This window comes from Oncorhynchus gorbuscha, unplaced genomic scaffold, assembly GCF_021184085.1.
Source record: "Oncorhynchus gorbuscha isolate QuinsamMale2020 ecotype Even-year unplaced genomic scaffold, OgorEven_v1.0 Un_scaffold_1471, whole genome shotgun sequence".
In the NCBI taxonomy this organism is placed as follows: Eukaryota; Metazoa; Chordata; class Actinopteri; order Salmoniformes; family Salmonidae; genus Oncorhynchus; species Oncorhynchus gorbuscha.
Genome location: NW_025746241.1, coordinates 11,506 through 83,594, shown reverse-complemented (window position 1 = coordinate 83,594; position 72,089 = coordinate 11,506). Strand labels below are relative to the sequence as shown.

Here is a 72,089-nt window from a genome sequence, read left to right as displayed (position 1 = left end):
GTTCTGTTAGTCCTGGGCTGTTAGTGCTGGGCTGTTAGTGCTGAGTTCTGTTAGTGCTGGGCTGTTAGTGCTGGGATGTTAGTGCTGGGCTGTTAGTGATGGGTTGTTAGTGTTGGGTTGTTAGTGCTGAGTTCTGTTAGTCCTGGGCTGTTAGTGTTGGGCTGTTAGTGCTGGGTTGTTAGTGCTGAGTTCTGTTAGTGCTGGGTTGTTAGTGCTGAGTTCTGTTAGTGCTGGGTTGTTAGTGCTGAGTTCTGTTAGTGCTGGGCTGTTAGTGCTGAGTTCTGTTAGTGCTGGGTTGTTAGTGCTGAGTTCTGTTAGTGCTGGGTTGTTAGTGCTGAGTTCTGTTAGTGCTGGGCTGTTAGTGTTGGGCTGTTAGTGCTGGGCTGTTAGTGCTGAGTTCTGTTAGTGATGGGCTGTTAGTGTTGGGCTGTTAGTGTTGGGCTGTTAGTGTTGGGTTGTTAGTGTTGGGTTGTTAGTGTTGGGCTGTTAGTGTTGGGCTGTTAGTGCTGGGCTGTTAGTGATGGGCTGTTAGTGATGGGCTGTTAGTGCTGAGTTCTGTTAGTGCTGGGCTGTTAGTGCTGAGTTCTGTTAGTGCTGGGCTGTTAGTGCTGGGCTGTTAGTGCTGAGTTCTGTTAGTGCTGGGCTGTTAGTGCTGAGTTCTGTTAGTGTTGGGCTGTTAGTGTTGGGCTGTTAGTGTTGGGCTGTTAGTGCTGAGTTCTGTTAGTGCTGGGCTGTTAGTGTTGGGCTGTTAGTGCTGGGCTGTTAGTGCTGGGCTGTTAGTGCTGAGTTCTGTTAGTGCTGGGCTGTTAGTGCTGAGTTCTGTTAGTGCTGGGCTGTTAGTGCTGGGCTGTTAGTGCTGAGTTCTGTTAGTGCTGGGCTGTTAGTGCTGAGTTCTGTTAGTGCTGGGCTGTTAGTGCTGGGTTGTTAGTGCTGAGTTCTGTTAGTCCTGGGCTGTTAGTGCTGGGCTGTTAGTGCTGAGTTCTGTTAGTGCTGGGCTGTTAGTGCTGGGATGTTAGTGCTGGGCTGTTAGTGATGGGTTGTTAGTGTTGGGTTGTTAGTGTTGGGTTGTTAGTGTTGGGTTGTTAGTGTTGGGCTGTTAGTGTTGGGCTGTTAGTGTTGGGTTGTTAGTGTTGGGTTGTTAGTGTTGGGCTGTTAGTGTTGGGCTGTTAGTGTTGGGCTGTTAGTGCTGGGCTGTTAGTGCTGGGCTGTTAGTGCTGAGTTCTGTTAGTGCTGAGTTCTGTTAGTGCTGGGTTGTTAGTGCTGAGTTCTGTTAGTGCTGGGCTGTTAGTGTTGGGCTGTTAGTGCTAAGTTCTGTTAGTGCTGGGCTGTTAGTGTTGGGCTGTTAGTGCTGAGTTCTGTTAGTGATGGGCTGTTAGTGTTGGGCTGTTAGTGTTGGGCTGTTAGTGTTGGGTTGTTAGTGTTGGGTTGTTAGTGTTGGGTTGTTAGTGTTGGGCTGTTAGTGTTGGGCTGTTAGTGTTGGGTTGTTAGTGTTGGGCTGTTAGTGTTGGGCTGTTAGTGTTGGGCTGTTAGTGCTGGGCTGTTAGTGCTGGGCTGTTAGTGCTGAGTTCTGTTAGTGCTGGGCTGTTAGTGTTGGGCTGTTAGTGCTAAGTTCTGTTAGTGCTGGGCTGTTAGTGTTGGGCTGTTAGTGCTGAGTTCTGTTAGTGATGGGCTGTTAGTGTTGGGCTGTTAGTGTTGGGCTGTTAGTGTTGGGTTGTTAGTGTTGGGTTGTTAGTGTTGGGTTGTTAGTGTTGGGCTGTTAGTGTTGGGCTGTTAGTGTTGGGTTGTTAGTGTTGGGCTGTTAGTGTTGGGCTGTTAGTGTTGGGCTGTTAGTGCTGGGCTGTTAGTGCTGGGCTGTTAGTGCTGAGTTCTGTTAGTGCTGAGTTCTGTTAGTGCTGGGCTGTTAGTGCTGGGCTGTTAGTGCTGAGTTCTGTTAGTGCTGGGCTGTTAGTGCTGAGTTCTGTTAGTGTTGGGCTGTTAGTGTTGGGTTGTTAGTGTTGGGTTGTTAGTGTTGGGCTGTTAGTGTTGGGCTGTTAGTGCTGGGCTGTTAGTGATGGGCTGTTAGTGATGGGCTGTTAGTGCTGAGTTCTGTTAGTGCTGGGCTGTTAGTGCTGAGTTCTGTTAGTGCTGGGCTGTTAGTGCTGGGATGTTAGTGCTGGGCTGTTAGTGATGGGTTGTTAGTGTTGGGTTGTTAGTGTTGGGTTGTTAGTGTTGGGTTGTTAGTGTTGGGCTGTTAGTGTTGGGCTGTTAGTGTTGGGTTGTTAGTGTTGGGTTGTTAGTGTTGGGCTGTTAGTGTTGGGCTGTTAGTGTTGGGCTGTTAGTGCTGGGCTGTTAGTGCTGGGCTGTTAGTGCTGAGTTCTGTTAGTGCTGGGCTGTTAGTGCTGAGTTCTGTTAGTGCTGGGCTGTTAGTGCTGGGCTGTTAGTGCTGAGTTCTGTTAGTGCTGGGCTGTTAGTGCTGAGTTCTGTTAGTGCTGGGCTGTTAGTGTTGGGCTGTTAGTGCTGGGCTGTTAGTGATGGGCTGTTAGTGCTGGGCTGTTAGTGCTGAGTTCTGTTAGTGCTGGGCTGTTAGTGCTGGGCTGTTAGTGCTGAGTTCTGTTAGTGCTGGGCTGTTAGTGCTGGGTTGTTAGTGCTGAGTTCTGTTAGTCCTGGGCTGTTAGTGCTGGGCTGTTAGTGCTGAGTTCTGTTAGTGCTGGGCTGTTAGTGCTGGGATGTTAGTGCTGGGCTGTTAGTGATGGGTTGTTAGTGTTGGGTTGTTAGTGTTGGGTTGTTAGTGTTGGGCTGTTAGTGTTGGGCTGTTAGTGTTGGGTTGTTAGTGTTGGGTTGTTAGTGTTGGGCTGTTAGTGCTGAGTTCTGTTAGTGCTGAGTTCTGTTAGTGCTGAGTTCTGTTAGTGCTGGGCTGTTAGTGCTGGGCTGTTAGTGCTGAGTTCTGTTAGTGCTGGGCTGTTAGTGCTGAGTTCTGTTAGTGTTGGGCTGTTAGTGTTGGGCTGTTAGTGTTGGGCTGTTAGTGCTGAGTTCTGTTAGTGCTGGGCTGTTAGTGTTGGGCTGTTAGTGCTGGGCTGTTAGTGATGGGCTGTTAGTGCTGGGCTGTTAGTGCTGGGCTGTTAGTGCTGGGTTCTGTTAGTGCTGGGCTGTTAGTGCTGAGTTCTGTTAGTGCTGGGCTGTTAGTGCTGGGCTGTTAGTGCTGAGTTCTGTTAGTGCTGGGCTGTTAGTGCTGAGTTCTGTTAGTGCTGGGCTGTTAGTGCTGGGTTGTTAGTGCTGAGTTCTGTTAGTCCTGGGCTGTTAGTGCTGGGCTGTTAGTGCTGAGTTCTGTTAGTGCTGGGTTGTTAGTGCTGAGTTCTGTTAGTGCTGGGCTGTTAGTGTTGGGCTGTTAGTGCTAGGCTGTTAGTGTTGGGCTGTTAGTGCTAAGTTCTGTTAGTGCTGGGCTGTTAGTGTTGGGCTGTTAGTGCTGAGTTCTGTTAGTGATGGGCTGTTAGTGTTGGGCTGTTAGTGTTGGGCTGTTAGTGTTGGGTTGTTAGTGTTGGGTTGTTAGTGTTGGGCTGTTAGTGTTGGGCTGTTAGTGTTGGGCTGTTAGTGTTGGGTTGTTAGTGTTGGGTTGTTAGTGTTGGGCTGTTAGTGTTGGGCTGTTAGTGTTGGGCTGTTAGTGCTGGGCTGTTAGTGATGGGCTGTTAGTGTTGGGCTGTTAGTGCTGTGCTGTTAGTGCTGGGCTGTTAGTGCTGGGCTGTTAGTGCGGAGTTCTGTTAGTGCTGGGCTGTTAGTGCTGAGTTCTGTTAGTGCTGGGCTGTTAGTGCTGGGCTGTTAGTGCTGAGTTCTGTTAGTGCTGGGCTGTTAGTGCTGAGTTCTGTTAGTGTTGGGCTGTTAGTGTTGGGCTGTTAGTGTTGGGCTGTTAGTGCTGAGTTCTGTTAGTGCTGGGCTGTTAGTGTTGGGCTGTTAGTGCTGGGCTGTTAGTGATGGGCTGTTAGTGCTGGGCTGTTAGTGCTGGGCTGTTAGTGCTGGGTTCTGTTAGTGCTGGGCTGTTAGTGCTGAGTTCTGTTAGTGCTGGGCTGTTAGTGCTGGGCTGTTAGTGCTGAGTTCTGTTAGTGCTGGGCTGTTAGTGCTGAGTTCTGTTAGTGCTGGGCTGTTAGTGCTGGGTTGTTAGTGCTGAGTTCTGTTAGTCCTGGGCTGTTAGTGCTGGGCTGTTAGTGCTGAGTTCTGTTAGTGCTGGGTTGTTAGTGCTGAGTTCTGTTAGTGCTGGGCTGTTAGTGTTGGGCTGTTAGTGCTAGGCTGTTAGTGTTGGGCTGTTAGTGCTAAGTTCTGTTAGTGCTGGGCTGTTAGTGTTGGGCTGTTAGTGCTGAGTTCTGTTAGTGATGGGCTGTTAGTGTTGGGCTGTTAGTGTTGGGCTGTTAGTGTTGGGTTGTTAGTGTTGGGTTGTTAGTGTTGGGCTGTTAGTGTTGGGCTGTTAGTGTTGGGCTGTTAGTGTTGGGTTGTTAGTGTTGGGTTGTTAGTGTTGGGCTGTTAGTGTTGGGCTGTTAGTGTTGGGCTGTTAGTGCTGGGCTGTTAGTGATGGGCTGTTAGTGTTGGGCTGTTAGTGCTGGGCTGTTAGTGCTGGGCTGTTAGTGCTGGGCTGTTAGTGATGGGCTGTTAGTAATGGGCTGTTAGTGATGGGCTGTTAGTGTTGGGCTGTTAGTGTTGGGCTGTTAGTGTTGGGCTGTTAGTGATGGGCTGTTAGTGATGGGCTGTTAGTGTTGGGCTGTTAGTGTTGGGCTGTTAGTGTTGGGCTGTTAGTGATGGGCTGTTAGTGTTGGGCTGTTAGTGTTGGGCTGTTAGTGATGGGCTGTTAGTGATGGGCTGTTAGTGTTGGGCTGTTAGTGTTGGGCTGTTAGTGATGGGCTGTTAGTGTTGGGCTGTTAGTGCTGGGCTGTTAGTGCTGGGCTGTTAGTGTTGGGTTGTTAGTGCTGGGCTGTTAGTGTTGGGTTGTTAGTGCTGGGCTGTTAGTGTTGGGCTGTTAGTGTTGGGCTGTTAGTGATGGGCTGTTAGTGTTGGGCTGTTAGTGCTGGGCTGTTAGTGATGGGCTGTTAGTGATGGGCTGTTAGTGTTGGGCTGTTAGTGCTGGGCTGTTAGTGCTGGGCTGTTAGTGTTGGGTTGTTAGTGCTGGGCTGTTAGTGATGGGCTGTTAGTGTTGGGCTGTTAGTGCTGGGCTGTTAATGCTGGGAAAGATCAAGAATATGCAATATCTAAGTCCCCCGGGAATGGATTTAGAAACAGGGAACCTAGGTGTTTTCACACGAGTGAGCCAAACCAAGCTGAGCCAAACCAACCTGGTCTATGCTCAGCGGTCTGGTTACACATCCACCACAGTTGCTGGAACTGTGTGTAAAAGGACCAATGTGAAAAGAAAATAACCAACCCAGCACGTGTGGTAGTGTGAAAAGGGTACAAGTGAGTCACCAGGCAGTGGGGTCTGCTGGACTGTCACCAGGCAGTGGGGTCTGCAGGACTGTCACCAGGCAGTGGGGTCTGCAGGACTGTCACCAGGCAGTGGGGTCTGCAGGACTGTCAGGGGAGTCACCAGGCAGTGGGGTCTGCAGGACTGTCACCTGGCAGTGGGGTCTGCAGGACTGTCACCAGGCAGTGGGGTCTGTAGGACTGTCACCAGGCAGTGGGGTCTGCAGGACTGTCACCAGGCAGTGGGGTCTGCAGTACTGTCACCAGGCAGTGGAGTCTGCAGGACTGTCACCAGGCAGTGGGGTCTGCAGGACTGTCACCAGGCAGTGGGGTCTGCAGGACTGTCACCAGGCAGTGGGGTCTGCAGTACTGTCACCAGGCAGTGGGGTCTGCAGGACTGTTACCAGGCAGTGGGGTCTGCAGTACTGTCAGAGGAGTCACCAGGCAGAGGGGTCTGCAGGACTGTCAGGGGAGTCACCAGGCAGCGGGGTCTGCAGGACTGTCAGGGGAGTCACCAGGCAGCGGGGTCTGCAGTACTGTCAGGGGAGTCACCAGGCAGAGGGGTCTACAGTACTGTCAGGGGAGTCACCAGGCAGCGGGGTCTGCAGGACTGTCAGGGGAGTCACCAGGCAGTGGAGTCTGCAGGACTGTCACCAGGCAGAGGGGTCTGCAGTACTGTCAGGGGAGTCACCAGGCAGCGGGGTCTGCAGGACTGTCAGGGGAGTCACCAGGCAGCGGGGTCTGCAGGACTGTCAGGGGAGTCACCAGGCAGTGGAGTCTGCAGGACTGTCACCAGGCAGCGGGGTCTGCAGGACTGTCAGGGGAGTCACCAGGCAGTGGAGTCTGCAGGACTGTCACCAGACAGCGGGGTCTGCAGGACTGTCAGGGGAGTCACCAGGCAGTGGAGTCTGCAGGACTGTCACCAGGCAGCGGGGTCTGCAGGACTGTCAGGGGAGTCACCAGGCAGTGGAGTCTGCAGGACTGTCACCAGGCAGCGGGGTCTGCAGGACTGTCAGGGGAGTCACCAGGCAGTGGAGTCTGCAGGACTGTCACCAGGCAGCGGGGTCTGCAGGACTGTCAGGGGAGTCACCAGGCAGTGGAGTCTGCAGGACTGTCACCAGGCAGAGGGGTCTGCAGTACTGTCAGGGGAGTCACCAGGCAGCGGGGCCTGCAGGACTGTCAGGGGAGTCACCAGGCAGCGGGGTCTGCAGGACTGTCAGGGGAGTCACCAGGCAGCGGGGTCTGCAGGACTGTCAGGGGAGTCACCAGGCAGCGGGGTCTGCAGGACTGTCAGGGGAGTCACCAGGCAGTGGAGTCTGCAGGACTGTCACCAGGCAGCGGGGTCTGCAGGACTGTCAGGGGAGTCACCAGGCAGTGGAGTCTGCAGGACTGTCACCAGGCAGTGGGGTCTGCAGGACTGTCACCAGGCAGTGGGGTCTACAGGACTGTCACCAGGCAGTGGGGTCTGCAGGACTGTCACCAGGCAGTGGGGTCTACAGGACTGTCACCAGGCAGCGGGGTCTGCAGGACTGTCAGGGGAGTCACCAGGCAGTGGAGTCTGCAGGACTGTCACCAGGCAGCGGGGTCTGCAGGACTGTCAGGGAGTCACCAGGCAGTGGGGTCTGCAGGACTGTCACCAGGCAGTGGGGTCTACAGGACTGTCACCAGGCAGCGGGGTCTGCAGGACTGTCAGGACTGTCACCAGGCAGTGGAGTCTGCAGGACTGTCACCAGGCAGTGGAGTCTACAGGACTGTCACCAGGCAGTGGGGTCTGCAGGACTGTCACCAGGCAGTGGGGTCTGCAGGACTGTCACCAGGCAGTGGGGTCTGCAGGACTGTCACCAGGCAGTGGAGTCTATAGGACTGTCACCAGGCAGTGGGGTCTACAGGACTGTCACCAGGCAGTGGAGTCTGCAGGACTGTCAGGGGAGTCACCAGGCAGTGGGGTCTACAGGACTGTCACCAGGCAGTGGGGTCTGCAGGACTGTCACCAGGCAGTGGAGTCTGCAGGACTGTCACCAGGCAGTGGGGTCTGCAGGACTGTCACCAGGCAGTGGGGTCTACAGGACTGTCACCAGGCAGTGGAGTCTGCAGGACTGTCACCAGGCAGTGGGGTCTGCAGGACTGTCACCAGGCAGTGGGGTCTGCGGGACTGTCAGGTCAGAACAGTTACTGTACCATGACAGATTATTTCCCATCTAATTGTTTGATCATCATCAGCTCTACCTGTGTATGATTGGCAGGACTTCAGGAGGGCCCTGCAGCGCCGCAGTAGCCGCTACCTCAAACCTTCACATACAGGAACTAAGCCCTCATGATCCCCATGGACACCGTTTGTTTGTTTGCAGCAATGGTATTGGTACAAGATCCTGAGGACTTGAACTCGAAGGTATGGCCTACACACTAGTGTGATTCTAAGCCATTCATTATGCAGAGGACGAGGTAAGTCTAGCTATTGCTGTGAAAAAACAATTGATATAATAGGGCTCCATGGGACATAAAAAATTCATGAGAGATTCTGCAATAATGGCTTCACCACTGGTGTGAACATTTACAGTTACTTGCGAAATACTGCACATGTACAGCGAGTCAGAATCCCCCAATTTATGAAGCACTCCAATTCAATGTCCAGTCAGCTCTTTGGCTGCAGGCACCTGCAGTCTTCTTGGTGTTAAAGGGCCAAATCAGCTGCTGCTACATCTGTTTTTGGACTTACAAATGAGGAATATGTACCCATTGATTCTTGAAGAATATAACTTGTAAATGAGGAATATGTACCCATTGATTCTTGAAGAATAGAACTTATAAATGAGTTATATGTACCCATTGATTCTTGAAGAATATAACTTGTAAATTCCTCAGGAGCTTAATTCAACTGTCGTACCCCATCAGAACCCAAAACATAAGCTTGTTTTATTCCAATGTTTGTAAACAATATATATGTATAGAAATGTTGTATAGACACATACTGTATCAAGGATGGTCAGTACTTGTATCCATAGTTCTGGCTATGAATTTGAGAGTGCTTCCATTTCTCCAGCCACATCGCTCTGCTTTTTACCTAACCAGGGGCGGGGAGGCCACTTTGTTATTGTTTCTACTGCTGATTGCCGCTTTAAGGTTTCCAGTGTTGACTAGAGTGGTTGCTGTGAATGAATGACCAGAGCATGGCGATGGGGTTCTGGCAGCCATGCAACGATATATTAGGGCAGTCCAAATCACATTCAACTTGTGGATGGAGCCAGCGTAATATTTCAGCCCTCTCTCTCGCCGCATAATACTACCAAGGCTGACAGGGAGACATCGCTCTCTCTCGCCGTATAATACTACCAAGGCTGACAGGGAGACATCGCTCTCTCTCGCCGCATAATACTACCAAGGCTGACAGGGAGACATCGCTCTCTCGCCGCATAATACTACCAAGGCTGACAGGGAGACATCGCTCTCTCTCGCCGTATAATACTACCAAGGCTGACAGGGAGACATCGCTCTCTCTCGCCGTATAATACTACCAAGGCTGACAGGGAGACATCGCTCTCTCTCGCCGCATAATACTACCAAGGCTGACAGGGAGACATCGCTCTCTCTCGCCGTATAATACTACCAAGGCTGACAGGGAGACATCGCTCTCTCTCGCCGTATAATACTACCAAGGCTGACAGGGAGACATCGCTCTCTCTCACCGTATAATACTACCAAGGCTGACAGGGAGACATCGCTCTCTCTCGCCGCATAATACTACCAAGGCTGACAGGGAGACATCGCTCTCTCGCCGCATAATACTACCAAGGCTGACAGGAGACATCGCTCTCTCTCGCCGCATAATACTACCAAGGCTGACAGGGAGACATCGCTCTCTCTCGCCGCATAATACTACCAAGGCTGACAGGGAGACATCGCTCTCTGTCACCGCATAATACTACCAAGGCTGACAGGGAGACATCGCTCTCTTTCGCCGCATAATACTACCAAGGCTGACAGGGAGACATCGCTCTCTGTCACCGCATAATACTACCAAGGCTGACAGGGAGACATCGCTCTCTCTCGCCGCATAATACTACCAAGGCTGACAGGGAGACATCGCTCTCTGTCACCGCATAATACTACCAAGGCTGACAGGGAGACATCGCTCTCTGTCACCGCATAATACTACCAAGGCTGACAGGGAGACATCGCTCTCTGTCACCGCATAATACTACCAAGGCTGACAGGGAGACATCGCTCTCTGTCACCGCATAATACTACCAAGGCTGACAGGGAGACATCGCTCTCTCTCGCCGTATAATACTACCAAGGCTGACAGGGAGACATCGCTCTCTTTCGCCGCATAATACTACCAAGGCTGACAGGGAGACATCGCTCTCTCTCGCCGTATAATACTACCAAGGCTGACAGGGAGACATCGCTCTCTCTCGCCGTATAATACTACCAAGGCTGACAGGGAGACATCGCTCTCTCTCGCCGTATAATACTACCAAGGCTGACAGGGAGACATCGCTCTCTCTCGCCGTATAATACTACCAAGGCTGACAGGGAGACATCGCTCTCTCTCGCCGTATAATACTACCAAGGCTGACAGGGAGACATCGCTCTCTCTCGCCGCATAATACTACCAAGGCTGACAGGGAGACATCGCTCTCTGTCACCGCATAATACTACCAAGGCTGACAGGGAGACATCGCTCTCTCTCGCCGTATAATACTACCAAGGCTGACAGGAGACATCGCTCTCTCTCGCCGTATAATACTACCAAGGCTGACAGGGAGACATCGCTCTCTCTCGCCGCATAATACTACCAAGGCTGACAGGGAGACATCGCTCTCTGTCACCGCATAATACTACCAAGGCTGACAGGGAGACATCGCTCTGTCACCGCATAATACTACCAAGGCTGACAGGAGACATCGCTCTCTCTCGCCGTATAATACTACCAAGGCTGACAGGGAGACATCGCTCTCTCTCGCCGCATAATACTACCAAGGCTGACAGGGAGACATCGCTCTCTGTCACCGCATAATACTACCAAGGCTGACAGGGAGACATCGCTCTCTCTCGCCGTATAATACTACCAAGGCTGACAGGGAGACATCGCTCTCTCTCGCCGTATAATACTACCAAGGCTGACAGGGAGACATCGCTCTCTCTCGCCGCATAATACTACCAAGGCTGACAGGGAGACATCGCTCTCTCTCGCCGTATAATACTACCAAGGCTGACAGGGAGACATCGCTCTCTGTCACCGCATAATACTACCAAGGCTGACAGGGAGACATCGCTCTCTCTGTCACCGTATAATACTACCAAGGCTGACAGGAGACATCGCTCTCTGTCACCGCATAATACTACCAAGGCTGACAGGGAGACATCGCTCTCTGTCACCGCATAATACTACCAAGGCTGACAGGGAGACATCGCTCTCTCTCGCCGCATAATACTACCAAGGCTGACAGGGAGACATCGCTCTCTGTCACCGCATAATACTACCAAGGCTGACAGGGAGACATCGCTCTCTGTCACCGCATAATACTACCAAGGCTGACAGGAGACATCGCTCTCTGTCACCGCATAATACTACCAAGGCTGACAGGGAGACATCTCTCTGCCGTATAATACTACCAAGGCTGACAGGGAGACATCGCTCTCTCAGCCGCATAATACTACCAAGGCTGACAGGGAGACATCGCTCTCTCGCCGTATAATACTACCAAGGCTGACAGGGAGACATCAAGGCTCTCTCTCGCCGTATAATACTACCAAGGCTGACAGGGAGACATCGCTCTCTCTCGCCGTATAATACTACCAAGGCTGACAGGGAGTCGCTCTCTCTCTCGCCGTATAATACTACCAAGGCTGACAGGGAGACATCGCTCTCTCTCGCCGCATAATACTACCAAGGCTGACAGGGAGACATCGCTCTCTCTCGCCGTATAATACTACCAAGGCTGACAGGGAGACATCGCTCTCTCTCGCCGTATAATACTACCAAGGCTGACAGGGAGACATCGCTCTCTGTCGCCGCATAATACTACCAAGGCTGACAGGGAGACATCGCTCTCTCTCACCGTATAATACTACCAAGGCTGACAGGAGCCACTCGCTCTCTCTCGCCGTATAATACTACCAAGGCTGACAGGGAGACATCGCTCTCTCTCGCCGCATAATACTACCAAGGCTGACAGGGAGACATCGCTCTCTGTCATCAATACTACCAAGGCTGACAGGGAGACACGCTCTCTGTATACATACTACCAAGGCTGACAGGGAGACATCGCTCTCTCGTATAATACTACCAAGGCTGACAGGGAGACATCGCTCTCTCTCGCCGCATAATACTACCAAGGCTGACAGGGAGACATCGCTCTCTGTCACCGCATAATACTACCAAGGCTGACAGGGAGACATCGCTCTCTCTCGCCGTATAATACTACCAAGGCTGACAGGGAGGCTCTCATCTGACCAAGGCTGACAGGGAGACATCGCTCTCTCTCGCCGCATAATACTACCAAGGCTGACAGGGAGACATCGCTCTCTGTCACCGCATATACTACCAAGGCTGACAGGGAGACATCGCCTCTCTTTGCCGTATAATACTACCAAGGCTGACAGGAGACATCGCTCTCTGTCACCGCATAATACTACCAAGGCTGACAGGGAGACATCGCTCTCTCTCGCCGTATAATCTACCAAGGCTGACAGGGAGACATCGCTCTCTCTCTCGCCGCATACTACCAAGGCTGACAGGGAGACATCGTTTCTCTGTCACCGCATAATACTACCAAGGCTGACAGGGAGACATCGCTCTCTCTCACCGCATAATACTACCAAGGCTGACAGGGAGACATCGCTCTCTCTCGCCGCATAATACTACCAAGGCTGACAGGGAGACATCGCTCTCTCTCGCCGCATAATACTACCAAGGCTGACAGGGAGACATCGCTCTCTCTCACCGTATAATACTACCAAGGCTGACAGGGAGACATCGCTCTCTTTTGGCAGCGGCACTCACAGAGTTTTGACAGAGTGCTGCTATTTTAACTTGGGTATCTGCCGTTCTACTATCGGTGGGAAACTAAATTGCCTTACAAACTTGTGTTGCGGATACACACACCTGTGTTGCGGATAGTCACTGACCACTCTCCACAGGCCTGTTGCCGGGTAGGAACACATGACCTTCAGGGCTCCATCTAACCACGCTCCACAGGCCTGTTGCCCGGTAGGAACACATGACCTCCAGGGCTGTATCTAACCACGCTCCACAGGCCTGTTGCCGGGTAGGAACACATGACCTCCAGGGTTCCATCTAACCACTCTCCACAGGCCTGTTGCCGGGTAGGAACATATGACCTCCAGGGCTGTATCTAACCACGTTCCACAGGCCTGTTTCCGGGTAGGAACACATGACCCAGGGCTCCATCTAACCACGCTCCACAGGCCTGTTGAAGGGTAGGAACACATGACCTCCAGGGCTGTATCTAACCACGCTCCATAGGCCTGTTGAAGGGTAGGAACACATGACCTCCAGGGCTCCATCTAACCACGCTCCACAGGCCTGTTGCCGGGTAGGAACACATGACCTCCAGGGCTGTATCTAACCACGCTCCACAGGCCTGTTGCCGGGTAGGAACACATGACCTCCAGGGCTCCATCTAACCACGCTCCACAGGCCTGTTGCCGGGTAGGAACACATGACCTCCAGGGCTGTATCTAACCACGCTCCACAGGCCTGTTGCCGGGTAGGAACACACGACCTCCAGGGCTGTATCTAACCACGCTCCACAGGCCTGTTGCCGGGTAGGAACACATGACCTCCAGAGCTGTATCTAACCACGCTCCACAGGCCTGTTGTCGGGTAGGAACACACGACCTCCAGGGCTGTATCTAACCACGCTCCACAGGCCTGTTGAAGGGTAGGAACACACGACCTCCAGGGCTGTATCTAACCACGCTCCACAGGCCTGTTGCCGGGTAGGAACACATGACCTCCAGGGCTGTATCTAACCACGCTCCACAGGCCTGTTGTCGGGTAGGAACACACGACCTCCAGGGCTGTATCTAACCACGCTCCACAGGCCTGTTGAAGGGTAGGAACACACGACCTCCAGGGCTGTATCTAACCACGCTCCACAGGCCTGTTGAAGGGTAGGAACACACGACCTCCAGGGCTGTATCTAACCACGCTCCACAGGCCTGTTGCCGGGTAGGAACACATGACCTCCAGGGCTGTATCTTCCGATTGTGTGTACTTTCCAGTGCCATTACTGAGCCACTGACCTGATTACCTGTCCCATTACAATACAGAATTGCCTTGAAATTGACTGCTGCAATATTTAGTCTACCTAACACATCAAATTCAACAGACAGGCATTCAGGGAGACACTGCATGTCTTATACATTGTTTGTGTTTCACCTCAGAAGACCTCTGCTATTCTCTGCTGGTTTAATAGCCGTGGAGGTGTCCTGTAGTTGACAGGTATGAAAGGGTACAGTACATGTAGAATTGGAATTCAGTGAAACCCTTACGACAGTGCACATTCATTGAAAAGCAAAATTCTTCCTGCTTAAAATATGAATTATTTAAATTAGTTTTGATTTGCCTCCTTTTGTTCCCCAGGCCTTGTCATATCAATCACAATTTAAAAATAAGCATTTCTAGGTTTAGTACAGAGCAGCTTTGATTTAGTACCCAACATCATTTTTAAGCTCTGCCTCCCTGACACAGGATTGGTGTCACGTTGCAAAAGGATGGGAACCAGGCACAGCAATAAGTAACAGGAGTTTTAATTGACTACCCAAAACAAAAGAGTGAGGTGTAAACCTCTAAATAATTCACGAGACGAGACCCGTAATAACAAGTGCACAAAAAATACACGTAGCACCAAAAACCTGAATAAAACAGAGCACAGGTACTCACAAGACCAGCGGACAGAATGAGCAGCAGTACCCAGCTGGTGAATGGAATGAGCAGCAGTACCCAGCTGGTGAATGGAATGAGCAGCAGTACCCAGCTGGTGAATGGAATGAGCAGCAGTACCCAGCTGGTGAACTGAATGAGCAGCAGTACCCAGCTGGTGAATGGAATGAGCAGCAGTACCCAGCTGGTGAATGGAATGAGCAGCAGTACCCAGCTGGTGAATGTAATGAGCAGCAGTACCCAGCTGGTGAATGGAATGAGCAGCAGTACCCAGCTGGTGAACAGAATGAGCAGCAGTACCCAGCTTGTGAATGGAATGAGCAGCAGTACCCAGCTGGTGAACAGAATGAGCAGCAGTACCCAGCTGGTGAATGGAATGAGCAGCAGTACCCAGATGGTGAATGGAATGAGCAGCAGTACCCAGATGGTGAACTGAATGAGCAGCAGTACCCAGCTGGTGAATGGAATGAGCAGCAGTACAGAGCTGGTGAACAGAATGAGCAGCAGTATCCAGCTGGTGAACAGAATGAGCAGCAGTACCCAGATGGTGAATGGAATGAGCAGCAGTACAGAGCTGGTGAACAGAATGAGCAGCAGTACCCAGCTGGTGAACAGAATGAGCAGCAGTATCCAGCTGGTGAACAGAATGAGCAGCAGTATCCAGCTGGTGAACAGAATGAGCAGCAGTATCCAGCTGGTGAACTGAATGAGCAGCAGTACCCAGCTGGTGAATGGAATGAGCAGCAGTACAGAGCTGGTGAACAGAATGAGCAGCAGTATCCAGCTGGTGAACAGAATGAGCAGCAGTATCCAGCTGGTGAACAGAATGAGCAGCAGTATCCAGCTGGTGAACTGAATGAGCAGCAGTATCCAGCTGGTGAACAGAATGAGCAGCAGTATCCAGCTGGTGAACTGAATGAGCAGCAGTACCCAGCTGGTGAATGGAATGAGCAGCAGTACAGAGCTGGTGAACAGAATGAGCAGCAGTATCCAGCTGGTGAACAGAATGAGCAGCAGTATCCAGCTGGTGAACTGAATGAGCAGCAGTATCCAGCTGGTGAACAGAATGAGCAACAGTATCCAGCTGGTGAACAGAATGAGCAGCAGTACCCAGCTGGTGAACAGAATGAGCAGCAGTACCCAGCTGGTGAACAGAATGAGCAGCAGTACCCAGCTGGTGAACAGAATGAGCAGCAGTATCCAGCTGGTGAATGGAATGAGCAGCAGTACAGAGCTGGTGAACAGAATGAGCAGCAGTACAGAGCTGGTGAATGGAATGAGCAGCAGTACCCAGCTGGTGAACAGAATGAGCAGCAGTACCCAGCTGGTGAATGGAATGAGCAGCAGTACCCAGATGGTGAATGGAATGAGCAGCAGTACCCAGATGGTGAACTGAATGAGCAGCAGTACCCAGCTGGTGAATGGAATGAGCAGCAGTACAGAGCTGGTGAACAGAATGAGCAGCAGTATCCAGCTGGTGAACAGAATGAGCAGCAGTACCCAGATGGTGAATGGAATGAGCAGCAGTACAGAGCTGGTGAACAGAATGAGCAGCAGTACCCAGCTGGTGAACAGAATGAGCAGCAGTATCCAGCTGGTGAACAGAATGAGCAGCAGTATCCAGCTGGTGAACAGAATGAGCAGCAGTATCCAGCTGGTGAACTGAATGAGCAGCAGTACCCAGCTGGTGAATGGAATGAGCAGCAGTACAGAGCTGGTGAACAGAATGAGCAGCAGTATCCAGCTGGTGAACAGAATGAGCAGCAGTATCCAGCTGGTGAACAGAATGAGCAGCAGTATCCAGCTGGTGAACTGAATGAGCAGCAGTATCCAGCTGGTGAACAGAATGAGCAGCAGTATCCAGCTGGTGAACTGAATGAGCAGCAGTACCCAGCTGGTGAATGGAATGAGCAGCAGTACAGAGCTGGTGAACAGAATGAGCAGCAGTATCCAGCTGGTGAACAGAATGAGCAGCAGTATCCAGCTGGTGAACTGAATGAGCAGCAGTATCCAGCTGGTGAACAGAATGAGCAACAGTATCCAGCTGGTGAACAGAATGAGCAGCAGTACCCAGCTGGTGAACAGAATGAGCAGCAGTACCCAGCTGGTGAACAGAATGAGCAGCAGTACCCAGCTGGTGAACAGAATGAGCAGCAGTATCCAGCTGGTGAATGGAATGAGCAGCAGTACAGAGCTGGTGAACAGAATGAGCAGCAGTACAGAGCTGGTGAATGGAATGAGCAGCAGTACCCAGCTGGTGAACAGAATGAGCAGCAGTACCCAGCTGGTGAATGGAATGAGCAGCAGTACCCAGATGGTGAATGGAATGAGCAGCAGTACCCAGATGGTGAACTGAATGAGCAGCAGTACCCAGCTGGTGAATGGAATGAGCAGCAGTACAGAGCTGGTGAACAGAATGAGCAGCAGTATCCAGCTGGTGAATGGAATGAGCAGCAGTATCCAGCTGGTGAATGGAATGAGCAGCAGTACAGAGCTGGTGAACAGAATGAGCAGCAGTATCCAGCTGGTGAACAGAATGAGCAGCAGTATCCAGCTGGTGAACAGAATGAGCAGCAGTATCCAGCTGGTGAACTGAATGAGCAGCAGTACCCAGCTGGTGAATGGAATGAGCAGCAGTACAGAGCTGGTGAACAGAATGAGCAGCAGTATCCAGCTGGTGAATGGAATGAGCAGCAGTACCCAGCTGGTGAACAGAATGAGCAGCAGTATCCAGCTGGTGAACAGAATGAGCAGCAGTACCCAGCTGGTGAACAGAATGAGCAGCAGTATCCAGCTGATGAACAGAATCAGCAGCAGTACAGAGCTGGTGAACAGAATGAGCAGCAGTACCCAGCTGGTGAACAGAATGAGCAGCAGTACCCAGATGGTGAACAGAATGAGCAGCAGTACAGAGCTGGTGAATGGAATGAGCAGCAGTACCCAGATGGTGAACAGAATGAGCAGCAGTATCCAGCTGGTGAACAGAATCAGCAGCAGTGCCCAGATGGTGAACAGAATGAGCAACAGTATCCAGCTGGTGAACAGAATCAGCAGCAGTATCCAGCTGGTGAACAGAATGAGCAGCAGTACCCAGCTGGTGAACAGAATGAGCAGCAGTATCCAGCTGGTGAACAGAATGAGCAGCAGTATCCAGCTGGTGAACAGAATGAGCAGCAGTACAGAGCTGGTGAATGGAATGAGCAGCAGTACCCAGATGGTGAACAGAATGAGCAGCAGTATCCAGCTGGTGAACAGAATCAGCAGCAGTACCCAGATGGTGAACAGAATGAGCAACAGTATCCAGCTGGTGAACAGAATGAGCAGCAGTACCCAGCTGGTGAACAGAATGAGCAGCAGTATCCAGCTGGTGAACAGAATGAGCAGCAGTACCCAGCTGGTGAACAGAATGAGCAGCAGTATCCAGCTGGTGAACAGAATGAGCAGCAGTATCCAGCTGGTGAACAGAATGAGCAGCAGTACCCAGCTGGTGAACAGAATGAGCAGCAGTACAGAGCTGGTGAATGGAATGAGCAGCAGTACCCAGCTGGTGAACAGAATGAGCAGCAGTACCCAGCTGGTGAACAGAATGAGCAGCAGTACCCAGCTGGTGAACAGAATGAGCAGCAGTATCCAGCTGGTGAATGGAATGAGCAGCAGTACAGAGCTGGTGAACAGAATGAGCAGCAGTACAGAGCTGGTGAATGGAATGAGCAGCAGTACCCAGCTGGTGAACAGAATGAGCAGCAGTACCCAGCTGGTGAATGGAATGAGCAGCAGTACCCAGATGGTGAATGGAATGAGCAGCAGTACCCAGATGGCGAACTGAATGAGCAGCAGTACCCAGCTGGTGAATGGAATGAGCAGCAGTACAGAGCTGGTGAACAGAATGAGCAGCAGTATCCAGCTGGTGAATGGAATGAGCAGCAGTATCCAGCTGGTGAATGGAATGAGCAGCAGTACAGAGCTGGTGAACAGAATGAGCAGCAGTATCCAGCTGGTGAACAGAATGAGCAGCAGTATCCAGCTGGTGAACAGAATGAGCAGCAGTATCCAGCTGGTGAACTGAATGAGCAGCAGTACCCAGCTGGTGAATGGAATGAGCAGCAGTACAGAGCTGGTGAACAGAATGAGCAGCAGTATCCAGCTGGTGAACAGAATGAGCAGCAGTACCCAGCTGGTGAACAGAATGAGCAGCAGTATCCAGCTGGTGAACAGAATGAGCAGCAGTACCCAGCTGGTGAACAGAATGAGCAGCAGTATCCAGCTGATGAACAGAATCAGCAGCAGTACAGAGCTGGTGAACAGAATGAGCAGCAGTACCCAGCTGGTGAACAGAATGAGCAGCAGTACCCAGATGGTGAACAGAATGAGCAGCAGTACAGAGCTGGTGAATGGAATGAGCAGCAGTACCCAGATGGTGAACAGAATGAGCAGCAGTATCCAGCTGGTGAACAGAATCAGCAGCAGTACCCAGATGGTGAACAGAATGAGCAACAGTATCCAGCTGGTGAACAGAATCAGCAGCAGTATCCAGCTGGTGAACAGAATGAGCAGCAGTACCCAGCTGGTGAACAGAATGAGCAGCAGTATCCAGCTGGTGAACAGAATGAGCAGCAGTATCCAGCTGGTGAACAGAATGAGCAGCAGTACAGAGCTGGTGAATGGAATGAGCAGCAGTACCCAGATGGTGAACAGAATGAGCAGCAGTATCCAGCTGGTGAACAGAATCAGCAGCAGTACCCAGATGGTGAACAGAATGAGCAACAGTATCCAGCTGGTGAACAGAATGAGCAGCAGTACCCAGCTGGTGAACAGAATGAGCAGCAGTATCCAGCTGGTGAACAGAATGAGCAGCAGTACCCAGCTGGTGAACAGAATGAGCAGCAGTATCCAGCTGGTGAACAGAATGAGCAGCAGTACAGAGCTGGTGAATGGAATGAGCAGCAGTACCCAGCTGGTGAACAGAATGAGCAGCAGTACCCAGCTGGTGAACAGAATGAGCAGCAGTACAGAGCTGGTGAACAGAATGAGCAGCAGTACAGAGATGGTGAATGGAATGAGCAGCAGTACCCAGCTGGTGAACAGAATGAGCAGCAGTACCCAGCTGGTGAACAGAATGAGCAGCAGTACAGAGCTGGTGAACAGAATGAGCAGCAGTACAGAGCTGGTGAATGGAATGAGCAGCAGTACCCAGCTGGTGAACAGAATGAGTAGCAGTACCCAGCTGGTGAACAGAATGAGCAGCAGTACCCAGCTGGTGAACAGAATGAGCAGCAGTACAGAGCTGGTGAACAGAATGAGCAGCAGTACCCAGCTGGTGAACAGAATGAGCAGCAGTACCCAGCTGGTGAACAGAATGAGCAGCAGTATCCAGCTGGTGAACAGAATGAGCAGCAGTATCCAGCTGGTGAACAGAATGAGCAGCAGTATCCAGCTGGTGAACAGAATGAGCAGCAGTATCCAGCTGGTGAACAGAATGAGCAGCAGTATCCAGCTGGTGAATGGAATGAGCAGCAGTATCCAGCTGGTGAACTGAATGAGCAGCAGTATCCAGCTGGTGAACAAAATGAGCAGCAGTATCCAGCTGGTGAACTGAATGAGCAGCAGTATCAGGGGGATCCATGACAATTGGAGGCATTTCCATTGGAGGCTAATTTGCACTTCACCATATTTGTCACACACTGTAATAATTGTGATAAAGGCTCAATGACTCACACTGACTTACTGCAAGTCTTCCCGATACACCACATTATACACACCTCTCTCTCAAACCATAAACAGAAATTGTCTCGTGGTTCTTCAGCTAAATGAAATCTGCTTCAGATGTGCAATGAGACATGCTTGAAATAATGTGTCCCTTTAAAATAAACAGACTACATTACCGGAGTATCTGTAAAATCAGTGGAATTACTGGTTTTCTCATCCAGTTTTCAAATGTAATATTTGCATCGTAGAGGAAGTAGTTTGTTGGCATTATACGTGATTGGTTAGATTTTCTTGTTAAATCAAAATTGAAAGGTTCAGCACAGTTGAAAAATATATGGCAAATAGAAATCCAACAATAATCTGTGGAGCTGTGGAATTCTGCTCTATAACCAAAGAGCTTCCATCTGTGGAGCTGTGGAATTCTGCTCTATAACCAAAGAGCTTCCATCTGTGGAGCTGTGGAATTCTGATCTATAACCAAAGAGCTTCCATCTGTGGAGCTGTGGAATTCTGCTCTATAACCAAAGAGCTTCCATCTGTGGAGCTGTGGAATTCTGATCTATAACCAAAGAGCTTCCATCTGTGGAGCTGTGGAATTCTGCTCTATAACCAAAGAGCTTCCATCTGTGGAGCTGTGGAATTCTGCTCTATAACCAAAGAGCTTCCATCTGTGGAGCTGTGGAATTCTGATCTATAACCAAAGAGCTTCCATCTGTGGAGCTGTGGAATTCTGCTCTATAACCAAAGAGCTTCCATCTGTGGAGCTGTGGAATTCTGATCTATAACCAAAGAGCTTCCATCTGTGGAGCTGTGGAATTCTGATCTATAACCAAAGAGCTTCCATCTGTGGAGCTGTGGAATTCTGATCTATAACCAAAGAGCTTCCATCTGTGGAGCTGTGGAATTCTGATCTATAACCAAAGAGCTTCCATCTGTGGAGCTGTGGAATTCTGCTCTATAACCAAAGAGCTTCCATCTGTGGAGCTGTGGAATTCTGCTCTATAACCAAAGAGCTTCCATCTGTGGAGCTGTGGAATTCTGCTCTATAACCAAAGAGCTTCCATCTGTGGAGCTGTGGAATTCTGCTCTATAACCAAAGAGCTTCCATCTGTGGAGCTGTGGAATTCTGCTCTATAACCAAAGAGCTTCCATCTGTGGAGCTGTGGAATTCTGATCTATAACCAAAGAGCTTCCATCTGTGGAGCTGTGGAATTCTGATCTATAGGTGTATAGTGGATGTAGGTGTATTCTGATGTAGGTGTATAGTGGATCTATTCAACCATCACCGCTCAACTGAGGTAAAGATCATATAGGGCAGGCAATGAATACATTCTCCACACCTCTCCTTATCTTTCCCTTCTTCCTGACACGACTTCTTCTTTATCCCTGATCTTTATGCATTTCATACCACTTCCAGATCTATGCTAGCTGGCTGGGCGCTTCAGTGAGTCACATGGGCTCACTGTCTCCCGTGCTGATTCAGAGTGGGGTCTAACTCACGTCTCAAGATGGATTGGTCTCATAAAGTGCAGAGGGACATGATCCCTGGAGGGGCGTGAATAAGCTGGGTTTTGTTTTATATCCATTCCACATGAAGAGTTAATTAGCAAAGGCCCTGGAACGCTCAGTGAGACCCAACACTATGCAAGTGTTATATAATCGAACATTGTGGGCTCAGATTGCTTTATCCCCCCTCTAATAGCTTTCCTTGAATCAGACGGGAAGAAAATGGCTAGAGGCTAGACTTGTATAGAATAGCTCATCCACAAACCAAAGTGTACCATACCCAGAGAGCAAAATGATTATGTCCCAAATCCGGCCCATATCTACAATAGCCTAGTTTGGACAAGGTGAGGCCGGGCTACTTATAATTTGGCCTGATAGGCTTGTAACTCTGCGCCTGATTCAGGTGTTTCAACTGGCCAGGGCTTGAGGACAACATCACTTCATACTCCACCCAACCCCAGCATCTACCCCGCTGCACCCATCCACTTTCACCCATGTTGTTCATTTAGAAATTGCATGTGCAAATCTCTTTCTGCTGATCTTGGCTTCACATTTTTCTCAGCTTGGCCTGATGAAGGACTGTAGGAGTTGGCCGGGCTATTAGATGTTTAAACATAGATTCATGCGTGCACCAATTACCAATAATTACCATACCAAAAACTGTATAAATGGCATCCGATGGTACATCTGCTTGGTACTCAGCAATAAGGAGATAGACTATAGCGTTCTGTCCAGGTACCTTTTCAGGTACTGGGAAAACAGTGAAAAGGGAATGCCACGAGCTCTCACTGGCTCACCTGGAGATACATGTAACTTACAGTGGTGGAAAAAGTATCCAATTGTCATACTTGAGTAAAAGTAAAGATACCTTAACTTCTTGTGCCTCTCACACCCGGATCCGGGAGAGTAAAAGTAAAGATACCTTAACTTCTTGTGCCTCTCACACCCGGACCCGGGAGAGTAAAAGTAAAGATACCTTAACTTCTTGTGCCTCTCACACCTGGATCCGGGAGAGTAAAAGTAAAGATACCTTAACTTCTTGTGACTCTCACACCCGGATCCGGGAGAGTAAAAGTAAAGATACCTTAACTTCTTGTGCCTCTCACACCCGGATCCGGGAGAGTAAAAGTAAAGATACCTTAACTTCTTGTGCCTCTCACACCCGGATCCGGGAGAGTAAAAGTAAAGATACCTTAACTTCTTGTGACTTTCACACCCGGATCCGGGAGAGTAAAAGTAAAGATACCTTAACTTCTTGTGACTCTCACACCCGGATCCGGGAGAGTAAAAGTAAAGATACCTTAACTTCTTGTGACTCTCACACCCGGATCCGGGAGAGTAAAAGTAAAGATACCTTAACTTCTTGTGACTCTCACACCCGGATCCGGGAGAGTAAAAGTAAAGATACCTTAACTTCTTGTGACTCTCACACCCGGATCCGGGAGAGTAAAAGTAAAGATACCTTAACTTCTTGTGCCTCTCACACCCGGATCCGGGAGAGTAAAAGTAAAGATACCTTAACTTCTTGTGACTCTCACACCCGGATCCGGGAGAGTAAAAGTAAAGATACCTTAACTTCTTGTGACTCTCACACCCGGATCCGGGAGCGTAAAAGTAAAGATACCTTAATAGAAAATGACTCAAGTGAAAGTGAAAGTCACCCAGTAAAATACTACTAAAAGTATTTGGTTTTAAATATACTTTGCTATTAAAAGTAAATGTAATTGCTAAAATATACTTAAGTATCAAAAGTTAAAGTATATATCATTTCAGATTCCTTAGATTAAGCAACCCATATGGCGCCATTTTCTTGTTTTTTAAATGTATTTACAGAAAGTCAGGGATACACTCCAACACTCACACATAATTTACAAACTAAGCACGTGTTTAGTGACTCTGCCAGATCAGAGGCAGTAGGGATGACTAGGGATTTTCTCTTGAGTGTGTGAATTTGACAATTTTCCTGTCCTGCTCAGCATTCAAATGTACTTTTGGGTGTTAGGGAAAATGCATTGAGTTAAAAGTACATTATTGTCTTTAGGAATGTAGTGAAATAAAAGTAAAAGTAGTCATATGATGCATTGTGGTAACAGCACTGAGCCTTCTGCCGCCAAACATCCAGAACAGGCCACTATTGTTGTCTGTTGTCTGGGTACCATTATAACACTTGTTGAAATCTGAGAGGGCAGATTCCTTTCTTGAATTCAGATAACTGAAGAATGTCACTAAGAAAAGATATTCACTCCAATTATCTCTTCTTCAGGATTTTTTAAAACTGGAACAATTGTCATTTTAATGTTCTGTGGCGTGTCCCATGTTAGACTTCATGTCACGACTTCCACTGAGGTCTGTCCCTCTCCTTGTACGGGCGGCATTCGGCGGTCGACGTCACAGGTCTTCTAGCCATCGCGAACCCATCTTTCATTTTCCACTGGTTTTGTCTTTATTTTCTACACACCTAGTTTTCATTCTCCAATGACATGTTCATGTGTTTAACCCTCTGTTTCCCCCATGTTTGTTGTGCGTGATTATTTCTATGTTCAGTTCGGTTCCTGACGGCTGGTTTTTTGACGGGTGCTGTGTCCACCCGTGCCTAAATATTTACCGTTGGTTTTTGGTCAAGTGTATTTGTTTACTTTGTGCCGTTATTGTTTGAGTAAAGTACATTGCTCACTCATTTTGCTCTCCTGCGCCTCACTTCATGCACCAGCTACACTCACCTTCTGACACTTTATCTCCACAGACCAGCTATGTGCATTTCTCTATAGCCTAGTGTCATTTGGTAAGTACTTTTGATTCCCATAACTTTAAGTGATAAAAAATAAATATATAGAGAAAATGCATCCACTGGACAGGAACTATGACAGATGAAAATGTGCTCTAGCTGAATCTAGCACTAAAACACCTGCCATCTGTTGTTGGTTGTTGTATACTGTCCCTAAATAAATGATAGTAAACAATGGTAGTAGGAGACACCATATTTCCAGTGGGACAAAATGAACGTCTTCAGTAAGGGGTGAGATATGAGGCTGTCCTAAAATGTACGTAATTTTAAATGAGTCATACCACTGCTCCTAGGCTACTTTTTGTCTTCCAAAAATAACACTCATAGTTGCACCACTGGTGGGATAAGAGCCATGCTTCAAGGGAAGGATGATTCGACGCAGAATCCACTCACAAGTTATTTGATTCAAAACACCTCCTGAACTGAATCCGTTTGTTATTCTGTTACTGTTACATTTTCTGTGGGGGTTCTTTTTATTGCCAAGGTGATGTTGTCAGTGTTTCTTGAATCTCCATGATAAAAAAAGCATTGTGAACAGAATCACCCCTACTTATGTTCTTATTTATACATCCTCCCTGTAGTCCTCATGTCCCCTAACCCTTATGACCCGCTCCTAACCCCTATAACCCTCCCCTAACCCCTATGACCCTCCCCTAACCCCTATGACCCTCCCCTAACCCCTATGACCCTCCCCTAACCTCTATAACCCTCTATAACCCTCCACTAACCTCTATAACCCTCCCCTAACCTCTATAACCCTACACTTTTGTTCTTATTTATACATCCTCCCTGTAGTCCTCATGTCCCCTAACCCATATGACCTTCCCCTAACCCCTATAACCCTCCCCTAACCTCTATAACCCTCCACTAACCTCTATAACCCTCCCCTAACCTCTATAACCCTCCACTTTTGTTCTTATTTATACATCCTCCCTGTAGTCCCCATGTCCCCTAACCCCTATGACCTTCCCCTAACCTCTATAACCCTCCCCTAACCCCTATAACCCTCTATAACCCTCCCCTAACCCCTATGACCCTCCCCTAACCCCAATAACCCTCCACTTATGTTCTTATGTATACATCCTCCCTGTAGTCCTCATGTCCCCTAACCTCTATGACCTTCCCCTAACCCCTATAACCCTCCCCTAACCTCTATAACCCTCATCTAACCCCTATAACCCTCTATAACCCTCTATAACCCTCCACTAACCTCTATAACCCTCATCTAACCCCTATAACCCTCCTGCCCTCTCACCCTCAGGCCTCCATACAGAACTGGAGCAGAGGAACAATTCAATGGTCTGGCAACTGTCTCTTCCTGTATGTTATATTAATAACAATAATAACATGGCATCGTTGTGAAAGTGCTGTAGAAGAGGACTTGATGCTGCTACATATTTCATTTACATCCACTTATTTCTTGAAAGGTCAAAGAGTATTCCTCTGTGTGTGCAGAGCCGGTGGTCGGCTCTAACAATATGCTCCCCCACATCAGACCAGGGTTCGATGCCTGTCTTCCCTTCTGACCGTCCCTCCCACTTACCTATCTCTCCTCTGTTTCATTACTGTCTGATGAAAGAACAAAAAGGTGATCCTGTGTGGAAAGGTTTTCTAGGCCCACCTATAGAGCCTACACTATATGTTTGGCCTGAGGGGCACAAGGCTAGAGTAATAGAGGTCAAGGGTTAATTATACCAGTATTGGGAATGAATATGTTTCCCTGTCGCCACAGCCTGTAAAGTGTGTATAATTACTTGTATTTTCTTATTTGATGGGTTATTGCTAGATGATGGCTAATGAACTTGGTGCCAACGAGAGAGTTTGTCACACCAACGATGTGCAGTTGCTGTCTGCAGCACAGGCATGTAGAAAAGTAACTGTTGAATGCCTGCATCTGTAGTGTAGGGTTGTTACTATTTATTGTCAGAGAAATACTGCCTCTTTTTAAATAATGGTTTAAACAATTACATTTCTGAAATCAAATTCAACGTCAATTTCACAAATGCTGAAATACTGTCTCTGCCCTAGACAATGTTATTGCCACTAGGTGTCAGGGTAACACTGTTTACTCATTCCTGTGTTCACGCTCCTTTGGCCTCAACCAGCTGTCGGAATTCACCAAAAAGTAATGTATCAACTATAATCTGGGTCATTCAAACAGACTGTGTACAGTGGTAGACTTATTCACAGTTCTATTCTAAATGAGAATAGGGTCAGAAATTAAGATCAGGGACAGTAATTACGGCACAACATATTTTTTGAGAAAGAGACTACCGAAAGAGACTAAGAGACTACCGATCAAACGTTTTAGAACACCTACTCATTCAAGGGTTTTTCTTTATTTTTTTTACTATTTTCTACATTGTAGAATAATAGTGAAGACATCAAAACTATGAAATAACACACATGGAATCATGTAGTAACCAAAAAAGTGTTAAACGAATCAAAAAATATTTTATATTTGAGATTCTTCAAAGTGGCCACCCTTTGCCTTGATGAAAGCTTTGCACATTCTTGGCATTCTCTCAACCAGCTTCATGAGGTAGTCACCTGGAAAGCATTTCAATTAACAGGTGTGCCTTGTTAAAAGTTAATTTGTGGAATTTCTTTCCTTCTTAATGTGTTTGAGCCAATCAGTTGTGTTGTGACAAGGTAGGGGGGGTACAGAAGACAGCCCTATTTGGTTAAAAAAAAACCAAGTCCATATTATGGCAAAGATAAATGACAGTCCATCATTACTGTAAGACATGAAGGTCAGTCAATACAGAACATTTCAAGTGCAGTCGCAAAAACCATCAAGCGCTATGATGAGGACCGCCACAGGAATGGAAGATCCAGAGTTACCTCTGCTGCAGAGGATAAGTTCATTAGAGTTACCAACCTCAGAAATTGCAGCCCAAATAAATGATTCACAGAGTTCAAGTAAGAGACACATCTCAAAATCAACTGTTTTACTTTTACCTTTATTTAACCAGGCAAGTCAGTTAAGAACAAATTCTTATTTTCAATGACGGCCTAGGAACAGCGGGTTAACTGCCTGTTCAGGGGCAGAACGACAGATTTGTACCTTGTCAGCTCGGGGATTCGAACTTGCAACCTTTCGATTACTAGTCCAACGCTCTGACCACTAGGCTACCCTGCCGCCCCGTTCAGAGGAGACTGGGTGAATCAGGTCTTCATGGTCGAATTGCTGCAAAGAAACCACTACTGAAGGACACCAATTATAATAAGAGACTTACTTGGGCCAAGAAACACGAGCAGTGGGTGTTAGACTGGTGGACATTTGTCCTTTGGTCTGGAGTCCAAATGTGAGATTTTTGGTTCCAACCGCCGTGTCTTTGTGAGACGTAGAGTAGGTGAACAGATGATCTCTGCATGTGTCTTTCCCACCGTAAAGCATGGAGGAGGAGGTGTTATGGTGTGGGGGGGCTTTGCTGGTGACACTGTCTGTGATTTATTTATGAATTCAAAGCACACTTAACCAGCACGGCTACCACAACATTCTGCAGCGAGACATCCCATCTGGTTTGGGCTTAGTGGGATGAAAATATAGAAAAACCCTTGAATAAGTAGGTGTTCTAAAACATTTGTGAAACAGGATAACTCAATCCCCTCTTGTGTATTTGTACTAGAAGGCCTTATTATTTAATTTATGTTCTAATTAAGCAATATGGCCCGAGGGGGTGTGGAATATGGCCAATATACCATGGCTAAGTGCTGTTCTCATGCGCGATACAACGCAGAGTACCTGGACACAGTCCTTAGCCGTGGTATATTGGCCATATATCACAATCCCCCGAGGTGCCCTATTGCCATTATAAAATGGTTACCAACATAATTAGAGAAGTTAAAATAAATGCTTTGTCATACGGTCTCTTGTAAACTGGATGGTACTAGCCCTGAATGTTGATTGGCTGACAGCCGTTGTATATCAGACGGTATACCACGGGTATGACAAAACATGTATTTTTACTGCTCTAATTACATTGGTAAGGTCCCAGATTTGTTTGTGCTGTCTTACCAACTCCTAGCCTGGTCCCAGATTTGTTTGTGCTGTCTTACCAACTCCTAGCCTGGTCCCAGATTTGTTTGTGCTGTCTTCCCAACTCCTAGCCTGGTCCCAGATATGTTTGTGCTGTCTTGCCAACTCCTATGGTCATTGTCTTTGCATGACATTGTCAAGACAGCACAAACAGATCAGGGACCAGGCTACCTCTAAATGTGTCAGTGAAGTAAAACCCGAGGGTACAGCTGGCTTGGTAAAGCCTGGCAGCAGGGTGTGCCCACATTGTAGTCAGTCACCTCCTCCCTGCCCCTGGCTCTGACCCCTCTCCTGGCTAGCTTCCCCCTCCGTTGTTGCAGGCAGGCCAGACACTACTGCTGCTGCTGCTAGCCTGCTACTGTTTGGGGTGGGCACAACTCCAGGAAAATATTTGATACATTCATTTCCAACCGCTGCTGTTATCTTTGGCTAAGAATGTGTTAATGGTCACGTCACCCCCACGTAGCAGATGCCGCATGTCCTTCAGAACCTACTATGTGATCACACTTCAGTGTAATGCACTGATGTCCTGATGCCAAGTTAGGATCATCACAGAGTGTGTTGTGGGCTGATCTAGAATCAGGTCCCCCCCGTCCATATAATCTTATTCATTATGCTCTAAAAGGCTAAAGAGATCACACTCTGAGACGCTTTATGAATGACCAGATCCCAGCAGTCCTTACAGTTCTCCTCTAAAGCGTTATTATATTTCCCAGTGTTTACCGTCACCTGACTCAAATCAAATCACATTTTATTTGTCAGCTACACATGGTTAACAGATGTTAATGCAAGTGTAGCGAAATGCTTGTGCTTCTAGTTCCGACAGTGCAGTAACATCACAACACACACAAATCTAAAGGGGTGAATGAGAATATGTACATGTACGATGAGCGATGGCCGAACGGCATAGGCAAGGTGCAATAGAGCGTATAAAATACAGTATATACTTGTGATATGAGTAACATAAGACATGTAAACATTTTTAAAGTTGCATTATTTAGAGTGGCATTGTATGAAGTGACTAGTGATTCATTTTATAGACTCAATGATCCTTCTGAACTTTCCCTCCACTCTGGAGTTGCTCTGAAATGGCTCTTTGTTTTACTCTGTCTGACGTTTTTGTCACAGAGATGTTAGAAGGGACAAGAGGTCAGATGTCATGCTGGCTACATGTCTCTTTACATGTCTCTTTACATGTCTCTCTACATGTCTCTCTACATGTCTCTTTACATGTCTCTCTACATGTCTCTCTACATGTCTCTCTACATGTCTTTCATGTACATGTCTTTACATGTCTCTCTACATGTCTCTTTACATACATGTCTCTTTCATGTCTCTCTACATGTCTCTTTACATGTCTCTCTACATGTCTCTTTACATGTCTCTCTACATGTCTCTTTACATGTCTCTCTACATGTCTCTTTACATGTCTCTCTACATGTCTCTCTACATGTCTCTCTACATGTCTCTTTACATGTACATGTCTCTCTACATGTCTCTTTACATGTCTCTCTACATGTCTCTACATGTCTCTCTACATGTCTCTCTACATGTCTCTCTACATGTCTCTCTACATGTCTACATGTCTCTTTACATGTCTCTCTACATGTCTCTCTACATGTCTCTTTACATGTCTCTCTACATGTCTCTCTACATGTCTCTCTACATGTCTCTCTACATGTCTCTCTACATGTCTCTCTACATGTCTCTCTACATGTCTCTCTACATGTCTCTTACATGTCTCTCTACATGTCTCATGTCTACATGTCTCTCTACATGTCTCTCTACATGTCTCTTTACATGTCTCTTTACATGTTTCTTTACATGTCTCTCTCTCATGTCTCTACATGTCTCTCTACATGTCTCTTTCATGTCTCTCTACATGTCTCTCTACATGTCTCTCTACATGTCTCTCTACATGTCTCTCATGTCTCTCTACATGTCTCTTTACATGTCTCTCTACATGTCTCTCTACATGTCTCTTTACATGTCTCTCTACATGTCTCTCTACATGTCTCTACATGTCTCTCTACATGTCTCTCTACATGTCTCTCTACATGTCTCTCTACATGTCTCTCTACATACATGTCTCTCTACTCTCTCCCTACATGTCTCTCTACATGTCTCTCTACATGTCTCTACATGTCTCTCTACATGTCTCTCTACATGTCTCTCTACATGTCTCTCTCTACATGTCTCTTTACATGTCATGTCTCTTTACATGTCTCTCTACATGTCTCTTTACATGTCTCTACATGTCTCTTTACATGTCTCTTTACATGTCTCTTTACATGTCTCTCTACATGTCTCTTTACATGTCTCTCTACATGTCTCTCTACATGTCTCTCTACATGTCTCTTTACATGTCTCTTTACATGTCTCTTTACATGTCTCTCTACATGTCTCTTTACATGTCTCTCTACATGTCTCTCTCTACATGTCTCTCTACATGTCTCTCTACATGTACATGTCTCTACATGTCATGTCTCTCTACATGTCTCTTTACATGTCTCTCTACATGTCTCTTTACATGTCTCTCTACATGTCTCTCTACATGTCTCTACATGTCTCTCTACATGTCATGTCTCTACATGTCTCTCTACATGTCTCTTTACATGTCTCTCTACATGTCTCTCTACATGTCTCTTTACATGTCTCTCTACATGTCTCTCTACATGTCTCTCTACATGTCTCTTTACATGTCTCTCTACATGTCTCTCTACATGTCTCTCTACATGTCTCTTTACATGTCTCTCTACATGTCTCTTTACATGTCTCTCTACATGTCTCTCTACATGTCTCTCTACATGTCTCTTTACATGTCTCTCTACATGTCTCTCTACATGTCTCATGTCTCTACATGTACATGTCTCTCTACATGTCTCTCTCTCTACATGTCTCACATGTCATGTCTCTCTACATGTCTCTCTACATGTCTCTCTACATGTCTCTCTACACACATGTCTCTCTACATGTCTCTCTACATGTCTCTTACATGTCTCTCTACATGTCTCTCTACATGTCTCTCTACATGTCTCTCTACATGTCTCTCTACATGTCTCTCTACATGTCTCTCTACATGTCTCTCTACATGTCTCTCTCTACATGTCTCTCTCTACATGTCTCTCTACATGTCTCTTTACATGTCTCTTCTACATGTCTCTCTACATGTCTCTTTACATGTCTCTCTACATGTCTCTACATGTCTCTTACATGTCTCTCTACATGTCTCTCTACATGTCTCTACATGTCTCTCTACATGTCTCTCTTTACATGTCTCTTTACATGTCTCTCTACATGTCTCTCTCTACATGTCTCTCTACATGTCTCACATGTCATGTCTCTCTACATGTCTCTCTACATGTCTCTCTACATGTCTCTTTACATGTCTCTTTACATGTCTCTTTACATGTCTCTTTACACGTCTCTCTACATGTCATGTCTCTTTACATGTCTCTTTACATGTCTCTCTACATGTCTCTCTACATGTCTCTCTACATGTCTCTCTCTACATGTCTCTTTACATGTCTCTCTACATGTCTCTCTACATGTCTCTCTACATGTCTCTTTACATGTCTCTCTACACTACATGTCTCTCTACATGTCTCTCTACATGTCTCTCTACATGTCTCTCTACATGTCTCTCTACATGTCTCTCTACATGTCTCTCTACATGTCTCTCTACATGTCTCTCTACATGTCTCTCTACATGTCTCTCTATACATGTCTCTTTACATGTCTCTTTACATGTCTCTTTACATGTCTCTCTACATGTCTCTCTACATGTCTCTTTACATGTCTCTCTCTCTTACATGTCTACATGTCTCTTTACATGTCTCTTTCATGTCTCTCTACATGTCTCTCTACATGTCTCTCTACATGTCTCTCTACATGTCTCTTTACATGTCTCTTTACATGTCTCTCTACATGTCTCTCTACATGTCTCTCTACATGTCTCTTTACATGTCTCTCTACATGTCTCTCTACATGTCTCTCTACATGTCTCTCTACATGTCTCTTTACATGTCTCTCTACATGTCTCTACATGTCTCTCTACATGTCTCTCTACATGTCTCTTTACATGTCTCTTTACATGTCTCTCTACATGTACATGTCTCTCTTTACATGTCTCTCTACATGTCTCTCTACATGTCTCTCTACATGTCTCTCTTTACATGTCTCTCTACATGTCTCTCTACATGTCTCTCTACATGTCTCTCTACATGTCTCTCTACATGTCTCTTTACATGTCTCTCTACATGTCTCTCTACATGTCTCTTTACATGTCTCTCTACATGTCTCTCTACATGTCTCTCTACATGTCTCTTTACATGTCTCTTTACATGTCTCTCTACATGTCTCTCTACATGTCTCTCTACATGTCTCTCTACTCATGTCTCTCTACATGTCTCTCTACATGTCTCTTTACATGTCTCTCTACATGTCTCTCTCTACATGTCTCTTTCATGTCTCTCTACATGTCTCATGTCTCTTTACATGTCTCTTTACATGTCTCTCTACATGTCTCTCTACATGTCTCTCCTCATGTCTCTCTACATGTCTCTCTCTTCTCCCTCTCGTTCTGTCTCTAAGGGCAGAGGGGAGGAAGCATCTCTGTCACTCTTTGGTCCTGTTGGAATACTCATAAATTGTTTCCTTCCTTCTTCTCTTCCTTTAAGTTATTGCTGATCTGACATGGAGAATCTGGTGTCAGCAGATTGCATTCACCAACTATGTCATGTCATGTCAGATCAGTTATTACTTAGAGGAAGGGGAGATGCATTTTAAGACATTTTGAATGAGGCACTTGAAATGAAATGCATCCCGGGAGGTATATCACTACTCCACCCATCCGTCCCACTTCAGCCCAGTGGGGCCCTAAAATTCTATGTAGGCTCTCAGTCATATTTATTAGGCACCAAACTGAACAGACTGAAACAGGGAGGCACTACCAATAAGATATACCAGTAAGACATGCCCATTTATAGTTTCCATTGCTAAAAATGTTGTTATGGTGTAACCTAATGAACAGGAATCAGCTCTGTGCCCCCAGAGAGATGGGAACTAAAGTTAAGCCATGTGGGTTGGGAAGAGCCAAACAGCCATGAGCTCATTGTTGCTGTTCCTGCCAGCGCTGAGCTGAAGGGGTGGGGTGGGGCAGACTTTACACTGAGGCTCCGTACCCCGGAGCCAAGCCAAGTGTTACGGTAAACAGAGGCTCTGCACTGTACTGTTATTAAACACAGAGTTGGTCCAACCTCTTTGGGTTTTCTGTCTGTCTGTCTGTCTGTCTGTCTGTCTGTCTGTCTGTCTGTCTGTCTGTCTGTCTGTCTGTCTGTCTGTCTGTCTGTCTGTCTGTCTGTCTGTCTGTCTGTCTGTCTGTCTGTCTGTCTGTCTGTCTGTCTGTCTGTCTGTCTGTCTGTCTGTCTGTCTGTCTGTCTGTCTGTCTGTCTGTCTGTCTGTCTGTCTGTCTGTCTGTCTGTCTGTCTGTCTGTCTGTCTGTCTGTCTGTCTGTCTGTCTGTCTGTCTGTCTGTCTGTCTGTCTGTCTGTCTGTCTGTCTGTCTCTCTCTCTCTCTCTCTCTCTCTCTCTCTCTCTCTCTCTCTCTCTCTCTCTCTCTCTCTCTCTCTCTCTCTCTCTCTCTCTCTCTCTCTCTCTCTCTCTCTCTCTCTCTCTCTCTCTCTCTCTCTCTCTCTCTCTCTCTCTCCCTCTCTACAGGACCATTCTGTGGTGTAACGGTGAGAACTAAAGGGAGTTGCTGGGTTGCAGTAGAGGGTAGTTTCCACAGACTGGGAAACTGATGGATTGGGGAGAGGTGAGACAGCTGACAGTTTGGTCAGATGTGGAGGAGGAGAAAGTGTAATGGAGATTAATTAAGGGAGAGTGATGGAGAAGAGGGGACAGAGGAATGGTTCCCCTTTAGGGAACAATAAAGTTATATTTTATAAAGGAAAAATATAAGTAAGCTTTCAAAGCGGAGAGGTTGTCAACAGGGCAGGGCAGAACAATAGTATGGTTGTGTCCCAGATGGCATCATAATACCTATGTAGTGCACTGCTGTCCCTATGGGCCCGGGTCAAAGGAAGTGCACTATAAAGGGAATAGGATGTTTTTACGGACGCAGCTTATATCTCTAGTGCTGATCACACAGTGAGTCACCACGTCCCATTCAAGCTCCTGCTCCATTCACAAACATACTGTACCGTGTCTATATTAGGACAGCCTCAATCTCAGCTATTTCAGATAGCCTCCATTTTAGCAGGACTTTTTGTCTATCCTAACATGGACACCTTAATCTTATGTTGTCACAGTACAACACAGCCGTCATTCTATACAGTCTGTTGAAGGGTGATGATTGACTATGGTCCTGTCTTATCTGTTATGTTATACAGTGACTCCACAGCAGTCATTGGGTAACATGAACCATGACCTCTGTTACTGGCAGAAGTGTGTCAGGTGGGTTAACAAGGAAAAGGTCATTACAGTCACTGTTCAAATTATCTGAATTTCCTGGTTGCCTTTTCCTGGTCAACTAGGTGATTCCAGGCAGTCCAGTCAGGTTCTTCTCTACACAAAGAGGAGTCTAGGGTGAGATTTTTTTAAATGTTATTTTTACCTTTATTTAACTAGGCAAGTCAGTTAAGAACAAATTCTTATTTTCAATGACGGCCTAGGAACAGTGGGTTAACTGCCTGTTCAGGGGCAGAACGACAGATTTTTACCTTGTCAGCTCGGGGATTTGAACTTGCAACCTTCCGGTTACTAGTCCAACGCTCCAGTTGTTCTCATTTGCTTAAACACAGAAATGGGTTCCTGTAGCAGGGTCGGGGTATGCAGAGGTCAGTAATCCAGAGGGGAACAAAGGTGCAGGTCAGCAAGCAGACTCAGGGTCAGGGGCAGGCAGAGTGGTCAGGCAAGCAGGCTCGGGGTCAGGGGCAGGCAGAGTGGTCAGGCAAGCAGGCTCGGGGTCAGGGGCAGGCAGAGTGGTCAGGCAAGCAGACTCAGGGTCAGGGGCAGGCAGAGTGGTCAGGCAAGCAGACTCGGGGTCTGGGGCAGGCAGAGTGGTCAGGCAAGCAGACTCTGGGTCAGGGGCAGGCAGAGTGGTCAGGCAAGCAGACTCGGGGTCAGGGGCAGGCAGGGTGGTCAGGCAAGCAGACTCGGGGTCAGGGGCAGGCAGGGTGGTCAGGCAAGCAGACTCGGGGTCAGGGGCAGGCAGAGTGGTCAGGCAAGCAGACTCGGGGTCAGGGGCAGGCAGAGTGGTCAGGCAAGCAGACTCTGGGTCAGGGGCAGGCAGAGTGGTCAGGCAAGCAGACTCGGGGTCAGGGGCAGGCAGGGTGGTCAGGCAAGCAGACTCGGGGTCAGGGGCAGGCAGAGTGGTCAGGCAAGCAGACTCGGGGTCAGGGGCAGGCAGGGTGGTCAGGCAAGCAGACTCGGGGTCAGGGGCAGGCAGAGTGGTCAGGCAAGCGGGCTTGGAATCAGGGGTCAAAACCAGGGGGCAGGAGGCTGGGAAAAGCAGGAGCTGAGACACAAACCGCTGGTTCAGGGGACAAACAAGACAAACTGGTCAGGACATACAGACAACACAGGGGTGCAAGACAACATGGAGGCAGGCACAATGACTACAACAACAACAACAAGTAATCTTAGATTAAACTGACACCCTAGGGATCATAGATGGGAGGACCATGGCAGAAGTGGACAGCTAGTGCAACTCAACCTAAGCTATTACATGGTTGGTCAGGGAAAACAGGTAATTGTCCTTGTTGTTACTGTGGTACATGTCATGCATTGTAGTGCATATAGACTGAATCTCCACTTTGTTCTCGGGGTCACCACAGGTAATGGATGACCATGGTTCAGTAATGGTCAGGTTTCATTTTTGAAGAACTGGAGCAGGCATCTATTGGTCAGGCAAGCAGACTTCTCACAGGAACAGGAAAGGGTGCTAGTAATGTCACCAGTTTGAGGGAAATTCAGACCCAAATAGTTGAAGACCAGGGTCAGGGGCAGGCAGAGTGAATCAGGACAAGCAGCTGACTGTGTCAAATTCAAACAGAGTTAAGGAGCAATGGGGCACTGTACAGAATTTGTACAGATGTGGTCAGGCATCTCTCCAGCATATCAATACGGGGTCAGGGGCAGGCAGAGTGGTCAGGCAAGCAACTCGGTACACAATCTTTAATTCCATTTACAGTAGTACACTACAGTGCTGTATTTCAGTACAGTAAAATGCATGTTTTGGACTTCTGTAGAGAATCATGGGGCTGGATGCCATGGCAGGAGTACATCTTCATCAGATGCAGGGTTCAACCTAACAAAAAGGTGCGAAAGGGGCTCAACGTCATTGGTCACAGGCATCACAAACTGGTCAGGAGGGGAGGCAACATCACCCTATGTGCAGCCAGCAGGTCTGGGATAAACAGGAGCTGCAGCCATCAAAATGTCTGGGTCTATGACTTGCACAAATCAAGCAGCCAAACTGGCAAAGGACATACAGACAACCCACAGCCATCAGCAATGTCAAAGTGGGTCTGCAAGACATCACATGGAGATCAGCAATGTCAAAGTGGGTCTATACAACACAGCACAACATCACCCTATGTGCAGCCATCAGCAATGTTAAAGTGGGTCTATACAACACGACACAACATCATGTGCAGCCATCAGCAATGGAGGAATGAGGAACTGGACAGTGCAACTCAACCTAAGCCTATTAAATGGTTACACACGGCAAACATCACCCTATGTTCAGCAATGTCAAAGGGGTCTATACAACATGGCACAACATTGTCCTTGTTGTTACAATGTGTGGGATACAACATGGCACAACATCACCCTTGTGCAGCCATCAGCAATGTCAAAGTAGACTGACAACATCACACTTTGTTCATCAGCAATGTCAAAGTTTTACCACAGTAATGGATCAGCAATGACATGTGCAGCCATCAGCAATGTCAAAGTGGTCTATACAACACGGCACAACATCACCCTATTGCAGCCATCAGCAATGAAGAACTATACATCTATTGGAGGTAGGCGGACTCACAGCTGATCAGGAAATTGCCCTATGTGAATATGGTGGTCTATACAGTACATGTCACCAGTTTGAGGGAAATTCAAACGGCACAAATAGTTGCAGACCAATGGTAGTCTTCCAAGCACAACATCAATTGAGCCATCAGCAATGTCAAAGTGGGTCTATACCGGCACAACATCTATGTGCAGTCAGAATCAAAGTGGGTCACCACAGGACAAATGTGCAGCCATCAGCAATGTGTGGGTCTATACAATTCAACATCACCCTATGTGCAGCCATCAGCAATGTTAAAGTGGGTCTTACAACACGGCACAACATCACCCTATGTGCAGCCATCAGCAATGTCAAATTCAACAGAGGCACAACATCACCCTATGTGCAGCCATCAGCAATGTCAAGTGTCTATACAACTGGCACAGAATTTGTGCAGCCACAGCATGTAGAGTATGGCCCATCTCATCCAGCATATCAATACAGTACTGTAGCCATCAGCAATGTGTTACAGCACAACATAACTGCAGCCACACAATCTTTAATTCCAGTACAGTAGTACACTACAGTGCTGTATTTGTAGCACAACATCACAGTAAAATGCATGTTTTTGGCACAACATCACCCTATGTGCAGCCATCAGCAATGTCAAAGTGGGTCTATGGACAATCACCCTATGTGAGCCATCAATGGGGCTGGATGCCATACTGACCCTTAGGAGTACATCTTCATCGACGATGCAGGGTTCAACCTAACACAAAAAGGCAGCCATCAGCAAAAGGGGCTCAACATCATTGGTCACCGTGCCATCATACAAGTTCCTGGTCAGAGGGGAGGCAACATCACCCTATGTGCAGCCATCAGCAATGTCAAAGTGGGTCTATACAACATGGCACAACATCACCCTATGTGCAGCCATCAGCAATGTCAAAGTGGGTCTATACAACATGGCACAACATCACCCTATGTGCAGCCATCAGCAATGTCAAAGTGGGTCTATACAACATGGCACAACATCACCCTATGTGCAGCCATCAGCAATGTCAAAGTGGGTCTATACAACATGGCACAACTCCTTCAATTTCTAGATCAGCTGCACAATAACATTCTTCAACAGGAGGGGGAGCAGGGCAACCAGAGCAAGCCCAATATGTTGTCATTTGGGATTATGTGATTTTCCATCAGGCTGCTCTGGTTCACACCTGGTTCAGCGTTCTTTTTTTGCCAGCATATTCCCAATTTCTGATGAATTTCTCAGCATGGCGGTGGAGTGTATATGACAACCCTTACACACAGCAAAACCTCCTGGGGGCAATGTTGGACGCCTGTGGGGATGTGTCTGTGGAGTCTCTGGGGTTTTCTAAGGCACACAAGGGCATTTTTCCCAGGCTGCCTGGCAAGAGCAAACATAATGTGTGATGTTGATGAGACATTATGGCCTGACCCAGACCTGAGAAGAGGTGATGAGAACGCCGATACTGAGTAACCTGTACATTTGCTGCGTTTGGAAATAAAGCTTTTGTAAATGGGGTATTGTACTGTGCATGGACTCTTCCTTACATGTTCTGTCAGTGTGACATTTCAAAGGTGAGGTTTTTGATCAAACAGCCTATACAGTAATATTACCTTCTCCACTAATGTAAGAGGTATTTACTACAGTAGTGTTTTGAATGTCTCACCAGGGTGTTCCTGAAAGGGTTAGTTATCTGGATATTTAGTGCTGTGATTTTACAAAGTTCCAAATGATTTCTCTGAGAACCTATTCTAAACATTTTGGTAGCAGTGTCTTGAATGAATCCCTCCAGTGTGTAACAAACATTAATGTAGTCTGTCTTTTTAACAGCTTGTGTGTGTTGTCTGAGGGCAAAGTTTGAATTGTGACCCAGAAGTTAGATTTTTTTTACCTTTGGATGTTGTGCTGCCATCCTGTTAGAAGGTAACAGATTATTTTATTACAATGTTTAAATTGGATTTTCATTGTGTTCAATGGTGTTATTTGCCCCCTAGTGGCGCTTTCTGGTACTTAGAAAGTCAACGCAAACGGGAAGTTCAGAATTTGTTTTGCACGCATAGAAGCAGCTACAAACAACGCTACGGTGCAGGTCTTTCAATGTAGTTATTTCTTGTCACGCTTCAGCCTTGGAAAAATATTTGTTTGTAAGTTCGATTCAAGCATTTAGCTAATGATGATAATCTTGTTATTGATAGAGTTTCTTACATATCAATGTTGGTTGCATTTACTCACAAATTGCAATGCCTTTTGTGTATGTCGTTAGCTGTGTTACTTTGCTCATGCGTCATGCAAACGAATTGTAAAATATACAATACTGTAGTTTTGTTACTGTTTTTAGTGTAATATGCTTTGTTATTCTACATAGATGGTTATACATTATTAGAGTAATGAAAGGAGCAATTACCATATGGTTAACAATTAGCTATATGGTTTGGCATCATGCCAGATGCATGGTACCTTAGCACGTGCTTTGTATTTATGCAACTTCAAATGTTTAATGTACAGCTACAGTATGTCGGTGTGAATTGAACACTAAAGTATATTCTTTTCTGTATTTTGCAGTTTCACAACATAAACGTTTCAATACATTAATTCAAAAAAGTCACGCCTTGGGAGTTTTATTGAAGACTTAGTTGTTAGCTATCTGTCTAGTTTTGCATGGGAACGCAACTCAAGGGCAGAATAGATGTGTTTTTTAAAACATTTTGTGAAGATTTGAGGAAATGGTGAGTTGTTCCAGGAATTGTGTCTTAGCAATTCGGTCTTCTCTGTTGGGAGCCATCTACACAGTTTCCCAGGGAAACACCACATCAGATATGAATGACTCACAAAGAGCTAAGTATTCCAGTAAGACATGACAAGCAGGTCTGGTACATCTAATAGAGGTGTGTGTGTGTTCGCATGTGAGTGTGTGTACATTACCCTACTCTGTGTATAGCCTACTTGTTTGATTATTTTGAGTCACTTTCTTTTTATCCTCATTTCCAAAAAGGGTCAGGGAATTACAGTCACTGTCTGACTGTGAAAAACACCTGTAGACTTTCTATAGGACGCCACTGTGTCCACGTGTCTTTCCTCACTCCAGACTGAGTTCAATTACTTTATCTGGGCTTGATTGAGATTGCCTGGAGCAATGGAACCAATAGAATAAAAAAGTGAAATGTCACTCCAGGCTTGCCTAAGAAAACACTACAATTATTTGAAAGATTTAAAATACTATTTGAACCCAGGTCTGCCTCACTCATACCTGGCGAGTGTGTGCTAAAAGAATGCCTCCTCTTCCTCCTTCTCTTCCTTCTCCCATCTTAATGCTCCTATCTCTGTGTTTTATTGAATATCTGTCTGTACTCTCAAGGGTTTTCAGAGAACAGAACACTTCCACTAATCACCAGTATATAGGAAGTGAGAGGTGGTGTTTTCCATTGTGTTGTAGTAAGGGACAGCCCCTCAATGTAGTTCTGAGAACAGGAGGAACACCTGATCACAGCTTCTATGTTAATGGCACATTCTGTGTAAATGGCTGTGCAGTACGTTTACTGTTAGGGTGTTTGTCATGCCTTGTTTTTCTGCTCAGAGTGTGTTCTTATATACGTGTATGTTTACCTGAGAGCACCTGTGTGTGTCTGTCTGTTGTGCATGTCAACATGCTGTGTGCGTGTATGTTTGTTTGTACTGTCGTGTCTTTGGCTATGCCGGATGAAGTGATATGACATGCTATTCTATCAAATCCCTTCTCTGTAATTAATATTACCTGATTGAGCTAATCATGTCAATGTAATTAACTAGAAAGTCGAGGCACCACAATAATATTTATAGAGCAGTTATCTTCCGAATAAACTCTTAAAGAGGTAGTAATATTTTACATCAATAGTAGTCAATATTAATCGTCACCTTATTTCAGTCCAGTTTATCAGTCTATCAGGACTAGAGAGAACTTCTATCAGTTAATGGTTCTCTACAGGACTGGAGAGAACCATTAACTGATCTACTCTACACAGGACTGGAGAGAACCATTATCTGATCTACTCTACGCAGGACTGGAGAGAACTGCTATCTGATCTACTCTACACAGGACTGGAGAGAACTGATCTACTCTACACAGGACTGGAGAGAATCTATCTGATCTACTCTACACAGGACTGGAGAGAACTGCTATCTGATCTACTCTACACAGGTCTGGAGAGAACTGCTATCTGATCTACTCTACACAGGACTGGAGAGAACTGCTAACTGATCTACTCTACACAGGACTGGAGAGAACTGCTATCTGATCTACTCTACACAGGACTGGAGAGAACTGCTATCTGATCTACTCTACACAGGTCTGGAGAGAACTGCTATCTGATCTACTCTACACAGGTCTGGAGAGAACTGCTATCTGATCTACTCTACACAGGACTGGAGAGAACTGCTATCTGATCTACTCTACACAGGACTGGAGAGAACTGCTATCTGATCTACTCTACACAGGTCTGGAGATCTGTTTCCATTACCTCAGAGTGGAGGAGCTAGAGTTTCTCACAGTCAGTGGGAAATGTCTTGTATATTTTTTTATAACAGAACGGATGAAGATAAAGTTTGGGAGATAGAGAGGGTCAGAAAGGATGTAGACACACTCTGGGGGCATGTGTGGTCTAGAGTCAGGAGTTTGGACCACTTCACCAGACTCTGGCATGTATCTGTTTGCATAGATTATATGACAGCATATTGATGGGTTTAGATCATCAGGTAGGCCGTGTTTGCTGAGCGTCTCTTAAGCATATTGATGGGTTCACCTAGATCACTCAGGTAGGCCGTGTTTGCACACATAGATTATATGAGCTGCGTCTCTTAAGCATATTGATGGGTTCGGATTTCTAAACATGAAATATTGTTAATCATCAGTTATGCTAGAGACATGAGGAGTGCCATAAGCTGGTTTCTACACCAGAAGTTAAGGGGTATCTGTAGGAGGAATGTATATGGTTGGGTCAATGAAGGTTGGATAGGAGCCAGGTTTATTTGGGAGGTCCTGAGTAGAGGACATTACATGACTGCAGTGACTGGTAATGGTGGCGAGCTGTGGATTAGTGAAGGTCAGGTCATGTTAAAGGAGAAGTAATAGTTTATTACCCTCATCACTTTACATATTTTTTGCTAGGCAGGAAGTTATGTTTAGAGAGGAGGACTTCAGCCAAATTGGGGTGTATATATACTACCATTGATGGAACCATGTCTTTGTCTTATGCAATTGTATGACCCAATGGGTGAATAAACTTGGTTAAAGTTGAACTAATCGTCGTGACTTTTACTAGGTTCTTTTAGAACCTAACAATATGCATATTTCTCACATATCCAGGGGAGCGCTGCAGAGCACGAGGTGTCATTCCAGGCATCATAATTCATCTGAATCATTCCACAGTTCTCCTCTCTTCCACCATTCGGTTCATCAGGATGCCAGTACCTACAAAGGCAAGACAAGATACAAAACACGTTTGCCCACTCTACAGAAGTGTTTACAAATCTGAAAATCTATTGTCTACCGTGATTGAATTCAGGACCAAATGGACACATCTCTCACTCTGCTGTTTTTAGCTGTGTGTTGTCCACCCACGTCCAGAGACCCTCACTCTCTTCATCAGTCAGACCAATCCAGGACATCACCTGGTAGAGGTTCAACGTCTTTATGTAGTCCTGTTTAAATGGTAAAAGAGCATTTCCTAAATGAACGGTTCAGATTCAGGTTTATTTAACATTATATGTACAGTATAAAACCCCATCAATAATGTGATACCATACAGCAACTTTAAACTGGCTAAACCATATAAATCAACCTTAGATTAGCTCTCTGGTGGTGTAGCTTCAACTGAATATTGCGTAGAACTGCACAGATCATATAGGTTTTAAAGAAATGTTTTGAAACCCCAAAACGGGTCGCAACTGAGTCAAAACACTTCACTGTAGGTGTCCTTATTCATGCATTCGTTAAGCCTTCATACATTTTAAAATGTGTCATAAACTGTCGTAAGTCATTTTAAATAGTGTAAAGTGTGTTATAGATGACCAGTTAAAGGGTATTATAGAGGCGTTATATAATTAACCAACCTCTCTGTCACATTACTAAATGAAATGGAATGATGGGCATCATAACCATGTCATATGCCTTTATAGTGTGTGTACAGACACCTTTAGTAACGTTACATTAATCTGAGGTGTTATAAAACAGTTATGAATGTGCTTATTCCACAGGATGTGTTGAGTAGAGAGCTGCACCGACAGATCATTGTGGGCGGAAGGCATTTTTCATGCTGCAGGTGGGAGCGGGCGGTAGGCATTTTTCATGCTGCAGGTGGGAGCGGGCGGTAGGCATTTTTTGCTGCGGGTGGATAGGCATTTTTCATGCTGCAGGTGGGAGCGGGCGGATGGCATTTTTCATGCTGCAGGTGGGAGCGGGCGGTAGGCATTTTCATGCTGCAGGTGGGGGAGCATTTTTCATGGGCAGGTGGGAGCGGGGCATTTTCATGCTGCATAGGCATTTTCATGCTGCAGGTGGGAGCGGGCGGTAGACATTTTTCATGCTGCAGGTGGGAGCGGGCGGTAGACATTTTCATGCTGCAGGTGGGAGCGGGCGGTAGGCATTTTTTCAGGTGGGAGGCGGGCGTAGGCATTTTTCATGCTGCAGGTGGGAGCGGGCGGTAGGCATTTTTCATGCTGCAGGTGGGAGCGGGCGGTAGGCATTTTCATGCTGCGGGTGGGATTTTTCATGCTGCAGGTGGGAGCGGGCGGGGTAGGCATTTTTCATGCTGCAGGTGGGAGCGGGCGTAGGCATTTTTCATGCTGCAGGTGGGAGCGGGCGGTAGGCATTTTTCATGCTGCAGGTGGGAGCGGGCGGTAGGCATTTTCATGCTGCAGGTGTGGGCATTTTCATGCTGCAGGTGGGAGCGGGCGGTAGGCATTTTTTCATGCTGAGGGTGGGAGCGGCGGTAGGCATTTTTTTCATGCTGCGGGTGGGAGCGGGCGGTAGGCATTTTTCATGCTGCAGGTGGGAGCGGACGGAGGCATTTTTCATGCTGCAGGTGGGATGAGGCAATGCTGAGGGTGTAGGCATTTTTTTTGTCCGGCAGACCCGCAGATTAGTTGGAAAAGGTTGTCTTTCTGCTTTCTCCAATCGAAATGAATGGTAAAAAATGTATTGTGGCATTTTGCAGACACTTTTATTGTAAATAAGAATAGAATATGTTTCTAAACACTACATTAATGATAACGTGATTACATGATTACGGATAGTCCTGAAGGATATTTATGCCTTTGTAACTTGCTCATTCATCATTATTCACGATTCATTCAGGACTATCCGTAATCTTGGTAGCATCCACATGAATGTAGATGTGTTTAGAAACATATTCTATTCTTATTTACAAAGTGTCTCCAAAATGACACAATACATTATTTACCATTTTACCATTTTTTTACCATTCATTTCAATTGGCACAAAATAATCTGAAACACAACCAAAACAAACAGCAAATGCATCCAACAGGTTTGTAGAGTCACAAGATTGATGTAATCACTGATGGCTAAGAATATGGGACCAAAAATGTACGTCTCTAGTACTTTAATACACATGAGAATTTGTCCCAATACTTTTGGTTGCCTAAAATGGGGGGTCTATGTACAAAAAGTGCTGTAATTCCACGGGTCTCATGTCAAATCCAAGGTGCTGGAGTACAAAGCCAAAACAACAAATGTGTCACTGTTGCTGTTCTTTTGGAGCTCACTGTATGTGTGGTCCCAATGAAATAGAGTAGGCTGCCTATTCATGGGAGGAGAATCACGTGGCAGGAAATTCACTTCAATATGATTAGGCTATAGTTTACTACATTGTCTGTGTAACGGCGTTTGTCTGTTGAAGAAAGAGAGTCGGACCGAAATGCAGCGTGTTGGTTACTCATGACTTTAATGAAAGAATCGCGGTACATGAAATAACTGAAACTAAATACAAAAACAACAGAATGGAACGTGAAACTAATTACAGCCTATCTGGTGAATACTACACAAAGACAGGAACAAACACCCACAAAATACAAAGCGAAAGTCAGGCTGCCTAAATACGGTTCCCAATCAGAGACAACGACAAGCACCTGACTCTGATTGAGAATCGCCTCAGGCAGCCAAGCCTAACAACACCCCTAATCAGCCGCGATCCCAAATAATACAAACCCCAACACGAATACAACATATAAACCCATGTCACACCCTGGCCTACCCAAACATATAACAAAAACACAAAATACAATGACCAAGGTGTGACAGTCTGTAAATAATTATGGAATGAAATGGAGGGAGCTCAACCAACGTAAGACGAGGTGCAATTAAAAATGTGAGTATCATTGAAAAGCAAAAGGCGCAATGCGTGCATAGGTTACCATGGTGAGCAAGCATTCAGCCTTTTCATTTCAACACACATTCCACGATCTCGCATAATGGCCAAGCTTTTGGGCTTCATTTTAGATTTGCAATTTTTTCATGGTTGTAGGTAGATTTTTAAGGTTTTGGAACAAAGAGCCTTTTGGGAGCCAAATGAACCGGCTCACTGAAAAGACTCAGAATGCCCATCACTAATGTGCTTTGTCAGTGGCTGTGATGTAGGTTTCAGCCAGGAGTTGAAGAACAGACGGAAGAGCGAAGGAAACACCACTTTCAATGAGGACAGTGGAAATTTCCAGACGTGAGTCCTGCACGTGACTGGGAGCGTGCCTTTCTTGTTTTTCCTTTTCAATTGACGGAGCTATTGTCCGGTTGAAATATGATCTATTTATTTATGTCAAAAACAACCTGAGGATTGATTATAAACATCGTTTGACATGTTTCTACAAACTTTTATGGTACTTTTTAGATTTTTCGTCTGTCTGTTGTGACCGCGCTTTGTTCCAATGGATTACTGAACAAAACGCACCAACAAAACGTGGGTTTTTGAATATAAAGAGGGTCTTTATCGAACTAAACAAACATGTATTATGTAACATGGAGTCTTGGGAGTGCAACCATACGAAGATCATCAAAGATATGTGATTAATTTTATTGCTGTTTCTGACTTTTGTTACTCCTCTACTTGGCTGGCTACTGTTTGTAATGATTTGTCTGCTGGACGCTGTTCTCAGATAATTGCATGGTTTGCTTTCGCCGTAAAGCCTTTTTGAAATCTGACACAGTGATTGGATTAACAAGAAGTTTGTCTTTAAGCTGATGTATAACACTTATGTATATTTATTATGAGAATTTCTGTTTTGTTGAGTTTCACGCTCTGCAATTTCACCGGATGTTTGAGACAGTGGATTACTGAACAAAACACGATAACAAAATGGAGGTTTTTGGATATAAAGAGGGACTTAATCGAACAAAACAAACATTTATTGGGTAACTGGGAGTCTTGTGAGTGTAACCATATGAAGATCATCAAAGGTAAGTGATTTAATTTTATCGCTATTTCTGACTTTTGTAACTCCTGGTTACTATTTTTAATGATTTGTCTGCTGGGTGTTGTTCTCAAATAATCGCATGGTTTGCTTTCACAGTAAAGTATTTTTGAAATGTGACACTGTGGTTGGATTAACAAGTTCATCTTTAAACCGATGTATAACACTTGTATGTTTAATGACTTTTTTATAATGAGTATTTCTGTTTTTTAATTTGGCGCTCTGCAATTTCACTGGATGTTGGCCAGGTGGGACGGTAGCGTCCCACACCCCCCTAGAGAGGTTAAATTACTTTTTCCCCTCATCAATCGGCACACAATACCACATCATGTAAAAGCAAAAATAGGTTTTTAGACATTTTTGCAAATGTATTAAAAATGTAAAAACATACCTTATTTACATAACTATTCAAACCCTTTCTATGAGACTAGAAATTGAGCTCAGGTGCATCCTGTTTCCATTGATCATCCTTGAGATATTTTTACAACTTGATTGGAGTCCACCTGTGGTAAATTCAATTGATTGGACATGATTTGGAAGGGGAAACACCTGTCTATATCAGGTCCACCAGTTGACAGTGAATGTCAGAGCAAAACCCAAGATATGCGGTCAAAGGAATTGTCCATAGAGCTCCGAGACAGGATTGTGTCGAGGCACAGATCTGGGAAAGGGTACCAAATAATGTCTGCAGCATTGAAGGTCCCCAAGAACACGGTGGCCTTCATCATTCTTAAATGGAAGAAGTTTGGAACCACCAAGACTCTTTTTAGAGCTGGCAGCCGGCCAAACTCAGCAATCGGGGAAGAAGGGCCTTGGTCAGGGAGGTGACCAAGAACCCGATGGTGACTCTGACAGAGCTTCATAGTTCCTCTGCGGAAATGAGAGTACCTTCCAGAAAGCAAACCATCTCTGCAGCCCTCAACCAATTAGGCCTTTATGGTAGAGTGGCCAGGCGGTAGCCACTCCTCAGTAAAAGGCACATGACAGCATGCTTGGAGTTTGCCAAAGGCACCTAAAGGACTCTCAGACTATGAGAAACTTGATTCCTTGGTCTGATGAAACCAAGATTGAACTCTTTGGCTTGAATGCCAAGCGTCACGTCTGGAGGAAACCTGGCACCATCCCTAAGGTTAAGCATGGTGGTGGCAGCATCATGCTGTGGGGATGTAGACTAGTCAGGATCGCGGAAAGATGAACAGAGCAAAGTACATTGATCCTTGGTGAAAACCTGCTCCAGAGTGCTCAGGACCTCTGACTGGGGCTTAGGTTCACCTTCCAATAGGACAACGACCCTAAGCATACAGCCAAGACAATGCAGGAGTGGCTTGTCGGGACAAGTTCTGAATGTCCTTGAGTGGCCCAGCCAGAGCCCGGACTTGAACCCATTCGAACATCTCTGGTGAAACCTGAAAAATCCCCATCCAACCTGACAGAGCTTGAGAGGATCTGCAGAGAAGAATGAGAGAAACTTCTCAAATACAAGTGTGCCGAGCTTGTAGTGTCATTTCCAAGAAGACTTAAGGCTACCAAAGGTGCTTCAACAAAGTACTAAGTAAAGGGTCTGAATACTTATGTAAATGTGATATTTCACTTTATGTAATGAACTTCGTCTGCTGTTTGAAGAGAGTCAGACCGAAATGCAGCGTGTAGGTTACTCATGACTTTTAATGAAGATAAAGAGGTACATGAAATAACTGAAAATACAAAAACAACAAACGAGTGAAACTAATTACAGCCTATCTGGTGACTAACACAAAGACAGGTACAATCACCCACGAAATACAACGCGCACTCAAGCTACCTAAATACGGTTCCCAATCCGAGACAACTAGAATCAGCTGACTCCAATAGGAATCGCCTCAGGCAGCCAAGCCTAACTAGACACACCCCTACTAATACACACTCCCAATTAATACAAACCCCAATACGAAATACAACATATAAACCCATGTCACACCCTGGCCTACCCAAACATATAACAAAAACACAAGATACAATGACCAAGGCGTGACACTTTAGTCTTTTATACATTTACTAAAATAACTTGTATCTAAATTTATGAGGGAAATTTAAAAAACTATATATATATATATATATATATATATATATATATATCTTAGAATAAAGCTGTACAAACAAAATGTGGGAAAAGTCAAGGGGTTTGAATACTTACTGAATGCACTGTATTTTTATTTTGGTTTGCCGTGAGCTAACCTAACTTAGCAGGCCTGAGAGGAGTTCCCACATCCAGATGTTAGTAATGTCTGGGAACAGGCTAACCGTGAGAACATCACAGTTCTCACTTCTAGTGTGTTGTTGTGTTAGTATGTCCAACCCTACTTCAGATTTCATTCAATCTCAATACCTTTTCATTGGATCTCCAAAATGTCTATGAAATTCTAGCTTTATGATTCACTGACACAAGTGGACAGTTTGCAGATCCAATGAAAAGGTATTGACAGCTCTTGTGTCAGCGAATCATAAATAGGAAGAAGAGTGTAACTTACTAAAACAACAACACATTAGAACCAAGATTATATGTTGATGACAAACCAACAACATGTATAGCTAGTAACGTTAGCTAGTTAGAATGAGTTATACAACGTGTTTTAAGATGAAAACGTAATTGCTTTTAAAGTGTATGTGAAAGATAATGTATTGTGTGATGTGCTGCAAAGAAAGCTTCATCATTCTAATTCCTCCTGTAGCTAGCTAACTAGCTAACAACAGCTAGATGTAGATATGACCTAATATAGATCTGGTATTATAACTTTCTTGCTGGTGTTTGGAAACACATTTGTTTGTGTTTTGACCGTAATGATTTGAGATAGAGCCTACTGATGCACCCATTTTACCAACAACCATATCAGCAACAGGTACAATACATCCAACTACTAACAGATTTAATTATATTAGAAAATGTGATTTTTATAAATCTTTCTGGAGTATAATCAATGTACTAACAACATTCAGACACACTGAACCAAACAACATGGACCTGCAACAGAGCATCTCACCTGTTCCTCTCTGCGTTGGATGATCACCAGGTCTCCTCCTCTATTCAGACAGTCCTGTCTGCTCTCCTCCCAGGTTTTAGACACGATGGAGAGGAAGTAACAGCTGCAGTCAAACTTCCTCCACCCAACAGGACAACCGCTTCTCTCTGTTTCACAACACAACACAATAAAATAAAAAATAATGATACTAACAATAATAACAATAATAAAATTAGCATAAATAATAATAATAGCAATAATCATTTTAAAAAGAGCACCAATAATAATACTTATTATTATTATTACAATACTACTACTACTACTACCACTAATAATAACAGTAACAATAATAATACTAATACTAACAATAATAATAGCAATACATGCCACATGTTATACATCACGATTCACTTGTCTAGATATTAATGAGTAATTAAATATATAGTGCAGAACAAAAATAAATACCAGCTCTCCAAACCAGCAGGTCTCTCTCCCTCGGTAACTGGTCTCTCTCCTCAGTCAGATTGTTGTAACGGGTCTGTAACTGGTCCCTCTCCTCAATCAGATTGTTGTAACTAGTCTGTAACTGGTCCCTCTCCTCAATCAGATTGTTGTAACTAGTCTGTAACTGGTCCCTGTCCTCAGTCAAGTTGTTATATACTCTGTCATCTGAAAGAATCAAAACATTTGAAAGTTACTGAGTAAAACACCAGGTGTTTAGTAGCCAAAACATATAACAAGATTATAAGCAATTAACATATGAACTCACAGTAGAGATACAGTCCTATGATCCCAGACAGTAACATATGAACTCACAGTAGAGGTACAGTCCTATGATCCCAGACAGTAACACATGAACTCACAGTAGAGGTACAGTCCTATGATCCCAGACAGTAACATATGAACTCACAGTAGAGGTACAGTCCTATGATCCGAGAAAATAACATTTGAACTCACAGTAGAGGTACAGATCCCAGATAGTAGGAGAACAGTCCTATGTAGGATCCCAGAACACTCAGCAGCCCCAGACACACTGCTGCAGCTCTTAAAGGTCTCTTCTCTGGTTGCTCAGACTCTGTGGACACATAAAGGAGATTTGTGTGTGTGTGTGTGTGTGTGTGTGTGTGTGTGTGTGTGTGTGTGTGTGTGTGTGCGTGTGTGTGTGTGTGTGTGTGTGTGTGTGTGTGTGTGTGTGTGTGTGGACATTACCTGAGAGGTTAGCTCCTGGTCTGCTCCTTGGCTTAACATCCTCAGTCTTGTTTCTGAAGTCATTAAACTTGATGGTGTCTGGAGTTTCATAAATGTCTTCATAGATGTCGTCTCCTCTATTATAAAAATGGTCCCCTGAAACACTTTGTTTTCCTCTAACTGCTTCATTGGCATAAACAATGTCCTCAGACATCTCCATGGTCAACCACCTTCTCAACTTGAGAGTCGTCCAGTCAGTCTGGGGCTTACTATATGTGATACCCACTGGACACAAACTGGTTGTATCAACGTTGTTTCCACGTCATTTCAATGAACCAGGAGGCGGTCAACCTTGTTTTCTTCCTTCTCATCCTGGTTTATCTGGAAAAGCCACAAACAAATTCATCCTCCATTTCCTTTCACATTTCCATTTTGGACCATTCATTTACTTTTCTGTTGCCTCGAAGGTGTTTCCAATGGCTCTCCTCCTCGTTCCACTGATGTACAGCACAGTAGTTGCTCAGTCGTCTGCAAAGGATCAACATTTACAAGACCAGGAAAAAAGTTACTGATTACAAGACCAGGAAATTAATAGTCAACATTTCTAACAAGGTAAGAAATGAACAGTCCTATGATGAACTCACAGTAGAGGTACAGTCCTATGATCCCAGACAGTAACATATGAACTCACAGTAGAGTACAGTCCTATGATCCCAGACAGTAACATATGAACTCACAGATCCCAGACAGTAACATATGAACTCACAGCCCTATGATCCCAGACAGTAACATATGAACTCACAGTAGAGGTACAGTCCTATGATCCCAGCCAGTAACACATGAACTCACAGTAGAGGTACAGTCCAGTCCTATGATCCCAGACAGTAACATATGAACTCACAGTAGAGGTACAGTCCTATGATCCCAGACAGTAACATATGAACTCACAGTAGAGGTACAGTCCTATGATCCCAGACAGTAACATATGAACTCACAGTAGAGGTACAGTCCTATGATCCCAGACAGTAGGAGAACACTCAGCAGCCCCAGACACACTGCTGCAGCTCTTAAAGGTCTCTTCTCTGGTTGCTCAGACTGTCGATACATACAAGGTGTGTGTGTGTGCACTGTTTGTGTGTGTGTGTGTGTGTGTGTGTGTGTGTGTGTGTGTGTGTGTGTGTGTGTGTGTGTGCGCGTGTGCGTGCGTGTTTGTCTCTGTGTGTGTGAATGCATAGATTATATGATTCCATATGAATATTTCCCACAGATCCAGGGTAGCCCTGCAGCAGACACCTTTTCATTCCTGGTCTCGTAACTGCGTCCAAAGCATGTCACAGTTCTCCCTTCTGTCACCATTAGGCTCACCAGGACCAGTACATACAAAATACAAGACAGGAAATCAGTTTGCTCACGTTTCAGAAGTGTTAAAAAATCCATTGTTTGGTAACTGCCCCTTTCCTCCCCCCAGATTCTGCAAAAACAATATAAGTAGCTGGTGCTTACCCTCCCCTTCAGGTTTCTCTCTTTACTCACCCTCTTCTGAACTCTCAACCAATGTGAACCACATGATGATGTAGGCTGTGTGTCTGCCTCATATGTCTGATTAGCTCAAATAAAAACCCTGCAGCAATTTCAATGAACATTCCAGAAATATATATCTATTGTAGGCTATCTATTAGAATGTAAGCTACAACTTTCTGGGTCTGTTGTAACTAAGGAGTGTACAGTAGCACAAGCAGGATTCTTTGGGGCCAAACTTGAGTTGGGCACCAATATCAATAATTTAATATGATATAGTTTGATCTCGTTATGAGTGAGATATCATTTCAATTTTTAATTAAAAAAAAAAAAACATATATACACTGCTCAAAAAAATAAAGGGAACACTAAAATAACACATCCTAGATCTGAATGAATGAAATATTCTTATTAAATACTTTTTTCTTTACATAGTTGAATGTGCTGACAACAAAATCACACAAAAATTATCATTGGAAATCCAATTTATCAATCCATGGAGGCCTGGATTTGGAGTCACACCCAAAATTAAAGTGGAAAACCACACTACAGGCTGATCCAACTTTGATGTAATGTCCTTAAACAAGTCTAAATGAGACTCAGTAGTGTGTGTGGCCTCCATGTGCCTGTATGACCTCCCTACAACGCCTGGGAAAGCTCCTGATGAGGTGGCGGATGGTCTCCTGAGGGATCTCCTCCCAGACATGGACTAAAGCATCCGCCAACTCCTGGACAGTCTGTGGTGCAATGTGGCATTGGTGGATGGAGCGAGACATGATGTCCCAGATGTGCTCAATTGGATTCAGGTCTGGGGAACGGGCGGGCCAGTCCCTAGCATCAATGCCTTCCTCTTGCAGGAACTGCTGACACACTCCAGCCACATGACGTCTAGCATTGTCTTGCATTAGGAGGAACCCAGGGCCAACCGCACCAGCATATGGTCTCACAAGGGGTCTGAGGATCTCATCTCGGTACCTAATGGCAGTCAGGCTACCTCTGGCGAGCACATGGAGGGGCTGTGCGGCTCCCCAAAGAAATGCCACTCCACACCATGACTGACCCACCGCCAAACCGGTTATGCTGGAGGATGTTGCAGGCAGCAGAACGTTCTCCATGGCGTCTCCAGACTCTGTCACGTCTGTCACATGTGCTAAGTGTGAACCTGCTTTCATCTGTGAAAAGCACAGGGCGCCAGTGGCGAATTTGCCAATCTTGGTGTTCTCTGGCAAATGCCAAACGTCCTACACGGTGTTGGGCTGTAAGCACAACCCCCACCTGTGGACGTCGGGCCCTCATACCACCCCCATGGAGTCTGTTTCTGACCGTTTGAGCAGACACATGCATATTTGTTGCCTGCTGGAGGTCATTTTGCAGGGCTCTGGCAGTGCTCCTCCTGCTCCTCCTTGCACAAAGGCGGAGGTAGCGGTCCTGCTGCTGGGTTGTTGCCCTCCTACGGGTAACAACCCAGCAGTATACATGTCTAGAAGGCCATTTCTGGTAAGTATACATGTCTAGAAGGCCATTCCAGGTAAGTATACATGTTTTAGAAGGCCATTCCAGGTAAGTATACATGTTTAGAAGGCCATTCCAGGTACGTATACATGTTTAGAAGGCCATTCCAGGTAAGTATACATGTCTAGAAGGCCATTCCAGGTAAGTATACATGTTTTAGAAGGCCATTCCAGGTAAGTATACATGTTTTAGAAGGCCATTCCAGGTAAGTATACATGTCTAGAAGGCCATTCCAGGTAAGTATACATGTTTTAGAAGGCCATTCTGTAACGGCGTTCGTCTGTTGAATGAAGAAAGTCGGACCGAAATGCAGCGTGTAGGTTACTCATGACTTTAATGAACAGAATAGCGGTACATGAAATAACTGAAATACAAAAACAACAGAACGGAACGTGAAACTAATTACAGCCTATCTGGTGACTACTACACAGAGACAGGAACAAACACCCACAAAATACAAAGCGAACTCAGGCTACCTAAATACGGTTCCCAATCAGAGACAACGACAAGCACCTGACTCTGATTGAGAATCGCCTCAGGCAGCCAAGCCTAACAACACCCCTAATCAGCCGCGATCCCAAATAATACAAACCCCAATACGAATACAACATATAAACCCATGTCACACCCTGGCCTACCCAAACATATAACAAAAACACAAAATACAATGACCAAGGCGTGACACATTCCAGGTAAGTATACATGTTTTAGAAGGCCATTCCAGGTAAGTATACATGTTTTAGAAGGCCATTCCAGGTAAGTATACATGTTTTAGAAGGCCATTCCAGGTAAGTATACATGTTTTAGATGACATGCATTAACAAAGTAGTATTTATTAGGGGTTAAAAGGGTCCATTTCCATAGAAGATGTGCTAAAAGCAGTCTCAGGCATAGTGCTCCTCCTCAGGTGGGTTAAAATGATTTTAAACAAATATGAATAGTTCAAATGTCAACTTAGAATCTGAGTCTATATTCTTTGGAAGGTGTCCTTCCAGTCAAGGAAGCAGTCTTTGTCATGGGACAAATACCTCTGTGAACAGGTAACCTATTCAGTCAAACACCATCACACCCACACACACATACAGACACACACACACGCACACATCAGCCCGAGTACCAGACCTGTTTGTGCTAACAAACATGATTGTCATGACAAGTTGTAGCATGGAGTGGAACGTTGGCACGAACAGATATGGTCCAGAAGAACGGACGGACGGGTGAACGACAGACACACACATGCACACACAGGTAACACATCATAATAATAGGGTATACATAACAGTTCATGAGTGTTGCAGTGTCATTCATAACAACAGTCATAACACCATGAATGAATTTGTCAGTATCATTCATAACAACAGTGATAATATGAATGTATCAGTATCATTTATAACAACAGTCGTAACACCTTCATGAGTTTATCAGTATCATTCATTACAACAGTCATAACATTAATTTATCAGTATCATTCAATACAACAGTCATAACACCTTCATTAATTTATCAGTATCATTCATAACAACAGTCATAACACCTTCATTAATTTATCAGTATCATTCATTACAACAGTCATAACATGAATTTATCAATATCATTCATAACAACAGTCACAACACCTTCATGAATTTATCAGTATCATTCATTACAACAGTCATAACATGAATTTATCAGTATCATTCATTACAACAGTCATAACACCTTCATTAATTTATCAGTATCATTCATTACAACAGTCATAACATGAATTTATCAGTATCATTCATTACAACAGTCATAACATGAATTTATCAGTATCATTCATTACAACAGTCACAACATGAATTTATCAGTATCATTCATTACAACAGTCATAACATGAATTTATCAGTATCATTCATTACAACAGTCATAACATGAATTTATCAGTATCATTCAATACAACAGTCACAACACCTTCATGAATTTATCAGTATCATTCATTACAACAGTCACAACATGAATTTATCAGTATCATTCATTACAACAGTCACAACATGAATTTATCAGTATCATTCATTACAACAGTCATAACATGAATTTATCAGTATCATTCATTACAACAGTCATAACATGAATTTATCAGTATCATTCATTACAACAGTCATAACATGAATTTATCAGTATCATTCATAACAACAGTCACAACACCTTCATGAATTTATCAGTATCATTCATTACAACAGTCATAACACCTTCATTAATTTATCAGTATCATTCATTACAACAGTCATAACACCTTCATTAATTTATCAGTATCATTCATTACAACAGTCATAACATGAATTTATCAGTATCATTCATTACAACAGTCATAACATGAATTTATCAGTATCATTCATTACAACAGTCATAACATGAATTTATCAGTATCATTCATTACAACAGTCATAACATGAATTTATCAGTATCATTCAATACAACAGTCACAACACCTTCATGAATTTATCAGTATCATTCATTACAACAGTCACAAAATGAATTTATCAGTATCATTCATTACAACAGTCATAACATGAATTTATCAGTATCATTCAATACAACAGTCACAACACCTTCATGAATTTATCAGTATCATTCAATACAACAGTCACAACACCTTCATGAATTTATCAGTATCATTCAATACCACAGTCATAACATGAATTTATCAGTATCATTCAATACAACAGTCACAACATGAATTTATCAGTATCATTCATTACAACAGTCATAACATGAATTTATCAGTATCATTCAATACAACAGTCACAACATGAATTTATCAGTATCATTCATTACAACAGTCATAACATGAATTTATCAGTATCATTCATTACAACAGTCATAACATGAATTTATCAATATCATTCATTACAACAGTCATAACACCTTCATGAATTTATCAGTATCATTCATTACAACAGTCACAACACCTTCATTAATTTATCAGTATCATTCATTACAACAGTCATAACATGAATTTATCAGTATCATTCAATACAACAGTCACAACATGAATTTATCAGTATCATTCATAACAACAGTCACAACACCTTCATGAATTTATCAGTATCATTCATTACAACAGTCATAACATGAATTTATCAATATCATTCATAACAACAGTCACAACACCTTCATGAATTTATCAGTATCATTCATTACAACAGTCATAACATGAATTTATCAATATCATTCATAACAAAAGTCATAACACCTTCATTAATTTATCAGTATCATTCATAACAACAGTCATAACACCTTCATTAATTTATCAGTATCATTCATTACAACAGTCATAACACCTTCATTAATTTATCAGTATCATTCATTACAACAGTCATAAGACATTTGTTCAAATCATTCATAAGCAATTTTCTAAATAAAGGTCCCTTGATATAGCTCTTTAATTATCAGTATAACGGAAGTGCATATTTTACTGTCATTGCACCCAAACCCCTGACACACTATTTGCACATCAGTCTGGGTGCTCCGGGTACGCATCAGAGTATTACCCAGGTAGCATTGGCATTTCAGGGGTTTATGATTCTGATTCTGATCTGCCTTCCTCTACAGGATCGGTGGGTCTCCCGCTGGACGGTTGAGCTTACGTTGTCACGATTTCCACCGAAGTTGGTCCCTCTCCTTGTTCATTCGCCGGTCGAAGTCCCCGACCTTCTAGCCATCGCTGATCCACTTTTCATTTTCCTTTGGTTTTGTCTTGTCTTCCATCACACCTGGTTCCAATTCCATCAATTACATGTTGTGTATTTAACCCTCTGTTCCCCCTCATTGTCATGGTCGGTAATTGTTTCTTGTAGTGCTTATACACGGTATGCTGGTATTTACCGGGTTTTGTTTGACCCATTTATTGTATTGTTCTGTTGACGGTGGTTTATGTTTATTAAATGACACCGTTGCAAATCAGTTTTCGCTCTCCTGCGCCAGACTTCTCTGCCGCCAGTACACACCTCACTACGTACGTAGGCTAATGCGATTAGCATTAGGTTGTAAGTAACAAGAACATTTCCCAGGACATAGACATATCTGACATTTCAATCAGCATGTTAAATGTGCAACCATAGGGAAAAAACTCGAGGCCACCTTTACTCTTTACACAGAGACGCGTACAAAGTTCTCCCTCGCCCTCCATTTGGCAAATCTGACCATAATTCTATCCTCCTGATTCCTGCTTACAAGAAAAATTAAGGCAGGAAGCACCAGTGACTCTGTCAATAAAAAAGTGGTCAGATGAAGCAGATGCTAAACTACTGGACTGTTTTGCTAGCACAGACTGGAATATGTTCCGGGATTCTTGCGATGGCATTGAGGAGTACACCACATCAGTCAATGGCTTCATCCATAAGTGCATCGATGACGTCATCACCACAGTGACAGTACGTACATACCCCAAACAGAAGCCATGGATTACAGGCAACATCCACGCTGAGCTAAAGGGTAGAGCTGCCGCTTTCAAGGAGCGGGACTCAAACCCGGAAGCTATGCCCTCTGACAAACCATCAATAGAGGACTAAGATCGAATCGTACTACACCGGCTCCGATGCTCGTCGGATGTGGCAGGGCTTGCAAACTATTACAGACTATAAAGGGAAGAACAGCCAAGAGCTGCCCAGTGACATGAGCCTACCAGATGAGCTAAATAACTTCTATGCTCGCTTCGAGGCAAGTAACAGTGAAACATGCATGAGAGCATCAGCTGTTCCAGACAACTGTGTGATCGTGCTCTCCACAGCCGATGTGAGTAAGACCTTTAAACAGGTCAACATTCACTGCAGGACCAGACGGATTACCAGGACGTGTACTCCGAGCATGTGCTGACCAACTGGCAAGTGTCTTCACTGAGGATGCCCCCATTCGAATCGGTTGGGCTGTAGTGGAGCAGATTGAGAGCTTCAAGTTCCTTGGCATTCACAACACCAACAAACTAACATGGTCCAAGCACACCAAGACAATTGTGAAGAGGGCACGACAAAACCTGTTACCCCTCATGAGAATGAAAAGATTTGGCATGGGTCCTCAGATCCTCAAAAGGTTCTACAGCTGCACCATCGAGAGCTTTCTGACAGGTTGCATCACTGTATGGCAACAGATCGGCCTCCTACCGCAAGACACTACAGAGTGCGTATGGCCTAGTACATCACTAGGGCCAAGTTTCCTGCCATCCAGGACCTCTATACCAGGCAGTGTCAGAGGAAGGCCCTAAAAATTGGCAAAGACTCCAGCCACCCTAGTCATAGACTGTAGACTCTCTGCTGCCACACGGAAAGCGGTACCGGAGCGCCAAGTTTGTCCAAGAGGCTTCTAAACAGCTTCTAGCCATAAGACTCCTGAACATCTAATCAAACATCTAACCAGACTATTGCCCTATTGTTATTTTACTGCTGCTCTTTAATTATTTGTTACTTTTATTTGTTACTTTTTGGGGGGGTATTTTCTTAAAACTACATTGTTGGTTAAAGGCTTGTAAGAATTTCACTGTTGGATTCAGCTCTGTAAGGCTCAACGCAGGAGATGAGAAGCAGGTACAGGGAGTGAAGCATTTAGTATAGACGGACTTGCAATGAGACTGGAACAGTGTCTGGACATAAACATGACAAACAATGCTACTACAGGGAACAACAGAGGAGCAGACATATATGCAGTGGCAATCAACAACGTGAGGGAGTCCAGATGAGTCCAATGAGCACAGCTGCGTGTAATGATGTGAACAGGTGCGTATGATGACTGGGTAGCCTGACGCCCTCGAGCACCAGGAAGGGGGAACGGGAGCAGGCTTGACAGGCGCATGTGACCAATACAATTTGATTTGGGTGTGTCAGGTGTGTTTGTGATACAGGACGAGAGTGAGATATCTTGTTGCTCCACTACAGATACAGATACAGTAGATATTTTTCCACCCTAGCAGGATTAGACAACACCTTTGTCTCACCTAAGATATGTAGGCAGTATAAAAGTCTCGGAGAGTTTGAGCAGAGAAGCTGCAGACACTGAACACTGAGATGGTCATTAGTCAGCTGGATCAGACAGAGACTTTGTGAAAAGCTTCTGTTTAAAACCATCAACGTGGCTTTACATCATTTATCTTACCTTCATAATACAGTTTATTTTTATTTTTGTTGAGTTTAGTCACATAATTTCTCAATTTGCAGGAAGTCAGCAAGTCAGATGTGCATCCAGACTTGCAGCCACTCCTTTCCCCCATCTCTTTCAACCCTAGTTTTCAAATCCTCATCAATCCATGGAGCCTTAACAGTTCTCAAAGTCAGTTTCTTAACAGCTGCATGTTTATCAGTAATTGGAAGAAGCAATTTCATAATTGCACCAAGTGCAGCGTCTGGATGCTCCTTTTAACCACATCAGACCAACACATATTTTTTTACATCATCCGCAAAATATTTTGTATGATCTCTTATACACTATTTTAGGCCCATCTTATACATGGAGTGTACAAAACATTATGAACATCTTCCTAATTGAGTTGCACCCCCTTTTGCCCTGAGATATATGTGCATGCAAAGAGCAAACAACAAGCTGCACAAGAACTCACTACTGTAATGGTCCAGGTTACAAAGTGGCTCAGTGACTCGTGTTTGCATCTCAATGTGAAAAAAACTGTTTGCATGTTCTTCACAAAGAGGGCAACAGATGCTACTGAGCCAGATGTCTATGTGTCAGGGGAGAAGCTCCAGGTGGTATCCGATTTTAAGTACCTTGGCATCATACTTGATTCCAACCTCTCTTTTAAAAAGCATGTGAAAAAGGTCATTCAAATAACTAAATTCAACCTAGATAATTTCCGATTTATACGAAATTGTTTGACTACAGAGGTAGCAAAACTGTACTTCAAATCTATGATACTCCCCCACTTAACATACTGCTTGACTAGTTGGGCCCAAGCTTGCTGTACAACATTAAAACCTATTCAGTCCGTCTACAAACAGGCTCTCAAAGTGCTTGATAGGAAGCCCAATAACCATCATCATTGTCACATCCTTAGAAAGCATGAGCTCTTGAGTTCGGAAAATCTTGTGCAATACACCGACGCATGTCTTGTATTCAAGATCCTTAATGGCCTGGCTCCCCCTCCACTCAATATTTTTGTTAAACAGAAAACCCAGACATATGGCAGCAGATCCACAAGGTCTGCCATGAGAGGTGACTGTATAGTTCCCCTAAGGAAAAGCACCTTTAGTAAATCTGCATTCTCTGTGAGAGCTTCCCATGTCTGGAATACACTGCCATCAGACACACATAACTGCACCACATATCACACTTTCACAAAATGCTTGAAGACATGGCTAAAGGTCAATCAGATTTGTGAACATGGTCCCTAGCTGTGTGTTGCCGCTTTCCATGTTGTCTGCTGTCTGTAGCTTGTGAGGTGTGGAAACACTTTGTTGCTTTTATGAATTTTGTCTTGCTGCTTTTTGTTCTATGTTGCTCTGTCTGTATGCTATGTCTTGCTTGTCCTATGTTGCTATGTCTTGCTTGTTCTATGTTGCTATTGTCTATATTGTAATTGTTTTTAATAACCTGCCCAGGGACTGCAGTTGAAAATTAGCCGGCTGGCTAAAACCGGCACTTTTACTGAAACGTTGATTAATGTGCACTGTCCCTGTAAAAATAAAGGAAAAACTAAACTAAATAAACTAAACAGCCTTAATTCGTCGGGGCATTGTCAGTAGGATTCCAAAATATTGTTCTTAACTCTTATTTTTCTTAAAACTGCATTGTTGGTTAAGGGCTTTTAAGTAAGCATTTCACGATAAGGTCTGCTGTTGTATTCGGTGCATGTGATTTTTATTTATTTTTAAATGTGATTTATAAGGCCCTCAGCCCTCTTGACATTCTAATTTTCTTCGTTATGGAGAAGCTCTCTAAGCACTCCTCAGCATGACTTGAATCCGTTTTCCTGCTTAACTGTTCGCAGGTCACCCGCGTAGCACAGGATTACAGCCTCTCGTCCAGTGTTGAGTAGTTTTACTGAAAGGAAGTGTGCTTCTTCTCAGTCTCCGGTCTAAACTAGCGTCATACAGATATATTCTGTACCCAACTAGCCCACCTCTGCGCTACGTGCTTTGTACTGCTTTCTCACTAGAGAACAAGGATACTTTTGAGACTAAGTTAGCCTACGCCACATGCTTTGTCTTCACTAACAGGGTGCTAGCAATAGCTTTCACTAACAGGGTACTAGCAATAGCTTTCACTAACAGTGTGCTAGCAATAGCTTTCACTAACAGGGTGCTAGCAATAGCTTTCACTAACAGTGTGCTAGCAATAGCTTTCACTAACAGTGTGCTAGCAATAGCTTTCACTAACATGGTGCTAGCAATAGCTTTCACTAACAAGGTACTAGCAATAGCTTTCACTAACAGTGTGCTAGCAATAGCTTTCACTAACAGGGTGCTAGCAATAGCTTTCACTAACAGTGTGCTAGCAATAGCTTTCACTAACAGGGTGCTAGCAATAGCTTTCACTAACAGTGTGCTAGCAATAGCTTTCACTAACAGTGAGCTAGCAATAGCTTTCACTAACAGTGTGCTAGCAATAGCTTTCACTAACAGGGTACTAGCAATAGCTTTCACTAACAGGGTGCTAGCAATAGCTTTCACTAACAGGGTACTAGCAATAGCTTTCACTAACAGGGTACTAGCAATAGCTTTCACTAACAGTGTGCTAGCAACAGCTAGTCTATTAGCCCATGGGGTTAACACTGCCTAGCTAACGCCAGGACTAGCTACAAAGCTACCGTCGGCCAGCACACATAGCTCATTCTGTTATCTCTGCCCTTGGTAATATTACTTCTCCCCTCGTTTAGCTTAAAAGCGCCCTCAATGGCTAGGCTGTTATGGTCATGTGGGATTTTTTTGCGGTGCTCTGGCTTAAAAAGTGCTAACTACAGCTAGGCGTTCAGCCCAATAGGCTGTTACTAGCTAACTACGCTGTGCAGACTTCACGGTCAGGCTTGACAGATCCATCTCTCCCGGAGTTCAGGCTACTGCTTTCCCCTTTACTGGGTGGCCTAAGCCAATCAAATTCCTGGAATTACCATATTCTCCAGTCGAAGCTCGATCCACACGCCGAGCCCTAACACTGCTATTTCCCCTCCACCGTGGAAGAGAACAGGCAGACTGTTTGCCCACACTGCAAGACGGACGCATATAACCATATATTTTTTTCAAGAATTGTCTTTTTTATTTTGAGAATTCAAAATTCGTTGGGAGTATAGTTCAGCCCAGTGTAATTCAAATTACAAAATACTCAGAAGTATTTCAAATACAGAAATACTGCCCATCTCTCCTTGAAGTCACCCTGCAAGCGAGTTTGTCACACTAACGAATTGACAGTTTTTTTGCTGGCTGCAACACAGACATTTAGAAAAGTAACTGTTGAACGCATGCATCTGTAGTGTAGGATTGTTACTATCTATTCTCAGAGAAATACTGCCGCTTTTGAAATATAATGGTTTAAACAATTACATTTCTGAAACCCTGTCAAATTCAATCTCAATTTCACAAATGATGAATACTGTCTCTGCCCTAGGCAATGTTATTGCCACTAGGTGTCATGGTAACACTGTATTGCATTCTTATGTTCATGCTTCTTTGACCTCAACCAGCTGTCTGCATTCACCAAGATGTATCAGCTATCACCTGGGTCATTCAGACAGTCTGTGTACAGTAGTAGGCCTTTTCACAGTTCTCAGAAATGTAGATCAGGGACAGAAGTTATGGCATGCCATATTCTTTATCGTAAAAGATAGTTTTGCTTATAGGCCTTATTATTTGACCTACGTTCTAAATATAGATCATCCCTGTTTTATAGTTAACCAGACTAGGTCTCATCTATGGTGTGTGCTAGAGAAGGTTAATTACAGGGGTTAAACTGATATACCACGGCTGTCAGACAATCTTTATCAGGGCTCGGACCACCCAATTTATGAATATAGATCGTCCCTGTTTTATACTTAGGTTATTACAGTGGTGTTTGTAGTTAATAAACCTTTTAAAACCAGTAGAAGCAGGCCATTTATTCCCTTAAACTCCCTTAAACTGCTTGATTACACTAATTGTGCAATCTCTACAGCATTACTGTGAATACCTGTGAACTCCACATTCCAGTAAGATTGTGATGGCCGGTTCCCCTCTTTCCACTGGGATTCTCTGCCTCTAACCCTGTTACGGGGGCTGAGTCACTGGCTTGCTGGGGCTCTCTCGTGCCGTCCCTGGGGGGGGTGCGTCACCTGGGTGGGTTGATTCACTGTTGTGGTCGGCCTGTCTGGGTCCCCCCTTGGGTTGTACCGTGTCGGAGATCTTTGTGGGCTATACTCGGCCTTGTCTCAGGATGGTAAGTTGGTGGTTGAAGATTTCCCTCTAGTGGTGTGGGGGCTGTGCTTTGGCAAAGTGGGTGGGGTTATATCCTTCCTGTTTGGCCCTGTCCGGGGTGTCCTCGGATGGGGCCACAGTGTCTCCTGACCCCTCCTGTCTCAGCCTCCAGTATTTATGCTGCAGTAGTTTATGTGTCGGGGGGCTAGGGTCAGTTTGTTTATCTGGAGTACTTCTCCTGTCCTATTCAGGTGTCCTGTGTGAATCTAAGTGTGCGTTCTCTAATTCTCTCCTTCTCTCTTTCTTTCTCTCTCTCGGAGGACCTGAGCCCTAGGACCATGCCCCAGGACTACCTGACATGATGACTCCTTGCTGTCCCCAGTCCACCTGGCCATGCTGCTGCTCCAGTTTCAACTGGCCTGGGCCCTAGGACCATGTCCCAGGACTACCTGACATGAGGACTCCTTGCTGTCCCCAGTCCACCTGGCCATGCTCCTGCTCCAGTTTCAACTGTTCTGCCTTACTATTATTCAACCATGCTGGTCATTTATGAACATTTGAACATCTTGGCCACGTTCTGTTATAATCTCCACCCGGCACAGCCAGAAGAGGACTGGCCACCCCACATATGCTCTCTCTAATTCTCTCTTTCTTTCTCTCTCTCGGAGGACCTGAGCCCTAGGACCGTGCCCCAGGACTACCTGACATGATGGCTTCTTGCTGTCCCCAGTCCACCTGACTGTGCTGCTGCTCCAGTTTCAACTGTTCTGCCTTATTATTATTTGACCATGCTGGTCATTTATGAACATTTGAACATCTTGGTCATGTTCTGTTATAATCTCTACCCGGCACAGCCAAAAGAGGACTGGCCACCCCACATAGCCCGGTTCCTCTCTAGGTTTCTTCCTAGGTTTTGGCCTTTCTAGGGAGTTTTTCCTAGCCACCGTGCTTTTACACCTGCATTGTTTGCTGTTTGGGGTTTTAGGCTGGGTTTCTGTACAGCACTTTGAGATATCAGCTGATGTACGAAGGGCTATATAAATACATTTGATTTGATTTGATTTGATTCATCCTAAGTATCTCTACACTTCCAAAGGATACCATCTAAGCTTTTGGTTACACTTCCCTTAAAAACCCTGTTCATAACAGATCATATAAATGTGCTTATATTGCATGATAATTTCAAGACAGCTCAAACATATCAGGGACCAGGCATCCTCTGAATGTGTCCTGGAAGGGAAGCCAGAGGGCACAGCTGGCTTGGTGCTTCCAGTAAAGGCTGGCAGCAGGGTGTGCCCACATTGTAGTCAGTCACCCCCTCCCTGCCCCTGTCTCTGACCCCTCTCCTGGCTAGCTTCCCCCTCCGTTGTTGCAGGCAGGCCAGGGAGGCCAGGCACTACTACTACTGCTGCTAGCCTGCTACTGTTTTTCCAAACATTCATTTCCAACCTCTGCTGTTATCTTTGGCTAAGAATGTGTTAATGGTCACGTCACCCCCACGTAGCAGATGCCGCATGTCCTTCAGAACCTACTATGTGATCACACTTCAGTGTAATGCACTGATGTCCTGATGCCAAGTTAGGATCATCACAGAGTGTTTTGTGGTAGTGTGGTGTGTCCTTTGTCGTCATCTCAAGTTCAGGGCCTGTATTAATAAAGCGTCTCAGAGTAGCTGGGCTGATCTAGGATCAGGTCCCCCCCCGTCCATATAATCTTATTCATTATGCTCTAATTAATAGGCAAAAGTGATCACACTCTGAGACGCTTTGTGAATGACCAGATCCCAGGAGTCCTTACAGTTCTCCTGTAAAAGCTGTACCAAAAGCAGTTCTACCTCTGAAGCGGTATTATATTTCCCAGTGTTTAGCGTCACTTGACTTTATAGACTTAATGACCCTTCTGAACTTTCCCTCCACTCTGTTGCTCTGAAATGGCTCTTTGTTTTGCTCTGTCTGATGTTTTGTTCACAGAGATGTTAGAAGGGACAAGAGGAGAGTCAGCTGACTACATGTCTCTCTACATGTCTCTCTCTTCTCCCTCTCGTTCTTTCTCTCTTTCTCTTCACATACTTTTTATTGTCACTGTATATAGTATAATATACCTTCTGTCTCTTTCTCTTCACATACTTGTTATTGTCACTGTATATAGTATAATATACCTTCTGTCTCTTTCTCTTCACATACTTGTTATTGTCACTGTATATAGTATAATATACCTTCTGTCTCTTTCTCTTCACATACTTTTTATTGTTACTGTATATAGTATAATATACCTTCTGTCTTTCTGTCTCTTTCTCTTCACATACTTGTTATTGTCACTTTATATAGTATAATATACCTTCTGTCTTTCTGTCTCTTTCTCTTCACATACTTGTTATTGTCACTGTATATAGTATAATATACCTTCTGTCTTTCTGTCTCTTTCTCTTCACATACTTGTTATTGTCACTTTATATAGTATAATATACCTTCTGTCTTTCTGTCTCTTTCTCTTCACATACTTGTTATTGTCACTTTATATAGTATAATATACCTTGTGTCTTTCTGTCTCTTTCTCTTCACATACTTGTTATTGTCACTGTATATAGTATAATATACCTTCTGTCGCTTTCTCTTTCTCTTTTTTTCCACTGTTACAACAATCTGAATTTCCTGGTTGCCTTTTCCTGATCAACTAGGTGATTCCATTCAGTCCAGTCAGGTTTTTCTCTACACAAAGAGGAGTCCGGTGTGAGATTAAAGGAGCACTGTGTGTGTGTGTGTGTGTGTGTGTGTGTGTGTGTGTGTGTGTGTGTGTGTGTGTGTGTGTGTGTGTGTGTGTGTGTGTGTGTGTGTGTGTGTGTGTGTGTGTGTGTGTGTGTGTGTGTGTGTGTGTGTGTGTGTGTGTGTGTGTGTGTGTGTGTGTGTGTGTGTGTGTGTGTGTGTGTGTGTGTACAGTACAGTACATGTATGTTTCTTTACGTCTCTCTCTTCTCCCTCTAGTTCTTTCTCTATATAAAGGCAGAGGGGAGGAGGCATCTCTGTCATTATTTGGTCCTGTTGGAATACTCATAAAACGTTTCCTTCCTTCCTCTCTTCCTTTAAGTTATTGCTGATCTGACATGGAGAATCTGGTGAAGCAAGATTTCCATTGCATTGCATTCACTAAATATGTCATGTCAGACCAAGGAAGCGAGGAAGGGAAGGCACTTGAAATGAAATGCATCCTGGGAGGGATATCACTACTCCACCCATCCATCCCACTTCAGTCCTGTGGGGCTCTAAACCTCAATGTAAGATCTCGGTCGTATTTATTAGGCACCAAACGGAACAGACTGAAACAGGGAGGCACTATCAAACAGACATGCTAATATTTCAGTTTCCATTGCTAAACATTTTGCTATGGTGTAACCTAATGAACAGGAATCAGCTCTGTGCCCCCAGAGAGATGGGAACTAAAGTTAAGCCATGCAGGGTGGGAAGAGCCAAACAGCCATGAGCTCATTGTTGCTGTTCCTGCCAGCGCTGAGCTGAGGGGGTGGGGTGGGGCAGACTTTACACTGAGGCTCCGTACCCCGGAGCCAAGCCAAGTGTTACGGTAAACAGAGGCTCTGCACTGTAATGTTATTAAACACAGAGTTGGTCCAACCTCTTTGGGTTTTCACACCCTAGTCCCGTCGCTCTCTGTCTGTCTGTCTGTCTGTCTGTCTGTCTGTCTGTCTGTCTGTCTGTCTGTCTGTCTGTCTGTCTGTCTGTCTGTCTGTCTGTCTGTCTGTCTGTCTGTCTGTCTGTCTGTAGGTCTGTCTGTAGGTCTGTCTGTCTGTCTGTCCGCCCGTCTCTCTCTCTCTCTCTCTCTCTCTCTCTCTCTCTCTCTCTCTCTCTCTCTCTCTCTCTCTCTCTCTCTCCATTTTTGCAGTAGAGGGTAGTTTCCACAGACTGGGAAACGGATGTATTGGGGAGAGGTGAGACAGCTGACTGTTTGGTCCGATGTGTAGGAGGAGAAAGTGTAATGGAGATTAATTAAGGGAGAGTGATGGAGAAGAGGGGACAGAGGAATGGAACAGACATACCATTGATATTATTTCCATTACTGACTGGAGAGTTGTTGTCATGTTTGTCATTTATTATCTTGTCTTGTCCCTGTGCTTCCCATTCTATTCGTTTCCCTCTGCTGGTCTTATTTGGTTCTTTCCCTCCTTCTAGCCCTCTCTCTCCCCCTCCCTCTCTCACTCTCTCGCTCTCTCTTCTCTCTATCGTTCCGTTCCTGCTCCCAGCTGTTCCTATTCCCCTAATCATCATTTAATCTTCCCACACCTGTTCCCGATCCTTTCCCCTGATTAGAGTCCCTATTTATTCCTTTGTGATCCGTTCCTGTGCCGTCGGTTCCTTGTTTTGTATTCCATGCTGTGATTGCGTTTCGCCCTGTCCTGTCGTGTTTTTTGCCGTGATTGTGTATCACCCTGTCCTGTCGTGTTTTGTGCCTTCTTCAGACGCTGCGTGTGAGCAGGTGTCTCAATCGACTACGGCCTGCGCCTACCCGAAGCGACCTGCAGTCTGTGGCCGCTTCTCCAGTTGTTTTCCCCTCTACAAATCTAGAGGATTTCAGTTATTCCGTTTTGAACATTAATAAACTCTGTTTCTGTTAAGTCGCGTTTGGGTCCTCTTTCACCTGCATGACAGAAGGAACCGACCAAAGAATGGACCCAGCGACTTCAGACGCTCGTTACACTGCCGTCGAGATCCAAGGAGCCATGCTCGGCAGACACGAGCAGGAATTGTCCGCTGCTCGCCAGGCCGTGGAAAACCTGGCTGCTCAGGTTTCCGACCTCTCTGGACAGTTCCAGAGTCTACGTCTCGTGCCACCTGTTACTTCCTGGCCTGCCGAGCCTCCAGAACCTAGGGTTAATAACCCACCTTGCTACTCCGGGCAGCCCACTGAGTGCCGCTCCTTTCTCACGCAGTGTGAGATTGTGTTCTCTCTCCAACCCAACACATACTCTAGAGAGAGAGCTCGGGTTGCTTACGTCATTTCACTCCTCACTGGCCGGGCTCGAGAATGGGGCACAGCTATCTGGGAGGCAAGGGCTGTTTGCTCTAACGATTTCCAGAACTTTAAAGAGGAGATGATTCGGGTTTTTGACCGTTCAGTTTTTGGTGGGGAGGCTTCTAGGGCCCTGGCTTCCTTATGCCAAGGTGAACGGTCCATAACGGATTATTCCATTGAGTTTCGCACTCTTGCTGCCTCTAGTGAGTGGAACGAGCCGGCGCTGCTCGCTCGTTTTCTGGAGGGACTCCACGCAGTGGTTAAGGATGAGATTCTCTCCCGGGAGGTTCCTTCAGATGTGGACTCTTTGATTGCTCTCGCCATCCGCATAGAACGACGGGTAGATCTTCGTCACCGGGCTCGTGGAAGAGAGCTCGCATCAACGGTGTTTCCCTGCTCCGCATCGCAACCATCTCCCTCCTCTGGCTTTGAGACTGAGCCCATGCAGCTGGGAGGGATTCGCATCTCGACTAAGGAGAGGGAACGGAGGATCACCAACCGCCTGTGCCTCTATTGCGGAGTTGCTGGACATTTTGTTAATTCATGTCCAGTAAGAGGCCAGAGCCCATCAGTAAGCGGAGGGCTACTGGTGAGCGCTACTACTCAGGTCCCTTCATCTAGATCTTGTACTACTATGTCGGTCCATCTACGCTGGACCGGTTCGGGTGCTACATGCAGTGCCTTGATTGACTCTGGGGCTGAGGGTTGTTTCATGGACGAAGCATGGGTTCGGAAACATAACATTCCTTTCAGACCGTTAGACAAGCCTACGCCCATGTTTGCCTTAGATGGTAGTCATCTTCCCAGTATCAAATTTGAGACACTACCTTTAACTCTCACAGTATCTGGTAACCACAGTGAGACTATTTCTTTTTTGATTTTCCGTTCACCGTTTACACCTGTTGTTTTGGGTCATCCCTGGCTAGTATGTCATAATCCTTCTATTAATTGGTCTAGTAATTCTATCCTATCCTGGAACGTTTCTTGTCATGTGAAGTGTTTAATGTCTGCCATCCCTCCCGTTTCTTCTCTCCCTACTTCTCAGGAGGAACCTGGCGATTTGACAGGAGTGCCGGAGGAATATCATGATCTGCGCACGGTCTTCAGTCGGTCCCGAGCCAACTCCCTTCCTCCTCACCGGTCGTATGATTGTAGTATTGATCTCCTTCCAGGGACCACGCCTCCTCGAGGTAGACTATACTCTCTGTCGGCTCCCGAACGTAAGGCTCTCGAGGATTATTTGTCTGTGTCTCTTGACGCCGGTACCATAGTGCCTTCTTCTTCTCCGGCCGGGGCGGGGTTCTTTTTGTTAAGAAGAAGGACGGTACTCTGCGCCCCTGCGTGGATTATCGAGGGCTGAATGACATAACGGTTAAGAATCGTTATCCGCTTCCCTTATGTCATCAGCCTTCGAGATTCTGCAGGGAGCCAGGTGCTTTACTAAGTTGGACCTTCGTAACGCTTACCATCTCGTGCGCATCAGAGAGGGGGACGAGTGGAAAACGGCGTTTAACACTCCGTTAGGGCATTTTGAGTACCGGGTTCTGCCGTTCGGTCTCGCCAATGCGCCAGCTGTTTTTCAGGCATTAGTTAATGATGTTCTGAGAGACATGCTGAACATTTTTGTTTTTGTCTATCTTGACGATATCCTGATTTTTTTCTCCGTCACTCGAGATTCATGTTCAGCACGTTCGACGTGTTCTACAGCGCCTTTTAGAGAATTGTCTCTACGTAAAGGCTGAGAAGTGCTCTTTTCATGTCTCCTCCGTTACTTTTCTCGGTTCCGTTATTTCCGCTGAAGGCATTCAGATGGATTCCGCTAAGGTCCAAGCTGTCAGTGATTGGCCCGTTCCAAGGTCACGTGTCGAGTTGCAGCGCTTTTTAGGTTTCGCTAATTTCTATCGGCGTTTCATTCGTAATTTCGGTCAAGTTGCTGCCCCTCTCACAGCTCTTACTTCTGTCAAGACGTGTTTTAAGTGGTCCGGTTCCGCCCAGGGAGCTTTTGATCTTCTAAAAGAACGTTTTACGTCCGCTCCTATCCTCGTTACTCCTGACGTCACTAGACAATTCATTGTCGAGGTTGACGCTTCAGAGGTAGGCGTGGGAGCCATTCTATCCCAGCGCTTCCAGTCTGACGATAAGGTTCATCCGTGCGCTTATTTTTCTCATCGCCTGTCGCCATCTGAGCGCAACTATGATGTGGGTAACCGTGAACTGCTCGCCATCCGCTTAGCCCTAGGCGAATGGCGACAGTGGTTGGAGGGGGCGACCGTTCCTTTTGTCGTTTGGACAGACCATAAGAACCTTGAGTACATCCGTTCTGCCAAACGACTTAATGCCCGTCAAGCTCGTTGGGCGTTGTTTTTCGCTCGTTTCGAGTTTGTGATTTCTTACCGTCCGGGTAGCAAGAACACCAAGCCTGATGCCTTATCCCGTTTGTTTAGTTCTTCTGTGGCTTCTACTGATCCCGAGGGATTCTTCCTTATGGGCGTGTTGTCGGGTTGACAGTCTGGGGAATTGAAAGACAGGTTAAGCAAGCACTCACGCACACTGCGTCGCCGCGCGCTTGTCCTAGTAACCTCCTTTTCGTTCCTGTTTCCACTCGTCTGGCTGTTCTTCAGTGGGCTCACTCTGCCAAGTTAGCTGG

The 72,089-nt window shown here is 45.4% G+C and overlaps 1 protein-coding gene across 1 annotated transcript; it reads right to left on the bottom strand.

Annotated features, from left to right (window-relative positions):
• Window positions 1-42,401: 42,401 nt before the first annotated feature.
• Window positions 42,402-51,267, bottom strand: LOC124022888 (CD209 antigen-like protein A). The gene is made up of 5 exons (XM_046337582.1): window positions 51,069-51,267; window positions 50,325-50,528; window positions 49,881-50,026; window positions 42,969-43,081; window positions 42,402-42,851 (listed from the first exon to the last, which is right to left on the bottom strand). The coding sequence occupies exons 1-5, from the start codon at window positions 51,265-51,267 to the stop codon at window positions 42,716-42,718; spliced, it is 798 nt and encodes a 265-aa protein (XP_046193538.1). The 3' UTR covers window positions 42,402-42,715.
• Between the last annotated feature and the right edge of the window lie 20,822 nt (window positions 51,268-72,089).

Excerpts from the sequence above, each read along its gene's own strand:
- LOC124022888 (XM_046337582.1), bottom strand. The coding sequence starts at position 51,267 with ATGGAGATGTCTGAGGACATTGTTTATGCCAATGAAGCAGTTAGAGGA. Across the intron at positions 43,082-49,880 it reads TCCAACGCAGAGAGGAACAG|GACTACATAAAGACGTTGAA; the intron begins GTGAGATGCTCT and ends CCATTTAAACAG. Across the intron at positions 42,852-42,968 it reads ACACAGCTAAAAACAGCAGA|GTACTGGCATCCTGATGAAC; the intron begins GTGAGAGATGTG and ends TTGCCTTTGTAG.